The sequence below is a fragment of the Camellia sinensis genome, chromosome 10 (genome assembly GCF_055761805.1).
Source record: "Camellia sinensis isolate YWXY chromosome 10, ASM5576180v1, whole genome shotgun sequence".
Classification (NCBI taxonomy): domain Eukaryota; kingdom Viridiplantae; phylum Streptophyta; class Magnoliopsida; order Ericales; family Theaceae; genus Camellia; species Camellia sinensis.
The window spans coordinates 76963913-77036001 of NC_138970.1; the positions used below are offsets into that span (position 1 = coordinate 76963913).

Sequence of the window (72089 nt, forward strand, 5' to 3'; positions counted from 1 at the left end):
TAGTTAACATTGTGCACTTTATACATTAGTTAACATTTCTCTTGCAATTGTCAGTTTATGCCATGAAACCTTTTAATTATCAGTAATATAATACAACGTCAAAATTTTTATTTAGAATTATTAATTTATAATTCAGATTTTTTTATACACGACACCTCACACAATACAATTGCAATCGCTACTACACAGTCATCTTTTGGATAAAAATCTGGTTCAATAAGTTGGATATATGTTTAATTATAGAAACCCCTTATAAGGTGTATACCTTATTATACACTTAATTACGTATTTTTGTAATACATATTACGAATTTTGTGATAAATAATATACTTTTTAAGAAAATTTACCTATAAATCCCATTTTGAAAAATGATAATTCATTTAGTTCCAAAGATTTTCTTATAGACCAATTAATCCCATTGATTTTAGAAAGTAGATTTTTAAAAATTAGATTTACGGTTATACCCTTATTCTTATTATATTTCTTTCTCTTTTCTCCTTTTGTGCTAAAAAAGTAATGTAAACAATCTATGATAATCAAATTTGAGATGAATTTTTATATGAGAATCTTTTTTATTTGGAAAATATTTGAAAGGAGTACAAAAATGACTTGAAATATGAGATTTCTCAAACATTCCAAAAGAATGTGGAATTCTTCAAACATATCAAAATGAGCATAAAAATCTCTTAGTAAATTTTAGGCAAATGTATAATTTCAAACCTTAACACTCCGACATAACACTCCAATGTAATACTTAAAAAAATTATACTTTTTCCAAATATAACACTCCAATATACATAACACTCTAAAAAAACTCTTAGTATAACACTCCAATGTAACCAAAAAACAAAAAAAAAAACTCATTGGTGTATTTTTTTCTAAATGTAACATTCCAATATAACACTCCAAAAAAAGGATATGGAATTTTTCAAACCATTCCAAAATGATGTGAAATTCTTCAAACCACTCTAAAAAGAATACAAAAATTCCTTAGTAAGTTTTGAGCAAATGATAATTTAAAATTATGAGTGTTGCATTTGGAAAAATTACATTAAGGAATTTTTTAATATTTTGTGTGTTAAATTGGAGTGTCACGTTTGAGATTACATTGATTGAAGTGTTATGTTCGGAAAAAGTATACTAAAGATTTTTTTTTGTATGTTACGTTGGAGTATTACGTTTAGAAAAAGTACACTAATGAGTTTTTTTGAAGTGTTACGTTATTACGTTTGGAAAAAGTGCACTAATGAGTTTTTTAATGTGCTACGGTGTCACATTTTTTATCGTAATGTGAGATTTGTTCAAGGAGGGAAAATCCAAATCCTCTATAGTACATATTGCCCAAATGTGTAATTTTACATTTAGAGAATCCACTTTTATTCTTAAAAAATTAAATTCAAACATGTAAGTGACTATCTCTTTGTGTAATTTTCACTTTAATGGGACCTTTAGGTTCATAAGAAAAAATTGAGGATTAAACAGTTCATGAGATCATATTTTGAAATTTATTAGTGTTTCACCCTATTTTTTTTTATAGAATTATGACAACTTATAATTAAAAAAAAATTACAAAAATGATTTATTTAATTATACAGCTACCAAATTAATTACAAAATGAAACAATGAAAGATATTTGGGTGGTTTATCATAAATGTGTTTTGTGACTTTTGCCAGATTGTAGCCTACTACTTCCAAATTTACACTGTTCAACTATGAGAATAAATAGTGTTTTTTTTCCCCTTCAAATGTGAGACAGGTTTTCTTCGACTGATAAAAAAATCAAGAACTAAAACATCATAAGTATCATGCATAAATTTTCAAACAAAAATCAAGAACTAACCGTTATAATTATCCTGCATAAATTTTGATATATTTGGAAAATATTTTGCACACAGCATGACCTGCTAGAACATACACAAGTTAACTTACCCCCGCCTCCATATAAAACACTAGTATTATTTATTGAACAATGCTATATACATTACTTGGTATACCAATTAGTGTATTAACGGAGAGGTTTTGAATTTTTATAATGAGTGGGGTCATAATTTGAAAAGGACAATACTATTAATACGCTAATTAATATACTAATTAGTATGTAGTACCACCATTATTTATTCTCCTAATTGTTGATTACTAGGCATTGACTAAGAATTAAATAATATTTAAAAAATCAAAATTTTAAGGAAAATTTGGTGAAAAATTCAACCTATAAAGTGTTTTGAGGGAAGTCCACAGTTTGATCTTTGTTGTTGGGTGTGGTTGTGTCCAGTCTCCAATCGAATTGGATGGTTGGGTGTCTGCATGTTTTCCTTTTCCAAGGTTTACTTGGTTTGGAGGGTTCTCTCTCCAATCAGATAAGTTTTAAAATGAGTTAGTGATTGCTTTCTAAAATAAAATAAAATAAATGAGTTAGTGATTAATAATTTAATTTAATTTAATGCAATATATTTTGTATTTAAAATTCATCATTATATTTATTCAATAATTAAAAATAGTTGCACGTGTTTGATCTGTTTATAAAAAATAGTATGTCTTACCCTTGAAAAGACGTATTGAGAATATAATATAAATAATAAAATTATTCATCTCCAATAATTTAAATTTTTAAATAAATTAGTAATCAATAATTCAATTAACAATGAGTCTTCGGAAACAAAACACACTTTATTTTAACAATTTATATTTGTCTATTCTCTTTTGAACTTTTGGCTTTTGTTGTTAATTTAGTTTGTCTTATTAGTTGACCCAAACACTTAATCTAAATTTCTAACACGGTATATGAAGTTTTAAATGGTCTCTAGGTCAAGTCCTCGTTTACTCATATTTTTCCATTTCTTATCACTTTACACAAATGGACTACACATGTATTTACATTGTCTTTTGAACTCTTTCTCAAACTTTACCAATCATTATTATGTAATTGGTTTTACATTTATAAAGACTGAAACATTGTTTTTTTTCTTTGATGAATTGATTATATTTTGTCTGATGTGAATTCTATATATTGTTCCAAAAATGAATTATTGGGGTTTGTTGTGCTGTGATGCAGGCTAGGGTTTATAGTGGATTTTCTATCACATGCAACGATAGTACGGCAGGAGCAGCAACAGTGGTGTGCCTGCAACGGCTGAGAGCAAAAGAAATTCAAATACATGAATGCGATGTCATAATGGGCTTTAAGCTGTCTCATGTTTATGAATACGATCAAGTTTAAATATCAAAATTTTTCATTTTTTTCAAAATACATGCCATGTTTCTTCAAAAGTTCATTTTCTCCGTAAGATTCAAATAATGACAAAAGGATGGTAAATATGACTCAGATAATCTCTAGGCTGGTGTTTGCAAGTAAGCATAACAAGACTATCAAATTTCCATTTTATCGGCTCTTAACTGGAAGGCATGTGGTACCTCTTCCGCATGTGTTTTTTATTTTTTTACCGTGGACACTCAGGCCAACTTAAATAATACCAATTATATACTCTATTTGGACTTACCAAACATTTCAATAACAACAGTTATTTCCTCAAAATAATAAATTTATTTCCAAGGTATAGCCACAGTTGAACAATATTCAAAAAAATGCCAATGCATAAAATGAGAAGTGATTACATATACTTATCCCCTTTGTACAATATCTCCATAAATCTCAACATTTATTCAAAGTAAACTTCAATTGTTTAATGATTCTCAAAACTCGTAACAAAATATAGTCCATGTGACATTTATACATTTTTATGTTCACAATCACTATTCCATTCAAATTCCAACGTACACCATTTCAAGACCAATAACATTTTCTAACAACAATTAGTCATCCTATGGATATTCCAATTACACAATCAATAAAAGGAAATTTATATAAATTTCTTGAGAAATTTAACACTAATTTCATAGATATTTTATACAATCCACTTTTTCCCAAATTTCTTCAAAACTAGGATTTGACCCAAAAAGGTTTTTCTTTCATTCCTTCATAGATTTTTCTCACATGTTTTCAAGGGTTTCCTAAGTTCATAAAACATTTCTAATTTGAACATTCTCATAAGAAAAGTCATTTTCATCAACATTTACAAACCCATACTACAAAAATTTACACCACTATCAAAATCAAAAAAAGGATTAGGCATGCTAAAATCATATATATAACTCAAAGAACTTCCTTCCTCAAGATTTTGAGAGGAAAAGATGGAATGCTATAAAATCAACGGCATCAAAATCCGATCCATACACACCGTAACCCTTGATGAGCTCTCCAAAATTAAAGAAGGCACTATGGTTGAAATCTCAATGGATAATGAGAAATCAAGGAAGTAAAATGAAATGGGTAGAGAGTTTCTAGAGAGAGATAAGAGAAAAGAGGGAAGTTAATGTAGAGAGAGAGAGAGAGAGAGAGAGAGAGAGAAAGAGTGAAGTGAAAAGTGAAAGAAAAAAAAAAGTGCATATATAAGGGCTCAACTTTTGAGTAATTGGTCACATTTTTTGGAGCAGACTGCGGACAAACTGCTCGAGCGACAAAACCTGAGCTCGAGTGAAGAATACCAACTCCCAGAATCTCTATACCCCCATGCAAATGATCGTTCAAGCGAAGAACACCTACTCCTAGAACTTTAGACTGCAAAATGAGATATTGAAAGGTCAATGTCACCGCTCGAGCAGTCTCGACTTGAAAGTGAGACAGAACAACCTCAAAACATTCTCACCTTCTCGATTTCACTCCAACTCCTAAAAGTACAAGATGACATCTCAGAACACACGAAAATATACATTCAAGAATAATCACAAGGAAAAATAGATAACAACACAAGACTCAAAAGGAGATCGAAATTACAGACTAATATACTCAATTTGCTTTAAAAGGACTCGGGGCACCATAGTCTACATCAATTATTCAAATTATTCAATGTATAAAACTCATCGAGTTAATTACTGCAAAAAATTACGCTGATCGGATATTAATAGCCACTTGATCAGATTACATTTGTGTCAACAGTAAATATGATTTTAAAAACAAATTGTTAACACAAATGTGATATAATCAAGTTCTTATTAATATATAGTCAACTCGATTTTTTGCAAGAATGAAAAACTTGACGAATCTTACACATTGAATGGTTTAAATCAAACCAGGGCATTTGGCTTGGTGGTTGTGTAACACCCTTTGTAATGTGAGGTCTTGGGTTCAACTCCTATGGATAGGAGTTTGATACCCTTTGTGGTGGTGGTTTATTTCTTCCCTATTATGGGGTTGTGGTGATGGTTTATCTGCTTGTGCTTGTGCTTGGGCTTGGGCTTGGGCTTAGTGGACTTGTTATATTAGTTATGTTACGTATTGTTGACTTTCTAGTTGTTGTAAGTTAGTAGTCAATTTGATGATATAAATATTCCTCATACTCGTAATTACTCTTCTATCGATTGATAAAAAATAAAAAATAAAAAGAACAGTTCAAATCATTAATGTAGATTCCAACACCCTTAAGTAGAAAAAAACTAACTTCAGAGGAGTCTCTCCTTAGTATATACTCCTAGGGGAATTTACAAACCCACATCCATTAAAATTTTTAAAAATGTTATACAGAGGTAAAAGTAGTTTATGAAATTTATATATTTATTTTGATAGAATTATTTAAAATTAAAACGTTATATTAACTTTCTAACAAATATCCAAAAAAAATATAAAGATGTAAAAATATAAGTGCATGCATGAGATGGTTTCTCCTTGAATGCAAGGGAAGACAGGATAATATATACATATATATATATATATATATATATATAACTTTATTTATGCTTTTACATGTGAGAGTTGAAGTCATTGAAAACTTCTTATCAGATATCCATATTTCCTGTCCTATTGGTCTTAGGACTCCTTTGGTATATATTTCCCCTGTTATATATATAAATTTAGTATATTTTATATATTTTTATAACAAATGTTATATAATCTTTTGATAGAGTTACGATCATTTATAATTTAAAAGTAAATTTATCTATTTTTGTGATAATATTAATCAATAAATTATTTTTAAATTACAAATTATCATAATTCTATTGAAAAATTATGCCATATTTTCTTTTAAAAAAAAAGTAAAATGTACTTAAAAAAATACGTAACTAAGTGAACATGTATAAACTCTAAATTTCTGCTGATCTTTGGTGTTGATTGTATGAATGGCATATGATTAGTTTAGGGGAAATTTTTTTTAAAATATTAGAGATTTCAAATTTTCTATTAAGAATTTTATTAAATATGTCGCATGAGCATGTGGAATCCATACTGATGTGAAACATTTACTAAAATTTTTAATAGAAAATAACTATATGGTGCGAAATTGAGAAATTTCTCAGTTTCATATAGCTACAAAATTTAAAAATTTATATTGTTTGATAGATCTCGTTTTGTAAATTCCACAAATTTAAATTTTATTTAAAATGAACATGTAGAATAAAAATTACGAAATTTTAAAATGTTGAAACAACAAAAATAAAAATAAATGCCACATCACCATTTTGGAGTGCGTCCACTTTAGTTAGGAGAAATTGTTTAGTACTCCTAAGGCATGGTCATGTGGTGCTAACATGAAAGTTGTGATTGGTGAAAGAGTGTGACCCACGATTTTGTGTTAAGGCATAGAAGCATGGTATTTGGTAATTAGTAGATGACATTGTCACATGATGCATTTGGAGCATGTTATAATTTTTTTTCCAGGTAGGGTGCTAACAAGAGAGTTACAAGAGAGTTGTGATTGGTGGAAGGGTGTTTGGTAAACCCACATTCATATATGCATGGATATTTCTGGAAAAAAATAAAAATAATAAAATAAAAAATAATTGGCATTAAATATTTTGAGCATGATCTAACCTCCAACAATTTTATAGAATATGACTTCTCACTAAATGGTCATTTACTTTTTAAGTATATAGAGATTAGGTGCCTTTATAAAATAAAATAAAAATTAACTAAAATATTTTTAAAAATTCTCTAAAAATAAAAATTACAGATTAAAAATCTAAAAAACTTTTTTAAAACTCAAAAAAAAAATTCAAAAAGAAAAAAATAGTCAAATCATTCTAATGGAGGCAAAGCAAAGCATGGCAAGCTGAGTTATGTTTGGGTCCGGACGGATGGGCCTGTTTGGTGCACCAACCATCATTTGGTTGGCCCAAGCTGTGGCCCGAGGTTTGACTTTAGCGGAACTACACTTGCAAGCTCAAGCTTATTAAAGTCACAAGCCCAAAAAAACTTTAAATATTTAAAACCTTCTGAAAGTAATTGTAAAAAAGAGAAAGAAATTAAAGGGTCATGATTCACCTTAAGTTCAATATCTTCTGATTTTTTTTTTTCATTTTTCTCTTTTCTTTTTCCATATACAAGATGTAATTAGTTAAAGCTTCAATGGGGGTTGGGGGTTAATTTTAAAAAGCAAAGCCCACCTAATAATTGATCAGAGAATCATTAAGAGACACTAATTTCTCATTCGGAACTCATATTGGTACTGTACGTATTTTATCCTGATTAGGATTGTGTAAAATATCGCTCAACCCACTAAAATCGCACTGATTCGCATTAATTCATACAGCTCTAACCGCTAATCGTGATTTAAATTTTAAAATTTATAATTCGTCAACCGAACCGCTCCACTCCGCTATAGTTAATACATATATATTTTTTAACTTCCAATGAAATATCAATGTAAAAATGAATATGAGAGAGATTTAAGATATGAAATTTATTATAAATTAGTAGTTATATATATGAAACATATTATGTAAAATTACTTTGTGTTATATATTTAAAAAATATTATACAAATTAGTGTTATATATTATGTAAATATATGATAATTAGTTAGAATATTCTTCAATTCGTCAATCCGCCAAAAACCGCCCAAACCGCAATTTGTCAATTTGTTAATCCACTAACCCGCTATTTGATTTGTAATTTTAGTCTCAAACCGTCCGAACCGCACCGCGTACATTCCTAACTTGATATTCTCAACCTCCGTTTGGGAGGGGTTGACTTTTTGACCTTTTTAATTATTTTAACTTGGACTTAAAAAATTTGATTTGAGAATGAATTTTTGATTTTTTTAATTTTTTTTTTATAAAAAAAGTATAATAATTATAAATTAAATATGATATTTTATTTGTTAGATTAAAATAACAATGTTTTGTGACTATTTTAGCCGCAAACATCTTGCCAAACAACACCATTCATATTGGTCCTCTACAGTGAAGGTCTCTCCCTCAGCGCGAAATCGATCTTTTCCTTCAGCGTCGTCTGCAACTCCCTCCATCTGACCTCTTCCTCAAGGTATGGATCCTTCTATCTCTCTGTCTTCCCCTTCTATGCAACTCATAAACCCTCTCTCTCTCTCTCTCTCTCTCTTCAACTCTTCCCCTACCATATCTGAGAAGCCCAGAATTGAAACCCCTATCTGTGAATCCTTTTTTCCCTTTTGATTTTTAGTTCCCATTCTATGAACCCCATTTTTACCCATCTCTGCGAAAGCCCCTTCCCAAACCCATCTTCGAACCCCCATCCATTCTTGTTCATCTATTATCTGCATGTTATTTTCTTTGTTTTTCACATGTATGTATCTGAGATTGGTAGTCTTGTATGCTGCTGCTACAGTTGTTTAGATTCACGTATGTGAAAACATTGCTGATTTTAATTGGTTCAAATCTTATTTTTTTTCTACATTCAATTATCTTAAGACGCCAATTTGATGGATTTTGGGAAAAATCAAATTGGGTTTGTTTTCCTTTTATCTAGTTCTTTGATTTGCAGGTTATGCTTATGTGTTTTAACTGGGTTTTGAGTAAAATTTCTGTGAAATTTTGAGGTGGTGTCACCCTATTTCCTTCAATATGGATGATGTTTAGTTTGGTGGGGAGTGTGTAATAGATAGTTAGACAATTGTTATCTCTAGTTGAAGCGGCTGTCCTAATTGGTGAATTTTACTTTCAATGATCAATGTTAGTTTTTGATGTGTCCTTGATAACCATGGAGAATATAGCCAGTCCTATGCAAATCTCAGCATAGTTTTTTGGCCTCCAAATCAGAGAGAGCAATGCCCTAGTAGGCTAGTAGGGAAGGTTGGGCGACACATTGAACTGTTGGAGAATAAGGGCTCAGTGAGCACACGAATGTGCAACCCCAATATAGTTTAAGCATTGACCTGTTCTTGATATTCTTGATAATCACTTCAGCATCCGACTCAATAATTGCTTGTCAAAAATTCCATTCGAGGACAGAATGGAAACTGCAATCCTTGAGCTTAAGGATAGCAAATATGGAGATCATTAAAACGCAGGGAAACAATATGGACAATGCTTCAGAGTCAAATCAGATTCCAAGCATATCTTGGAAGCAGCCTAGAGGGAGAGGGAGAGAGCGAGAGAGCGAGGGAGCGAGAGAGAGAGAGAGATGAAAAGGGTACCAGCAATTCCAGCTGCATCAGTGAAAGCTGAGTAAGTGGAGAGCAACACAGTTGGAGTCATTGATCTCTATCTGTTCAAACTTTATTCATCACCCAAACAAATCTCTCTTCTCTGCTCTCTCTCTCTCAACTTTGAATATGCAACATTGCTGTTAGACTTTGAGATATATATATATATATATATAATTCATTATAATAGGATGGAACAAATTAATGGTGTAAAGCCAAAAGATAATAATTAATGGTATAGATTTCTTTTCAGACAATGTGAGGCCCAACTTGCACATATCTTCTTTGTTGTATAATTGTATTATATATGATTTTAATGTTTTAAAACACATGTCGCTTTTCTTTCTAGAAACCTTTGAGGTTGAGGTTCAACCAATAGTTACTTTCTCAGAGACTGTGGATTTAGGCCCCATCATGGCAAAAAATTATTAATTGGTCAAGGGTGTCATATGATTATATTTCTCATCAATTATAATTTATCTTGTTCTCTTATATTTTTTAATTATTTAGCAAAAATTCCTGAATTTTATATTCTTCACCAATTACAACACCGTTGGGACATTACATAACTCTAAGACTAACCAATAACTTCATGGCAGTGTCTGTTTTATGCCTTTCACATTTTCATTTTATTTTAGCTTAGCTAGTCCATTGGAGTTTTTCATGGAGCTGTTGCATGGCCAACATTTTAACAAGAGTCCCATTTTTATTTTTGTGTATACTTTAACATATTTATTTTTTTAACTTAGTACATAGATGGTCTTATGAAGTTTGAGGCCTCAGTTTTTAATGTACAAGCTTGATATTTATTCCAGGCTTTTCTTCCACAGAGGTTGTGGAAGCAAAGGCTGGAAAGGGTTCAGCAACACTCTCAATGGTTTAAGTTTGGGTTGATACTCACTTGTTTGTTTTATGGGTTCTTAGATACAATGGAATCTGTATGGTTGGTGTTATGACTTCAAGTTGATATTTTGATGAATGGACTTGACGGTGTGATGGGATTTTTATGGCCTTTGCCCAATTTTTAAATATTTTGATTAGAGCTTTTGAATAATCTAAAGTGGATGATTGGAAGGTTAAAGACTAGTTTTGTGCTCCTGAATACATTTTCATTTTACTTGCTTATGTTTGAGATTTTAAGAGACATTGAATTAGTAGTCATTCATCATGAATTTTGGTGAATTGTGGCTAGCTTTGAGGTATATGGTCAACTAAATTGTGTCATGGGATACTACTTGCAGACTAGTTTGAATAGCTGAGAAACATGCTTCGTTTTTCTGAATTGTCATAAATTGCTGAAATTTTTCATGGAAGCTCACTCTGGTTTAATTTTTAATTTTTATCTCTTGAATTTTCTGCACTTCCTGTGTTGATGTTTGGTTGCTGCATTTATGAAGGGACGCTAATCCATGAAGTATGTTTATTCATTTAGTTCTATTGTTTTTCCCCTTGTGAATTGGTACTGCACTTGTTAAATATCATTAGAGAGTTGGTTGCAACTGTCATTGAACCCTTTTTCATTGAATTTACATGATCTCCATTTATTTATCTAAAACTATCATTGTATCATTTTCAACAAAACAACTAGTGTTTTAATTTATTAGTTAATTTGTGTTTTTTCGGTTCTTAATTTGATAAATTATGATTATTTTTTTTTAAATTCTTTATTGTTTTCCTTTATTTTCCCCCTCACTTTCCCTTCTAGATGGTTCCACAAAATTTATATGTTGGTATATATTTACATACCATACATTTTATAAAAAAAAATTAAATATTAGTTAAAAATTATTTTTTATAGTATTTTTAAAACTAATATTAAAAAATATTATTGCAAATGTCACATTGGCAACCATATTAGCATTTGGTGCGTATGTGGCATTCTATGAAAAATACAGTAATATATATAGCATTTTTTATTTTGAAAATTGGTTAAGTTAGTTTGAATGACTAGTTAAAATAAAGAGTATGGTTGGAATACAATAACTAAACTAATTAGGTAAAATAAAGAGTGTACTTTTTTTATACTTTAGCTAGTGAAAAATAAAGAGTGTGGTTGGAGTTGCTCAGGTCGGAGAATTGAAGAGAGAGGTCTAAGATGGACAGAGAGTGGGGTTCGAAGCCTGGTAGCGGTGGCGCCGCCTCTGCCCAAAATGAAGCCATAGACCGGCGTGAGCGGCTGAGAAGACTCGCCCTCGAAACCATTGATATTGCTAAAGATCCCTATTTTATGCGCAACCATCTCGGAAGGTTTCACTCTCTGTTTCTTTGTTTATCTCTCTCTCGCTCTCTCTATACATAATATATCTATGTATTTTTGGGTTTTGCTTTGATTAATTGTTTTGTTGTTGTGATTGTGATTTAGCTATGAGTGCAAACTTTGCTTGACATTGCACAACAACGAGGGGAATTACTTGGCGCATACACAAGGGAAGCGACACCAGACCAATTTGGCCAAGAGAGCTGCTCGCGAGGCCAAGGAGGCCCCTGCTCTCCCTCAGCCTCACAAGCGCAAGGTTACCCTCAAAAAGTCAGGTAAACCCCCTCTTTCTCTTCCATTCCAATTTTAATTACCCTAATTTCAACAAAATACATTAAACCCACAACTTACATTTGACTTCCCTTAATATTTTAATTTCACTAATGATGTAGCTCAATGTAGACCGTTCACTTTAAATCAAGATGATATTTTTTTACCAAAATGGCATTGCCAAGTCATTCTCGTGATACTTTTTGTATGTATGAATTTGATCATTTTCCTTTCAATTTACATAACACAGTAGCCCATTTTCATCGGTAATTGCCATTGGTTAGTCATATAAATAGAAAAATGATGTTGCCATATCTTTTACCTTATTTATCCTTGTCTCTACACACCATCTGCATTAGATCTCGTCAAATATAGTGTAATTATGCCAAACTTGTTGGGCTCAATGTATTTTTATCAAACCCCATGGCAGGTCAGCGTAACTTGCCTTTTTCTTTTAATGTACACCTTGTTCAATAGGTGTGTGATTTGTGGTGTGATGAACTTGTATTGTTAAAATGGTGCTGGTGCTATTGTTCATTTGTTGACAAGAGTAAAGGCATTTATTTGCATTGAAGGTTGATGCTGTAATGTTTGTTCTTTGAGTGTTAGTTCTGTCACTGATGTGATGAGCTCACAAAAACAATTTTTAACTTTTCAAAATTCTGATTTTTGCCTTATTGGACCTAATTGTTGTGTTTATATTCATGAGCAAGAATTATAAAAATGGGTTGGCTGAATATTTAGTGTTATGTCAGAATTTATCCCAATAATGGCACTACTCAGTTTTTAGGTTTGCAATATGTGAGTCCTCATGAATATATTTTGTTGGCACACTTGCAGTTAAAATTGGTAGGCCTGGTTATCGTGTGACAAAACAGTTTGATCCAGAGACAAAACAGAGGTCTCTTCTCTTCCAGGTGAGGATTTTTTGTTCGTACTTATATGGCATAGTAATTACCAGTAGTAGACTTGAGCAGTACATATATGATGAAGTACAAGCTCACATTATCTTATATAACTGTCTAAATAAAAGGTCTGGGTTTTCAAAAGGTTAAACATTTTGTCCACAAACTGATAGATGGGATTTGTGTTGGAAATGAGATAAGGAAAAAAAAGTAAACACACAAAACCTTTAAACAAAGGTAAAAACATTTACGTTGATTTTGTTAAGAAAATTTCATTCTTTACATGAGGTTGTAGATATGTCATTGTGAAATTTGATTTATGGATATCCCTAGAATTGAGAAATGGGGTATACTTTTTTTCCTTCATTTTTTGGTGATTTTGGTATCTGGTGCAGATTGAATATCCTGAGATTGAAGATAATACAAAGCCAAGGCACCGATTTATGTCGTCCTTTGAACAAGTACACTTACTATTTATTAAAGTTTTATCACTATAAACTTCCATACAAAAGGAGAATTTCAGTTTGTTTCACAACTTAACTCTTTCAAGATTACTGCAATCCTAATATTTCATTTTACGTTTCATGTGCAGAGGGTCCAATCCTTTGACAAAAGATACCAATATCTTCTGTTTGCAGCTGAACCATATGAGATCATTTCTTTCAAGGTTGATCCCTCATTCAATTACAAAAATGCTAAACATTTGATTATTATTATAGTTTTTTATTTTATATATAAAGTTAGTATTGGGTAATCAATGGATTGTGGTTGTGTGGTTATTTTAGGTTCCTAGCACGGAGATTGACAAATCCACTCCAAAGTTCTTCTCGCATTGGGATCCCGACTCAAAAATGTTCACGGTTAGTTTGTATACTCATTTATGCTCTCTCTCTCTCAATTTTGATGGTAATTTGGATCTCATACCACTACAAGAAATAACAGTTTTGCCGACCAAAATATTAGTCGCCAAAGGTCGCATTTTTAGTTGCTGATACCATTTAGCGACTAAATTTTTTTGTCGCCAAGTTAGTCGCCTAAACCCTGTCGATCATTGTTTTAGCGACTAAACATGTGTTTGGTTGCTGAAAGTAAAACATTTGGCTACTATTTTTTTTAGTCGACAATGTTACCTTTTGGCGACTAAGAAAGTAGTCGCCGAAAAGGTAATTCTTAGCTACTAAATTTTAGTTGGTCGGCAAAATTAAATGTTTGGCTACTAAATTATTGGTCGCCAAATGTCAACGTTTGGCTACTAAAGGTGGGTTAGTCGGCAAAAGTGATATTTTTGGCGACCAAAATATTAGTCGCTGAAAGTTATAACAAAACTAATTTGAACTATTTAGAGACTAAAATTTTAGCCGCCAATTGAATACATACCAACCGTATTTAGTCGCCAATTGAACTATTTGCCGACCATGGAATTTAGTCGCCAAAGGATGCCAAGTTTTATTCATTTTGCTACTACATTATTAGTGGCCAAAACATTTGAAAATAGTTTTTGGCTACCAAAATAGTTAGTAGCCAAATACTATATTACAGATAATTTTTTTTTTTTTTTTTTAATTTCTGAACCACCTGTATCCATTATTAGTACAACCTATACAATGTATAAACAATAAAATCTATCAATACTAAATATATATTATCAACCATTCGACAACGTGCACGCAAAAAATTCCATTCGACATCCAATTCCATTCTATTCCATTCGACATATGTAATACAAATTCCATATGACCCAAGTATATTCCAACCTCAATAATTTAAAAATATACATAATAGAGGCAATCTGTACCACACCAAAAAAACTAATATGTTCCGCCCCAAAAACTAATTTATACCACGTCCAATGCTAATTTCTACCATGCCATATTTGAGATATTTACCACGCAAAGCAATTATTACTGAGCGAACCACTATATATACGGATAGAGGTATAAAAACAATGCCCTTCCGTACGTGTCAAAAAAAGTCATATCCACATTTGTACGTCCAAAACTATCTGCAAACAAAAAAGATTAATCATTAGTATTGATTGCATATTGGGTTGCTAAAAAAAAAAATTCATCATTACTATTGTACATGCATATAGGGCTGCAACATGAGACAATCTAGTAAGGTTAACAATATTATTGTCAAAGAATAATATTATAACAACATAGGAATGTTAATTTTAAAAAAATGACCCTAATGATTAAATAAAGAATTATCAGGACAAATGTTAATGTTAAGAAGGAACCAGGAAAGTGTATAGTATATTGATTAAGATATTTCCTTCATTTTTTTTTTTTTGAAAGGGAAATGATATCAACCACACTGCTAAAATATTATGAATCAAGAATATCAACCACACTCTACTATAAAACTAATACAAACTCTACTATAAAACTAATAAGCAATTCATCATCTCTTTTTCCTCTACAGTACAGTCTTGTTTGGATGGGGTTATTTAGTGAGAAATAATAAGAAATGAAGAGAAATAAAACTTGTTCTCATGTTTGATTTGAAGAATAGGTGAGATATTTCATTTATAAAAAAAAATGATGAAATTTGATGACAAATAAACTACTTGATGTATTCGTATATATACATCCACATAGCATAAAAAAATAGATTGAATAACAGTGTTAAGTAAGACAGCCCAAATTTTTTTGATCATCAAGACAGCCCAAATTGATTCAAGCCATGGTGAAACTTGGCATGTTAGATCTCCTACAAATGACCCGCATAATGCAGTCCTAGTCCTCCATTTGTCTTCCACACATACATAGAAATAGACCTACGAAAGATCTTGACAATACTAAATAGGAGAGGTTATATCCTGAATGATCATAATCAGACAGTTATTAAGTAAATGTGTGAGCAAAAAATGTTAGTTACCCCTTAGTCACTTTTGTGTTGGCAATTTCACTCTAAGATTGGGTATGTTATAATTGTTTTTTAGGCTTATTTGAGTCTTGAGCATGCTTTGTAGTGAAGCATTATCAAAACAACTTCACATGAAAGCCTTGATCATACAAACATACTCATCTTCTGTAAAAAGGCAAAACACATGCATTGCAGTATCATCGTTTACAGAGTTCTTATCTTTATTATTAAGAAGGGTTCAGTTTATTTTATTTTCTTGAACATAGTTAGCTCAAGTTTTCTCTTTCAATCAGTTATCCCTGAAATAAAATAGGATTTATGGTTAAGAAACTTAAATTAAACCTTAGGTCCTTTAAGTGTGTACTCTTGAAGAAATGAAGACCATTTACCATGCCTTTTATTCAAGTTACGCTGTGAATGTAAATATTTGTAAGGCCCCCATAGACCCCCAAGAGTTGTTACCGTCTGTCCCTACATGTCACATTTGGCACCGGGAAGCTTCCCGTTACGTAAAAACAGTGGTTCAGGGGCTGTTTCACATTTTTGCCCCCCAAACGCCATTTTTTGACTACATTTATGATATTATCAACTCCATCTCCCAACCTAGGTGTCCTATTTACGTACCGTCTCTCCCTACATGTCACATTTGGCACCGGGAAGCTTCCCGTTACGTAGAAACAGTGGTTCGGGGGCTGCTTTGCATTTTCGCCCCCCGAACGCCTTTTTTCGACTAATTTTATGGCATTATCAACTCTAACTCTCAACGTAGGTGTCCTATTTACGTACCGTCTGGTCCTACATGTCACATTTGGCACCAGGAAGCTTCCCGTTACGTAAAAACAGTGATTCGGAGGCTGTTTTGCATTTTCGCCCCTCAAACGCCTTTTCGACTACTTTTATGGCATTATCAATTCTAACTCCCAACGTAGGTGTTCTATTTACGTACCGTCTGTCCCTACATGTCACATTTGGCACCGGGAAGCTTCCCATTACGTAAAAACAATGGTTTGGGGGCTGCTTTGCATTTTCGCCCCCTGAACGCCTTTTTTCGATTAATTTTATGGCATTATCAACTCTAACTCCCAACGTAGGTGTCCTATTTACGTACCGTCTGTCCCTACATGTCACATTTGGCACTGGGAAGCTTCCCGTTGCGTAAAAATAGTGATTCGGGGTCTGTTTTGCATTCTCGCCCCTCAAATGCCTTTTTTCGACTACTTTTATGGCATTACCAACTCTAACTCCGAACGTAGGTGTCCTATTTACGTACCGTCTATCCCTACATGTCACATTTGGCACCGGAAAGCTTCCCGTTACGTAAAAACAGTGGTTCGGGGGCTGTTTCACATTTTCGCCCCCCAAACGCCTTTTTTCGACTACATTTATGACATTATCAACTCCATCTCCCAACCTACGTGTCGTAATTACGTACCGTCTGTCCCTACATGTCACATTTGGCACCGGGAAGCTTCTCGTTACGTAAAAACAGTGGTTCGGGGGCTGTTTCACATTTTCGCCCTCCGAACGCCTTTTTTCGACTAATTGAAACTTCTAGCTAGTAGAGAGTTTAATGAAACTTTAAACTTGGTTAGTAGGCATTCATTTGGGTATCTTCATTTGCAGTAGTTTAGTAGCCAAATCCACCATTTAGTTCCCTAAATGGTGGATTTTGCTTGAAGTAGTGTGGAATAGCTCAATCAGGCTTTTGCGCAATAGGCACCATACAATAAGGTTCTTGATATGGTGGTTTGCTCATAGTACGAATGTAGACCACCCGGACTCCGCTCCGCGCGCGTGGGCGCGAATCGTTGTTCTTAGCTACTACAGTTCGGACTCATATCACGGTTTTGAATCTAATCTTACAAAGTGCAATGTAAGACTGATAAATCACCAAAGAGTCCAAATCCGGCAAATCATTTTGGAAAATCGATTTTAATAAAAATGCGCCAAACATGGACTGTTTTGCCAGATTTCAGAGTTGCCACCTAAATATTTTATTTTGAGAAATTTAGGAAACCCTAACTCGTGCCTAAGGCCACATGTCCGTCATCACCAAAGTTGCCTCAGCTCGGGAACTTGGGTACGAGAGCGGAAGGTCATCAAAGATCGGCCTCTACTGACATGATATGTTGTTTTTGAAAACACATGTGTTCTTATTCCGATTATTAGACTAGCTTACTACGTGATGCGCACAACATACAAGTATAGACTGGATCGCCTAAATTAGAACAAAACATCTCATGTTTGTTTTTTTCGAAAATGGTTTGAAGTTGTTACCCTCAAGTAGGCTAAGACGCGGATTTTGCCACCCTCAAGTGGGCTTAAGAAAACATGATTTTGCCACTCTCAAGTGGGCTTAAAACTCGCATTTTGATGAATTGTTCCAATTCAAGCAATGAAGCCTTCATCCACAGGCATTCATGTAGTTAATCAATTAAGCAGTTAGCCTCTTGGCAAGCATGCTATCATGGCAACACTTACACGCATGCAAGGATGCTAAAGCATAAACACTCACAGTGTACTCCGAGCCAAAACAGAAGCTAGTTAGTAATCAATGCATGATCCTAGCTATGTCAACAATGCCTAATGCAACACATGCAAAATACAACTAAGCAGGCTCGGCTATCTAGGATGGCATATGAATGCAACAATTGATAACATGCTTTGAAACACGTATTCAAGTAAGTGTATTGAAATACAATGCAGTTTGTGTGATGCGCCGAGCCCGATGCATGCAAGACAAATGAATGAATACAAACATGTTAGCATAAGGATGCTAATTGAAACATGTCCTAAAACTAACCATCGAAAACGGTTAAGTAAAAGGGAGAAAGAAATGGGGGTTGGAAGACATGCATCACACACACGCACACTTATTACAACATTTGTGCCCTCTCGACGAAGGGTCCAAATAATAAGCTAACTAGCTAATCTAAGCTAATTATTACAAAACGAAGCTAATTAACTAATGAGTCAACTAACTAGTTATTACAAACACAAATGAATAGTTAAGCGCATTAACTACTTAAGCACAGAACCAAAGTGTAAGCTAGCCAAACAAAGTAGTTAAAAGGAGCCTCGTGGCAAGAAGCGCATGCATGTTCGGTCGCCTCGTTTGGAAATCTATCGCGATGCCCCAACTTGCCTCTGTTTGCATTTGTTCTCAGAACACTGTACAAGCTTCCAAATAGCTTCTGCACCACCATGGAGACCTTCAGGGACATGGCCGACCACTTATTGGTGTTGCCAACCACTTGCCGACCACTTACTTTTGCTGCAGACCAGAAAAAGTGGTCGGCCAGCCACTTTTACTGGTCTACCGACCAGAAAATTCTACACACTTCCAGTTTGCTGCAACAGAGGACAAAAAGGGCATGGCAATGTATTTGCAAGATATGTGTGCACAATCATCCTCCCTATCATTTCATGATCTCAAGGGAGTGCGGTTCTCCACTCTCGGGCCACCAACCGAGCATCGCAATGCACGATGGCCGAGATGCCAAGATTGCACAATTCAATGTACATGAATGCACAAATAACACATAAAGCCTTAACCTCTATCATGCACGATTAAGAGGGTCGGCGACCGAGAAATGAGGCACGTTTCATCACTTCAAGTATGAAACGTCCCTCGTTTCTCGTGTTTGGACTAACACTTATCCAAACACAATGCAATGCATGCACATGGAAATACAATGCAATACAACATAAGCATGGCAAGTATAATGTAAACAACATGAGCATGCAACCACATAATACAATGTAACAAGCATGCAACAACATAATGTAATGCAACAAGCATACAACATGCTATTCTACCAATGCTAGGATGGCATGCACAAAATTCCAAACACAATGCAAGGCATGCACACACTATGCAATGCATGCACATGCAAACAACATGGAATGTAACAACATGCGAACAACATGCAAATAAACATGTGCAATGGACTTAAACCGAATATGGACACACCTCAATCATGCCCAAAACAGTGGCAAAAATGCATCAAAACTAAAGCACAAAAGGGGCAAGAACACATACTCATGTGAGGGCCCATCAACTAAGCATAACAACACCACTCTCAAACATGATCAAAGAGTGACAAACATGGAAGTGTGACAACACTAAATGCACTGAAATCATGTATGAAACGATGCCAAACCACTCAAACAACACAAATATGGCATGCAAGAGCCTTTAAACATGGAAGCTAGTGAATGGGAGTAGACAAGAGGCATGCAATGCATGGCACAAATGGATGAACCAGCCGCAAACAGAGCTTAATTAGGTCAAAACAAAGACCAAAACATGCTAAGAGGGGAGCTCAGAGGTCTAGGCATGCATGCATACAAGCTAGGCCACAAACAAGACAACAATGGCATGACCCTTAGAGGCACTCAAAGGGTGAAAGAAATGGGAACATGGTAATGCTATATGCTCTGAAATAACATGTAAAATGATGCCAAATCATGCACATGTTACAAATGAAGCATGCTAGGAGACTCAGAGCTTGAAACTAGCATAGGCATTTGCACTATAGCTATGCAATACATGAAGCATATGGCCAATGCAACCCAAAACAATCCTAGAGCATGTCAAAATGATTGTAAAACATGCATGGAGCAAAGCCAAAACAAGCTAGCATGAAGGGCCAAAACAAGCAGCATGCAAGACCAACAAGGAGGGTTACACGACACCTACCAAAACCAAGCATGAGATGACTCCACCAACAAAAATCAGAGTTTATGGCATGGCAAAATAACACCAAAAATGGGCTAAGACCAAGTCAACACATGCAAGAATAACAAACTCACTCATTAGGCATGCAAGGCTAGGAAAGAGGACTTACACTACAGTGTAAGAAGCAAATGAGGGATGCTCTAACCAACCAAAAATAGAGTTGTATCATGGTAAAACAACACTCAAAACACATTGAAATGGTGGCCCAAAAGCCTAGGCATGATGGCATACACAATGCCTCATATTTAAGGCATAAAACATGAACCCTCCAATGCATTGAAAGAGTGAAAGATGTGAGTGTATGGCCACATTACACGTACTGAAATCACATATCAAATGATGTCAAATCATACAAATAGCCCAAGTAATGCATACTAGTGGACTCAAAACTCAAGACTAGTGAGCTAGAAAGCACTATGGTTATACAAAGCAAGGTATGCATGACCAAAACAACATAAATCAAGACCTAGACCATGGCAAAACATGGACAAAAGTTTCTTGGAGTTGAGCCAAACATGCTAGAATGATGGTCCAAAAGCATGATGCATATTAGGCTAGCATGCAAGATTACACTACAAGTGTATAAAGCATGCAAATGGTGACTCTACCAAGCCAAAACAGAGGTATGCCATACTGAAATAATGCCAAAAGTAGGCTGAGAACAAGCCAACACAAGCTTAACAAACATGCTCAAGCATGAGGCCAATAGGGCAAGCACACAAAATACAAGGAGAGGGGATGATCCCCTCCTATTTGGGATCTCAAAACTACCTTTTCACCACTGAAATTCCTCTGAGTTTCAGTGGTGAGAAGGCCAAAAGGAGGTGGTCCCAATAGCTTAAAAGTATAGCACAAAACCAAGGCCAAACAAGGCACAAGAGGGGGTAAACCCCCCCCCCCCCCCCCCCCCCCAACACCAAGAAGGCCTTAAACAAACATTTCAAGCATGAAAAATCAGAACTTTTTACAATTAAAAGTTAGGCCTAAATCAGCATGCAAATAGGGCCAAAAGCTTAAACAAAAACCAAGGTTTAAGGGGTTAGAAGCTTGCCCTTGTAGAACCACTTCAAAGTTGCAACTCCAGCAACCTTTCTGAGCTCAAACCAATCCAAAATAACCAAAACCAGCTTCTAAGTGCCTCAGCAACAAAAGGGTGGTGTTTCACTATGTGTTTGTGTGCAAAAGTAAGAAGAAAAGGGATTTTTAAGCACAAAACAAGAGGGAAGCAACAAATATTGAGATAGGTGTGTATCTATAGCTCAATGCCAAAATTCTGAACCTGGAGAAGAGGGAGGAGACTCCCTTATATAGAAAAAAAAACAAGCAACAAGCTTGTTGAGGAAGCTAAGAGCTCCAAGCCATCCCTCCATACGTATGGAGGATGGTTTCTGTGCTCACCAGCTGTCACAGCTGGCAAGAAAAGATCTTCAGAAAGGTGCAGGAAAGCTGCCGACCACTTAGCTACTTACACTGGTCGGCCGACCAGTGAAAGTGGTCTCCCAGAAAGAGAAGTGGTCGGCCAGGGGGAGTGGTGGTCTGCACAAGGAAAGCAAGGTGGTGGCATGGTGGCCTACCACTTTTGGTGGTCCACAGGCCACCAAGACCAGTTGGCCGACTCGAAAACTGGCTGGCGGAGAAGAAAAGTGGTTTTCAGGGAGAGAAACTGGTCTCCAACCCTTATTTCACCCTCCAAGCAAGGAAAATAAGGTTTTGTGCCAAAAACAAACCAAAAAGGATGAAAGACGAAAGTCCGCGGGACAAGGCGCGCAGTTGAAAGCCTCGAAAACTAGTCTACGGGCACCAAAAGTGGTCTACGAGACCTCTGTGTCCCTCTAGACCAAGGCAACAAGGCATGGTTCGAAAACCGGGCTAAGAGGAGAACGTTAAGCGGTCCCGAGACAAGGCGCGCGGCCGAAGGCTCCGAAAACCGGAAACTAGTCTCCAAGAGGGAAAAGTGGTCTATAGACCTCTCCCTCCCTCTAGGGAAGGGAAAACAAGGTTTGGTTCAAAACCAAACCAAAAGGGAAGCATGACAAGGCGCTCAGCCGAAGGCTTCGGAAACCAGAAACTAGCCTATCAGAGGGAAAAGTGGTCTACGACCACAAAAAGTGATCTACGGACCTCTCTCTCCCTCCAGGCAAGGGAAAACAAGGCATGGTCTACAAACCAAGCCAAAACACAAAGAGTTCAGAGGCCCGGAAGCAAGACACTCAGCCAAAAACTCCGGAAATTCGAAATGAGCACAAACATGCACAATCACCGAGCGCTCAATCGATGACGTTTGAGTCTTAAGGTCGGTCAAAAATGGGATGTTTACAATGAACTCTATATTATGAACTACACTTGAGATGGCAGCAAATTATTAGGATCTTGTTAGGTATCACATACTTAAACTCATTTTGCACCTTCTTCATAACTTTGTCATTGGCCCCTACTCCCCTAACTTGATTTAATGGAAAAAGCCGGCCTAGATCTGGGTTTAACTTACTTCAAGTCCTTGATATTTTGGTGAAGCAAAAATTCCGCCATGTGGACCATGCCGTGGCATATTAGGAGTAAAACATGCGTTCAATCATCTTGTACAATCAATTGGGGAAAGGGAGGGACATTGTAAGAGTCATGTTGGAATTTTGACCAAGGAAAACCAAGAGGTCATTCATAGGCACAAATTTTAGAATGTTGAAGTTGGCTTGTTATTCATATGAACAAACTTCAATAGGTAGTAACTTCATAATTGTACAAGTATGCTATTGAGTTTGTTGCTCACTTCTCAAAGACAGTTGTGGGCTGCCCTGTTATCAAGCATGGTATGCACAAGCTGTTACCTTCATGTCCAAGAACATAAAATGCCTGGAGGAAGTTATGCTTTTAGCTATATCTTTCTTCTTATGTTCAGTTTTCTTTTTCAAACTAGTAAGCATGTTGAAAGATAGACAACATGTGGGTGTGTGAAGGAAAAAAATATGGATGCATTATCTAAATAAGGACTTTGTGTTTATGGTAGTAGATTTATGGAGTGTGGTCACTTAGGATACTAGTGTTACTTAAGAAATCAGAGATGAACAAGGGATTCACTCCGTCCTAGTTTATTTGCACAAAGGATGGCTTTCATTAGTGTTTTAAAAGGTGCGTTGGGCACTTGATTCGCCTCGGACAGCTTGAGGTGAGGCGCTGTAGAAAAGGCGCATTTGAGGTACTTGAGGTGTGCGTGCCTTAGGCTTAGGCGTGAGGTGCGCACCTTATGCACTTCATATAAATTTTTGCTCTAGCATCATTCTTTGTGTGTGTAGCCACAGGGAATCACAACTCCTATAATACAAAATCCAAACACATGCTTTGAACCCCAATTTTCATATCGAAAAAATCCCTAGGTATTGAGTAAAAATCCCTAGCTTATCTTCATTTGCAGTAGTGTATTGTCTTGATTAATTTAGATGAGATGCCAAGATATGTATACAGTACCAAAATATTATTTCATTGACTTGGCTAATAGGCATTCATTTGAAGAAATGAAGACCATTTGGCATCGAGAAGCTTCCCGTTACATCAAAACAGTGGTTCGGAGACTGTTTTGCATTTTCGTCCCCCGAATGACTTTTTTCGACTAATTTTATGATATTTTCAACTCTAACTCCCACCTTACGTGTCCTATTTACGTACCGTCTGTCCCTACAAGTTACATTTGGCACCAGGAAGCTTTCTGTTACGTCAAAACAGAGGTTTGGGGACTGTTTTGCATTTTCACCCTCCGAACGCCTTTTTTCGACTAATGTTATGACATTTTCGACTCTAACTCCCAACCTACATGTCCTATTTACATACCGTCTGTCCCTACAAGACACATTTGGCACCGGGAAGCTTCTCGTTACATCAAAACAATGGTTCAGGAGCTGTTTTCCTGAACGCCTTTTTTCGACGAAGTTTATGACTTTTTCAACTCTTACAGCGAACATATTTAAACAAAGTAGGTGTAACATTAATGAAACTGTTCTTACCAAAAAGCAAACATCAGATGAGCAGCTTAGATCCGCAAGAGTTGTGTCAATTTGGCGACTACGTTATTAAGATGCTTGACCCTTCTATTTGTCTCCTCCCTTGCTTTTTGTCCCTCCTCCCGCTCTTTCAACATCTCATTGTAATACCTCTCGCACTCCTCTCGCTCTTTCATTAACCCGTCATGATCTTTTTGTCGCTCCTCACGAAGTGCCTCCATCTCAGCTCTCATTGCCTCCATGTCATTATCACGTGCTCATGATGCAGCTATGGTAGAGGGTTTTGGGCCGATCCCAAATCCAAGCAAGTACCTTTTCTTCTCTCCAAGCACTTGCCTTGAAAGCTCCTCCTGTGTCAATGGCGTCCTCGACTCGATGGCAGCCGCTTGTACATTGACCATCTCTTGCTGTCTATGTTACACGGACTCGTTCATTTTTGGTAGGTACCCATGTCGACACAACACGGGTACGGGATACGGCGAAATAAAGACGGATACAGCTAATTGTTGTTCTATAATATTTTTGTTACAAAATTTCTTTTTTGTTCTTGGTTTGAACAGGAAGAGGGTAAGATGAGAAGAAACAAACCAAGGAAGTACAGAATTTCACAACTTGATTTGAATGGAAAGGAAAGGAAACCTGAAATGTTGAAGCAAAGTTCAACAAGACGAAGTCGAAGTGCGATCAAGTTCGAAGTGCGAAGACGATCTCGTCTTCCTTACATGTACTTGTGTCGATCTCTTGTTCTTCTCTGTCCAGTTGCGATCTCGATCTCTTGTTCTTCTCTCTCCAGTTGCGATCTTGATCTCGTGTTCTTCTCTCTCTCGATCTCTCCTGTTCTTTCGTCTCTCGATCTCTTCCTCTCTCTCCCTCTCCCTCTCTCTCTCTCTCTCTCGGTTTGTCTTCTCTCCCATACTGTTCTCAATCTTTCTCTCGATCTACTCCCGATTCATATCTCTGTCTATCTATTCGTATACCTATCTATTATTATAATAACTATAATAATATATAATAATAATAATAATAGTTAATAACTATAATAATAACTATTATTATATATTATATAATAATTATTATATAACATATAATATATTTATAAGATAATATATACTTATATATATTAATAAAAAATAAATACATGCATGTATGTAAAATAAAATAAAAAAAATTAATTAAAACACATTGTTTAAAAAATATAATAAACAAATTAAATAATTAATGTATATTAAAATAAAAATATTTATAAAATATATATATATATAATATAACTCATCTTCATAGATTTTTATTTGTTATTTATATAATATAACTAATCGTCATACAATAAATATATTTTTTTAAAAAAACTATTTAACATATCCCTGTACCCGTATCCAAATTTGGATACATATCTACGTATCTTTAATTTTTAATTTTGAAGTGTCCGACTCCTAGATACGCACCCGCACCCGATACCCGTATCCGAGTCCGTGTAACATAGCTTGCTGTCATTGCAAATAAATAAGACAAAAAAATCTAAATAACATATATATTATTAGGTACCAAGTAAAGTAATATTGAATACAATTATTTCATTGTTACATACTTACAGCTCACTGCATTTCAGATGGATCCAGTCATTCGTTTTCTTGGAAGTGGGGCTGTCTTTATAGAACTTAGGAAAATCCAACTCTCCATTTTTTGCTACCCGTTAACACATATCAAGTTAAATCACCAACAAAAAGAGAAACTTAACCCTGAAAAGTATTCATGGTTTTTGGTTACTGAAATATGGGGGACCTTATGCAATTGGAATAAGTCCACACAAGTATTTGGAGGGGGAAAAAAATTAAATGAATCTAGAAATTGATCTTGAAAATGTGGTACCAAAAGTTCTTAAATAGTTAAACTAGTACTGCCATGTTCTTCAGTATTACTGTCATGTTCTTGGTTATGGAGTATGGACCCATATGTGTGTTGTATGTATATTATTTTCCATTGAACATTTTCGTTATTTAGGGTCGATTAGCACAACAGCGGGAGAGATTGATGCAGATGTGGCCCATAGGATTAAGACAGGATGGTGTAAATGGAGAAGTGCGTCTGGGGTATTGTGCGATAAACGAATACCCACTAGACTAAAAGGTAAGTTTTATAGAACGGCTATTAGACCAGCTTTGTTGTATGGGACAGAGTGTTGGGCAATCAAGAAACAACATGTAGATAAGATGAGTGTGGCTGAGATAAGGATGATAAGGTGGATGTGTGGTAAGACTAGACATGACAGGATTAGGAATAAGTGTATTCGGGAATGGGTAGGAGTAGCACCGATAGAAGATAAGTTGAGAGAGAATCGTTTGAGATGGTTTGGTATTCAACGGAGACCAACAGCGGCAGTAGTGAAGAGATGCGATGCTGTAACGGTAAATGGAAGTGTTAGGGAACGGGATAGGCTTAGATTAACGTTGACTAGCGTTATAAATAGAGATATGAAGCTACTTAATTTGACTAATGAAATGGTCTTTGATAGGGCCGCGTGGAGAAGAAGGATTCATGTAGCCGACCTCATTTGATGGGACTTAAGACTTAGTTTGGTTTGGTTTCAAGTGGTCATAGCATTGAAATTTTTCGGCTACTGAATATGCAGACACCACCACAATGGTAGATGAGACAATTTTACATATCTATCATATAATTATACTCATCAACCTCACCAAAACACCCCTAGCTATCATTTAATTATCTTTTAAACCCATCAAAAAAAGAGAGTCTACCTTCTACAGGTGGTTACTGTCAATCACGAATCAATACTCAACTTGTATATATGTCTATATAATAAATAATAGGAAATAATCTAGTTGAGTTATTTAATTGCACCATCATTTCCACCATTTATGCATTAGTTTCAGAGCTGTCAACTTTTTTCCAATGCATATGCACTATTTCAGTTTAATTTACAAATCTGAAACAGATGTTTTAGTTCAATTGAACAGTCTGATCTGGTGAATGCAAATAACTTAAGAAATGTAAAATTAAATTATTCAAAGTATTATAGATATATTAACATTACAAGAAGAGAAAGCTAGTTTCTGGGTACTTGATCCCCTAGGCATCAGCCTTGATTTGATCTAGAACAAATAGATAAGCAGTAGTAAAGGAACTAAAGTCTACAATAGAGTTATGCCTGTGCATATTTTGATGAGTACAAAACATAACATTAAGATCAGGAATATATATACATACATACATACATAAAAATTAATGTTTACAACTTTACGCAAATTATAAAGACCAAGTTTCCTAAAACATATATCAAAGAGTATGGATTACTGCAGTAGAATGTAAAGATAGGTAGGCAAGTAAGGGAAAATTATCAATAAAATGGAAACTCTACAAACTAATTTCAACTTGATGGAAACAAAATAATAACATCAATAGAGATGGATTTGGCAAAATAATATAAAAAAACATTGTGCCTTAATGGCAACACATGAATCAGTCACATACACAGCTACAAAATGAGTGAAATTAATTGAGTTTGACGAGTGTTTTACTCCTAAAAAATGTGTAAAATCAACTCATTATCATGATTTTTTTAAAAAAAATGTATTAGATATTGATATTATAACACACACTTTCAAACACTTATAATTTCAAACACATACTTTCAAACACATTAATTAACAAATACTTTTTTTTGTGTTTTTCGTGACAGAGATCTCAATCTCAAAATACATACACAGATAATCTCAATTGTTAAAATCCACCTACTCTCCACCTACTTCACCCACTTAAACCTACTCCACTAAACCTAACCCACTACACCACTACCACCTCACCTACTCCACTAAACCTAACCCACTACACCACTACCACCTCCACTTCACCTACTCCTTACCTACTACACACTCACCCTCTTCTATATATAGGAATCATGAATCATTGTAATAAATATCAACATATCAATCAATAATACATAAATTCTTACATGGTATCAGAGCAGGTTTAGAACCTAATATTTTCGCTTCCCCGGCGGGCGGCAACCTCACCTTAGCCGCCCGCCGGACCTCAATCTATTCCGCTTATTTTCTACACATACCTTCCCATCATTATCCAAATCTTCTCTCTCTCTACAGCTGGGAAAAGTGCCAAAGCTTCTTCATCGTCATCTTCATGTCCATGTCTAGAGTAATCATCGGATTTGCACCTCTTTGATGATGCACATTTTTTGTCTTCTTGCAAGGTTACCTTAAGGAAATCGGATTCTTGCACTACATCTGCATCTGTGGCTGTGGGTATTGGAGGTGCTGCTGCTGCTTCGTGGGTCTGCCATCTGGAAAGGACTGCTGCTGTACATGAAGTGAGAATCTGATTCTTCATTTTCAATGGGCTTTGAAGATGGATGGTCACTCTTCATGCCAAAGCTTCTTCTCATCTCACTGAACCTGAAAATTCACCGGAGATCGCCTCAAGTTTCAGAGCTGTTGAGTATTTTCCGGCGAAATTTGCCGGCGACATGTGCAAATTCGGATCACTCGTCTTCCTCTTACTTCTTTGCTCTGCAGCTCTAGCTTCTGCTCAGGGATCTAAGAACAGAACCACCATGAGTGGTGTCACTTGTTGCCTTCGGTTTCATGGTCAGCTCAACTCTGATCTCCGACAACTTGCAGTCAACCTCATCCCATTCCCAAGGCTCCACTTCTTCATGGTTGGCTTTGCACCCACTTTCATCACTTTCCCCTTGTTCCCCCTGTTCTGGATCTGGATCTGGCCAGATCAAACTCAAGGAGGGCAATCTCTCTCTCTCTCTCTCCATGGACCCAACATCATCATCATGCACCCACTCAATCTCCCTCTCTCTGGGTCTCGGTTGGAGGAGGAAAACATGGGGGACACCGATTGGTGCTCTTGATACACACTTGTTCCCCACTTTCTTTATTTTTTATATATATATATATATATCTCTTTTTATTATATTATATTATATTTAAAAAAAAAAAAAAATCAACTCTCCTCCGTTTGATTTCAAACTCCATTATTTTTATTTATTTTCTTCAAACCACTTTCCTTATTTCCCCCATCTTTCATTTTTTGATTTCAAATATATTTTTATTATTTCTTTCTTTATTTTTCTTTCACATTATTTTTAATCTTTTTTCCAATTCCATTCATACCATATAGCTTTGCACACCAAACCATATTTTATTCATCTCAGGGATCAACCCCGATCACAATTTTACACAAAAAAAAAAAAAAAAAACAACAACAACAACAACAAACAAACACCCAAAGATTTGTTTTCTTTTCTGCAGGCGGCCACCCACCGACCTCACTTCTTCGCCTATTCCGCGGGTCTCTTCTTTTTGCCTCCGTCCTGGGCGGTCCTTGACGGTGTTGCCTCCGTGTTTCCCACTCCATTGGGCACGATCACTACTCCCTGCTCCTCCACTGCAGCATATGGAGGCCCTCCAAATCGGAACATCACGGTGGCCTTCCGCTTCAGCTCCTTATTTTCTGCTTTCAGCACACTTATCTCTGCTCGCGCATCCTTATACATGCGTTGGAGCAGAGCCAGCTGGGAGTTTAACTGCTGCACCTCATTTGCCCTACTCTGCAGCCGGTTCGACAAGTTTGTAACCGCAGTCATGGTTTCCACACATGACTTTAATGTATACTGATTGGCTTCCACATCCGACTGCACTGCCATTCTTTGCTCCACAGACCGCATCGGAAAGTTCAGAGGAGTGAACTCCGGGGCACTCGGTTGAGGTTCCAGTGCCACCGCTCCAGTTCTCTCTCTTGTTGACTCGTTGAGGTCGGGAAAGAGGGTGAGCAGACTCCGGGAAGACGAGGCCATTTTCTGGGCAACAGAGTGTTACAGAATATCTCTCGTTACAGAATATTACAGACTATCTCTCTCAGCACAAGGAACTCTCTTTCTCAGCAACACGAAGGATTTTTCAGAGGTTTCTCTCAGTTTTTCTCTGCCTCAGCCTCTGCCTTCGTCTTGGTTATATAGCCAAGGCAGCCACGCGTATCGCGCGCCACTTGCCACCAGCCGACAAACGGGCACGCAAGCCAAGGCGCCCACGTGCCTCGCCATCATGTCCGGCACACCTTTTGATGACTTGGGCACGCCTTTTGATGGCACGCCTTTTGAAAAATTGGGCGCACCTTTTGAGGATGCGATTTTTTATGGGTCCGACAAGACTCTGTAAACTGTCCCGACATTGATTCCGGTTAGCTCCTTTAAGGGTCCGACAAGACTCTGTAAACTGTCCCGACATTGATTCCGGTTAGCTCCTTTATGGGTCCGACAAGACTCTGTAAACTGTCCCGACATTGATTCCGGTTAGCTCCTTTACGGGTCCGACAAGACTCTGTAAACTGTCCCGACATTGATTCCGGTTAGCTCCTTTACGGGTCCGACAAGACTCTGTAAACTGTCCCGACATAGATTCCGGTTAGTTTCTACAAGGGTCCGACAAGACTCTGTAAACTGTCCCGACATTGATTCCGGTTAGTTTCTACAAGGGTCCAGCAAGACTCCGTAAACTGTCACAACATTGTCTTCTACAAACGGTCCGACATGACCCCATAAACTGTCTTCTACAACGGTCCGACATGACCCCATAAACTGTCTTCTACAACGGTCCGACATGACCCCATAAACTGTCTTCTACATCGGTCTGACACCACCATACAGTGTCCTCTACACCGTTATGACACCCCATACAGTGTCTTCACCAACGGTCTGACACGACCATACAGTGTCTCCTATCCTCTTTTCTTTTATGTATTCGTCTATTTTCTTGTTTTGTTACTCTCTCCAAACTCAAGTTGGTTAGTTCCTATCCCCCTTGAGTTTGCGGGGGGCTGTTAAAATCCACCTACTCTCCACCTACTTCACCCACTTAAACCTACTCCACTAAACCTAACCCACTACACCACTACCACCTCACCTACTCCACTAAACCTAACCCACTACACCACTACCACCTCCACTTCACCTACTCCTTACCTACTACACACTCACCCTCTTCTATATATAGGAATCATGAATCATTGTAATAAATATCAACATATCAATCAATAATACATAAATTCTTACATCAATCTCAATCTCAATCTCAATCTCAATCTCAGAATGCATACACAGATAATCTGTGTATGTAAATTTCATACACAGATTTACATAAACAGATTTAGAAAATAATGACGAGTAGAATACAAGACAGAAAATTTTAATGAAAATAATCAGAATACATGAGATTAGATAGACAATCAATGAGTACCCATACATGCAAATAAATAGACAATCAATGGATTAGGGCTTCGAAAATAATGAGAGAGAAAAGAAAAGAGGGGGAAATGCATCAAACCCATTTACAACATGAAACCCATAAAACTCTAGTAATGAAACCACTTCAAACAAACCCATTGTAGACATGAACAAAATATTAAACTGAATGGGTAGAATAAACAACCCTAGAGCAAAACCAGATGGGAAAATGGAAGAAGGGTAGTGAGAGAGAGAGAGCGAGATAGAGAGAGTGCGACCGAGACAGAGACCGACAGAGTAAGAGACCGAAAGGGAGTGAGAAAGAGACCGAACCTGTTAACTGCGGTGGCGGTGCTGATTTGAGGTGTACGGGGAACACAGTGCTGAGGATGCGCGGTGGTGAGGTTTGATGGTTATTGATCTGTGTGAGAGAGAGGATCTGTGTGAGAGAGCGGCGGTGGCGGTACAAAGAGGCAAAATGTGAGTCAAAATGTGTGGCGCGAATATAAAATAATTCCCTCTAAAAAAATTCGATCTTTAGCGACTAAATGTTGTATTTGTCGAGAAATGTTAATATATAATAATATAAGGAGTTGAAAAACATATACAGCGACTGAATTTTTGCTAGTCGCTAAAAAGTTTTCAATATCATATTACGACATTTGGCGACTAAATATTATGTTGTCGGCAAAAGGTATAATACGCCGACCAAAAATAATTTGGTAGCCTAAAATATATACTATCGCCGACTAAAATATCTTTTAGTAGCCAATGATGGAATATTTAGCGACAAAAATATTTTTTGGTCGCCAATAAACTATATTTCTCGATTAAAAAAATTTAGCAGCTACATCATTTGGCGACTAAATAATTTTAGTAGCCAAAAGTCACTGTACAACGACTAAAATTTAATTTTGTCGCCAATTATTCAATTTTTAGCGACTAAATAATATTGTAGTCGCCAATTGATTGATAATTAGCGACTAAATTTTTTTTAGTCGCCAATAAGCAATTTACACAGACTAAAAAGCTTTAGTAGCTAATTCTTTTACTTTTGCCGACTAATAAAATATTTGGTCGCTAATTCAATAGCGTTTGGCGACCAAATTTTTTTTAGTCGCTAAATTTGGTCGCCAAAAGTGTTATTTCTTGTAGTGACCAGTTGATAAGGTTTAGTTGTGAGCCAGGTTTTTTGTTGTGTGGATTCTACCTGTCCTGGGTTGTTCACTGATTTCATAGACCAGAGAACTTAGTGCAACCTTGAAGGTTGACGGACTGCCGAGTTTGTATGGTAATAACATTCTTATAGAACGTGACAAACCCAATTCAGCTATGCAAGTGGCCCTGACTCCTTCAGGACCAGTAGAAGTTAATTAAGCATCGACCTAGACCCACATAGGGCTGCAACTCAGGCAAGTTCAGTTGGGCTAGGGGTGTAACCAAGGCCTGCCCAAGAACTATCAGTATCTGCCCTGGCCCAATTTTGCCGGATCTCCAGCCCAAGAAGCCCAGCCCAACAAATGAGCTTGTGTTCACATTGCCAAATTTAAAATTTCACACAATAGGTCATCAGGATACGTTTGTAATTTTTTATTTATTTATTTTTATTTCTTATGATGTTTAGAATTGTGTTAAACATAAGCTCAATGAATTGCTTTTTGCTTTTTATTAGGTCCTATAAAAATTTAACTGAAATATCAATTTTAATTTGTCTACATTGCCCCCTATGCTTTTTCCGTTCACATTTTGAGTGTTATATACAAAAATGTTGCAAGTAATTTTACTTGTTTGTTTAATTGTTGAAATATGGATTAAGGACACAGATATATATATTATAACTTAAATATCCTTACTATCTATAAAATATGGATACAGATATGGGACACAGGACACATTAAGGATACATCACTTCAATAAATTCTGAAGTGGGATACTACTTTAGTCTCACTATTTCTTATTCTTAAAGAAGCGAAGTATTAAAAAATTATTATTATATTTATCGTAAAAATTATACTTTAATATTTTGCAAGAATTATTACAATTTTAATTTTTTTAATAGTTATCTAGAATATCTGAAAAGTACCCAATACTTCTCAAAACTTAATAAAATTATGGATACATGTAGAAATTATTGGATATGTATTCATGAGTATCCGAGGAGTATCGGTATCTAATTTGGTTATGATACGGATACGAGGCTCTTCTACAAGTATTAGTGTTTCATAGATTTGGCTGAAAAATTTCAGGCTAAGCTTGAGACCAAAAGCCTAAAAGGGTTGCCCAGGCCTAAAACCCAAGTTGTTGCTCTAGAACCACACTGCCTACACAGCTGTTTGGCCGCTGTTCTAAGTAATGATCTTTTGTTTGTGAATCTTGTCTGACTTGGTTCTGGGTTTATTTGTTGTTCTTGTTTTGATAAGCAGTGGTCTCTTGTTTTCATATCTTATCTGACTTGACTCTCTGGCATGAATCAATGTACAGTTGCAGTTATATTTCAAACCCAAGCCACCAGAGGCAAACAAAGGCCAACCAACCCCTGCAGCTAATGGCACAACCGCTCCTGGTGTTCCACCAAGGCCTTTGCCACCACCATCCCAAGCTCCACCTCCACCACCGCCTCCACCGCAAGGGCCTCCAGCAGGACCACCAATGGGGAATCCTCCTAGAGGCCCACCACCAGGATCTGTGCTGCCACCACCTCCTCCAATGGGAAATGGACCTAGGCCTATGCCACCAGGTGGAAATCTACCCGCTCCACCACCGCCACCAGTTGGCGGTGGTGCCATGGCAAACTTCACTCCTGGCACTCAGATGGGAAGGCCTCCAATGCCGCCACCTCCACAAGGTTTTCCAGGACAACAAATGATGGGGCAGCAGGGAATTCATCCGCCTCCACCACCTCATAATATGGGATAAGTGGTCCCACATATATTGTCTTGGCACATCGGTAGGTATGCAAGAGTTGTGTTTGTATGCATTTAAAAACTTAATTTCAAGTTTTGGGAGGTTGGATTGTTGTGATTGGATATGTTGATGAATTGGGAAAAGAGATATGAGAGCTTGAACTGTAGTTGCTCATACCGATGTGCATGTTTCAGTTTTGGCAAAACCTGTATTAAATGTTTTACTTTTTGGTTCATGAACCTTCTTTCTTTGACGGTTGACTAGTTGATGAAATGACAAATTAACGGAAGGCGGTTATAGGTTTTGTTTGGATTATGTTGTGTTTTCATGCAGTTTTTCTCTTTGTATGATGAATGGTAAGTAGTCTACATTCCATGTGGCACTTGAGCAAAATTCTCCAAATAAAAGTAGTTGGTTTACTATGCTTATTGGAAAATTGTTGTATAGTTTTGGAGTATTATGTGGCATTGTTTACGAGGTTTTATTAGCAAATGTGAAACTACAAAATACACTCAGTTCATTCCTTATTTTCAAACTAAAGAAATGGCTATTTTAGTTAATTATTTATCAAAGAAATGGCTATTTTAGTTAATTTTTTTATCTAGAAAATGTGTAAAAAAATTGAGAGTGATGTCGCCGGATGTTTTGACTTTTTGATTATTTTAGTTAAAAAGTCAACACTTCAAACAAAGATCTAAATTAGGTTAACATTATTCCACCTATGAAGTTTTGCACGATGTTATTAGTTGGGAGCACAATATAATGTTACATGATACTTGGGGTTATAGAATAGTTACTTATATTTATGGTGGTGAGCATGATTTGAATTGGTTTCATTTTAGAGTAAATCAAGAATAAAATTATTTATAGTTTCATAAAATTCTCTATTTGCTTGGGTGGAAAATATTTTATAAAATATATGTATATATATATATATATATATTTTATATTTTTTGGTATTTGATACAATGAAAAACAAGTCAATGGCAAATATTTTTAATGGTCAACCGAAAACAAGTTTATATGGATAAAAAATATTTATTTTTAATAGTCAACAAAAAATAAGTCTTTATGGGCAAAAAAATGTTTACTTTCAAAAGGCAAAACGTTTTTTGAATTAAAGTCTTACTAATGTTATCACACTACCACTATTATCTCCGTTTTGCAGCTAATACTACCACCAAACATAGAAATATTTTTCACCCGAATAAACGAAGCGCAAATCAAATAATAAAAAATTTGAAACCAAACTAGAAAATGTGGTTCGATTTGGTTTGGAAATACTATTTTTAAAAATAGGATAAATTACACTTACACTCCCTGAGATTTGAGTTTAATGCATATTATCCCCTGGCGTTTGAAAAATTATACTTACCCCCTTGTTATTGTGATTATTTAGATGGAATGAAAATATTAAACTCGTAGGCTCTCTTTTCTTATTTTGCTTTACTTCTTCTGTTTTTTTTTTTTTTTTTTCTTCCTTTCCTTTTATTTTTTTTTCAATATAATTTCTTATATTTTTCCACTAAGAGTTGTTGCTTTTTATATAAGCAAGAGGTTCGTGAAATAAAACTATTAACCACAGGGGTAGAAATGTAATTTTCAAAACATCAAGGGATGAAATGTAATTAGATCAAATCTCAGGAGGTGTCAGTGTAATTTACCCTTAAAAATATTATTATCATTCACAATATAATCACAAAAAATTATTCAAAACTTAAAAATTAGTTTGATGATTGTTTATAACTAGTTTTACTATTATACAAAAACACGCTTGTAATTCCTCAACAAAAAAATAAAATAAAAAATGCTTGTAATGGATTGCTATAATAAAATAGTTGTATAAAGTGGAAAATGTTATATCTAGTTTTGGTTATTTTAATGAATTTTGTACATAATGTGAAGTGCGAAGTGCCTCTTATTCACAAGTGAAACAACTCAAAAGTTACATACACAAATAAGTGTACATAAAAATTAATATGATCTAAATTCATTTCGAGTGTGGTTCCCATCACATTCAAAATGAATCTGAACCACATAATTTAAGTTACATATTGATTTGAGTACAAGAGGAGAAATTAGCCGATGCCAGTGTTGTGTTTCTCAAGAGGCACTGTGCATCAAGTATACACCTGGTACCCAGCTTCCCGCAAACAATGGAAGAACTGTAGACAGTTTTATGTTATTGGATTACATGGCAAAATATCAACTATTCTCCAGACGAGGGATCAACCATGAGTATCTACATAGGTGGTGATACAAAACGATGAACAAAGAACAAACTCTACTCATGGTTTGACACAAGGGAACATGAATAAAACTGCATACTACATGGAACCAAGTCACAACAAAACTGGACAATAACAGGAAAGAAACTCTGAGACATGTTTAACGGGTTCAGAGTAGCTTTTACACATGTAACACATACATCAACAGAGATCTTCCATCCACTTTTAACTTGTGTAAAAGAATTCCAAATTATGGTTTTTGAGATGTCGGAACCATCTTGTTAAAGCGGGAAGGGAAAGGGCAGTCTTAGCAAAACGGGTCTTTCTAACTCGCTGCAACATTTGGCGGGAATACCTGCTGAATAAATTCTAGGAAGCGCTTGGAGTAGAATATAGGGTCCACTGCAGATATTGACATTGAGTCGAATTGAATAGATTTGTATGCATGCTCGATCTTCTTACTTATGTTGTAGTCCTGTAAAATGTCGATGATACCCAGGTACAATACAACATCATATACCTTGTCAAACATCTGTGTTTCCTCTGTCCCTGGAATATGCTCTGCTCTTGCTGGCATGTTCACTCCAAGCTGGATCTGGAGTCTGCTTAACCAGATTAAAAAGAAAAAAAAATCAAAATCAATGTAACTTTAAATGATAATGAAAAATGGTGAGCCAAAACCATCTTTTCTACCTGTGTACATATGAAGCACTGACACGGATTCGTGACACGACATGCATGACTAGTAAATTTTAAAAAAAATGTAGGACACAACATAAGGGAAACACGTGCACAATATATCATTTTATATATTTATTAAAATTCATATTTAAGGATAAATAATTATTAAATGTTATATATATGAATATTTAAATCAAAGATAATAAATTTTAAGTCGAGAATTGGTATAGATTTACACTACTTTTATTGTCATTGGATTCCAAGCTATTTTATTCAAATTTGCAATGTTTTTTATGTGTGTCTAAGTGTGAAGAAGTGTCCGACAAGTGTCATGTTATGTTGGTGTCAAACACAGCACGTAACTTTCTTGGAAGTGTCAATGCTTCTTAGTTCTTAACCAATATGCCAAACTTAATTGCAGATATTAAGATGGTTTTCTTTCAATGAAATGTTCCTTAGTTTGGTATATAGTGTTTGTTGATGATAATGGTGGAGTTGGTTCTACGGGTTTTGATGCTCTGTCATGCGGTCAATGGATACTTGTGGTAATAATCTCAAAGGGATGGTGATCGTGATTTTTGGTTGACGACAGGGGGCTTGTGTCGTGCAGAGGATGGTGAAACAATTTACGTTATGGTGGATGGTGGTTGTGATGATCTCAAAGGTGATGGTGACCATAGTATTCTGTTGACGAAGAGATTGTGGTTGGCTGGTGGAAGGTGACACAATAGAATGTGGAAGACGAAATGTAGATGGAATTTTTATTTTTTTTATTCTGGAAAATCTATGGGGGCAAAATTGTAAAACTGCATGTTCCTTGAATCAACGTCAGTTGACAACTTTGATAGGGATGTTACTATCAGTATTATTTCAGAAACCATGGGTAATATGTGCAACTGTCAGAAACATCAAGGTGTGTAAGTGTACTTTCCCCTTTATAATTATTTCCGTCTTCCATTTGAATTCACCTACACACTAAATCTAAACAGGATTTGGCATTCAAGAATCAATCATGCATGCTTTCTTCTGATGCTTTTGCACAAGTTAAAAAGAATTCTGGATTAATGATCATACCTTGCTGTACCAGGAAGAAGGAGATCCACATCCACTTCCTCATCACCAGTAGCAGATGCAGCCCTCAATCGGCTACCTCTGATATGAGGGCCCACAACACTACTATTATCGCCACCTCCACGGGGGACCAGAACAAGGCCTTGTGGGTAATTGGAGATTTCATCCTCCATAGATTCTGATTGGATCATATCAACAAAATTTAGTTAAGAGTTTCATGTGCCAATAGATGATGCAGTTATATTTGTATAAAGAGGGGAATGGTGATTTCAGATTGGATGAAAGAATCCAATTATTATGGCTTTGGGTATCCAAAGAAGAAAAAAATATTTGCGTTCAACATTTATGCATAAATCAAACCTAGCATATTGTATGAAAGATCCAAATCCTTTAAGAACCAGCTATCAAGATCAGGAATCGTGTTTGAATCTTGGATTTGTGAAGGGAAATGAAAAGAGAGATGTGAAAAAAAAAAAAAATTAAATACATAAATAGCTTCTACTTCATTCACTTTTCCCTTCTCGTTTCTTTTTTCCTACACAAATTGCTCCACAAATCCAAGATCCAAAAACAGACTAAAGAAAAAGTCAAGGAAAGGCTTCAGTCTTTTGAAATACTAATAACAAGCAGTCAAATGTTGGCCCAGTGTCATCTAGAGGCTTTTTGTGACCTATACATGATCACAAAAAACAAACAAATAATAAATGGAAAAACAAAAAAAAAACAAAAACAAAAAAAGGAGGAAAACTCCCAAAACTTGAATAATTGCATTTCCACTACAAGCTATAAGCCTATAAAAAATTTGAGCGATAGAAATTTGCAGCTATTTCCCTCATAGATTAGCAGCATACCATTGATCGTCCTCAGTTTTTGTTTACTTCACGGCACAATAACACAGTGGATAACATATTAATCAAGTTTTGTAAGTGTTAATTTCCTTGAGGTTTCCACACCTATCTTTTTTCTTTTTACACCTTGTGACAAGCAACAATATAAAGGCAACTTCCGTACAAATTATACAAGCTTATTGGAATACCACATTCACAATTTTATTTATCTATTTTTGTGTCTTTGATGCTTATTACAGTTTCACATTCAGGAAGGTATTTTGTTATTTGACCAACAATCAGGAAGTTCAAACAGCGTCATATTGGAGTACTGAAGAAAATCAGTTGCTGGATATGAATGAAGTTCACCTTCTTCTGCAACAATTCCCAATCCATCTGCTCTTAAACTTCGATTGTAAGACATAAGAGATCGCAGGTGTTGAGGGGCTCGATAATGAACACCCAACAGAAGGCTGTAATCCATAATGTGCTGTGTTTCCAGAAATTTACTGTCAATTTCAATCTGCCTACATAAGCATAGTTAAATGAGAATTAGAAGATACAAACAACAGCATATGCATGAAAAGAAAACCAAAGCACGTGAAATATGCATTGCATTTTAAATATGCTCAAAATCATAGTTGAAATATAAGTTTAAAATATGCATGCTAATAACACCTTGGAGGTTTAAGGAAACAACATTGGAAAATAATAATTCCATTTTGTTTTGACAACCAAATGCATTTCTTTTATTCTTTTCATGGCGTTAACCTGTATATATCTTATGTCAACCTAAGTAATATCATTAAGGATTTCAATATACAGGTTCATTCTTTTACCATTTTTTGGGACATTGGTACCAAGATTTCATGTAGAGTTTAACATCCTCTGGAAAACATTATTTTTGTAAGTTTCCTATATTCCAAGTATACAACCACATTGAAACTTAAAACATCTCAGTAGCGGGGCTCAGGATTTGAGACATAAAAATGCTCATGAACTGTTGGCAGCTCAGGTAATTTCATGACAACATGCATGGTTGAAAATTTCCATAATTTAATTGTTCAATTGATAGAAGAGTAATATGTGAAAGACCCATGTGATTTACCAAAATGGTAATGCAAACATAAATAACTGCACGGTGATAAACTACAGCAAAATGAAACAGTTTTGCTGATTGTTAATTTATTTTGATTGCCCCCTTCAAAGAAAAATAGAAAGAAAGTCGTGCTCTGCATTGGAAGGTCATTCAGCTCCTTCCATCCAAATAACATCACTTCTGATACATGGGAGAAATCATATCTAATTCTAGATTGCTTTCCTCATAATATTTAGCCATAAACATCATTTGGTAAGAATTAAGAACTGTCTGCATATTGCACTGCTCCTGATTAATTGAACACAACTGAAGAGAAAACGGAGTAATGATTATCATTCCTCATCCACACTTAAAACTAGCACCAATTAGCAAACGTGATTGAGGAAATTCTTGGCAGGTTTTATGATTAGTTGAAAAACAAACACTCTGGCAGACTCTATGACTATGAGATTAATTTAACCTTTAAGCTAGCACCAGTTAGCAAACATGATCGAACTAGTTCTAATTAGATAGTAATAGGCTTAAAAGAGGTCCACCACGTTTTCATTCGAGGGGAGCCATGTTGGTATCCCATCCCTCATTCCTTCCACTCCACCCCCCATCAAATACAACCTCAATTTCAGCAAAGTTACCACCCAATTTTTATTTTTATTTTTATTTATTATCAATTTTAGCAGATTATCAACAATTACAGATCAATTTCAACCAATAATATATAATTACATAGACAAAATGGTAAAAATATATTAAAAAAATAAAAAAATTGTCAACTCAATTTCAACAAATACTTTTAAATTTGAAAAAAAGAAAAAGAAAAAGTGCATAGTCAATAAAATGGTCAACAATGTGGCGGTTGGCAAGGAAAATAGTGTAATATTTGACCAATAGCCTAACACATATTCAGTTGGTGATCAAGTGTTAGACAACAGGCTTTTACACAATGAAAATTCACATGTGACCACAAAATAATCAACAAAGTGGCCCTATAGGATTGCACCCAACATTAGAAAAGAACCAACGTCAAACCCAGTATATATTCTACTTCATCTCCTTATCAGTCACTCAATGAAATTGAATAACTGAAGAAACTTTCTCATCTCAAGAAATTCGAATAACCATTTTTTTGTTTTTTGAATGGGTCTCTTTTTCTTCTTTAACCACCATGGTCAACCATGCTTAATCATAACCACCTGACATTGGAGGGCGCTAGTACAAAGACCTCCGTGTTACTTTAACACCTTTAATATCTAACAAGAAAATGAGAAATTTTAAGCAATACTTACTTTAGTAGAGACTCTCGCCATGAAGGTTCCAAATAAAAGCAATAGTTCAGATCCAGATCTTTGAGTGTTGTATTCTCATCAATTTCAACCTTGTCAGCTGAACGCCCTAGGGAGGAACCCTTCAAATCAAATCTTCGGTGGATCCTTAATTCTGTGCAGAACATATTTCCCATTACCACAAAGCGAAACTGCAGCACAATAATCAATTTACAAGAATTAACATCTTGTGTACAGAAAGCATTTCATTTTCTTGAAAGTCCGTTTCCTAAATATAATATACTGTTAGAAAATAAAAATAAAATAAAATTATGTGCCTAAAATAAGTTTGAAAGAAGAGAAGAGCTTTCATTTTACAGGATGTCAGCCATAATACACTCAACTCTTTCACAAGGAATCACTGAAGTTAATATTAATGAAGATAAAATACACCTATGGTTCCTAAAGTATATTGCGTCACATTGTTTCTCCAACTTTCACTTTTGTCAATTTTGTCTCTAAAGTTTTCAATTTGAGATAAATTGGTCTAATTGCAAATGGGTTGTTTGAATCATTAAGCCTGTGTTTGGTTGGGGGATTTGGAAATGAAAAGAGAAACAGTGCGTGAAACTAAGTGAAATGCAAGTATATTTTATTCACATTTCACCAACATTTTCCCTTTCCTTTTCCAAATCCCTTCCCAAATCCCCCAACCAAATACAACGTAATGGAATTATAATAAAATACACTTGTACCTAAAGTACATGTTTTGTGTCAATTTGGTCTCCAAAGTTTTCGAATTGGTCAATTTCATCCCTAAACGTGACACTGTTTTGCATAGTGACCTTTCTTCTTGCACATGTACATCTATCAGACTTTTTTTCCCCACTATACTTCTTTTTCTTGAAGTAATGCCATTTCCAATTTGGATGCTTTCGACAAAAGAGCGGAAGAATGCTTCTTTTTGGACTTCCATTTCTGAAATTGTTTAGACTTCTTTGAGGACTTACAACAACACTTTTGATCTTTGCATTTAATCAATAAAACTGAGCGGTCACAGGAAATTTCCCTTGTTCTTCAAGGCGTTGGATGAACTTTTGATGAATGCAAAGATATGAATTAAGCATGGTGGACCTCCAAAACTCTCTATAAACATCTTATTCATGATGATGAATTTCTACCTCAAAACATATTGTAGAATATGAATTCAAATACACCCTTAATGGATTCAAATTGGCCAATCAATACTCAGCAATATGGATCCAATCTAATGTGAAAAAGTTACTTATTTATGAATAGTGGAAAAGTTACTTAGGCCTCGTTTGGCAACAGGCCGGTTTAGCCAAAAAGCCAAAAAGTTACTAAACAAGCCAAAAAACCAAGAACCCATACTAAAAAGTCAAATATTCTTTTTTCTCTCTACTTTTTGTACATCTTTTCGTAAAAAGCCAAAAAATCATTCAAAACATACTAGTTTTTTTAGCTAATATTTTAGCTAAATAGCCAAAAAGTTACTAAATTAGCCTGTTCCCAAACGAGGCCTTAATATAAATAATGAACAGGTATACATGCTTTACGAACCACGGGTGATTTTTATTACTATTCTATTAATGATTTAAACAACCATCTAAAATTGCACCAATTAAGCTCATATTGAAAAATTTATGGATGAAATTCAGAAAATTGAAACTTGGATGGCCAAATGGAATGCATATATGCATGCTTTAGGAACCACAGATGAATTTTATTATTATTCTATTAATGATTTAGACGACCATCTAAAATTGCACCAATTTGAGTCATATTGAAAAATTTACGGATTGAATTGAGAAAATTGAAACTTGGAAGACCAAATGGTATGCATACTTTAAGTACCACACGTGTATTTTAACCTATTAATGAAATTTATACATCTAAAACCACTTGCATTTCTTGAGACAGTATTAAGATTTTTATTTTTTTTATTTTTGATAAGGAGAGAGTATTAACTTATCACCAGTTACGTCATAATTGTGCACAAGTTCTTTGGCAATAAGCTAAAAAGTTACCACTTTCATTACCTTTTGGCCACTGGACGGCTTGATCATGTGGAGACCAAAGAACTTAGTAATGAGTGTGTTCTCATATGTTCGCACATGATGGTGATAGTCTGGAAGCATCTCTAGAAGAACCTATGCAAGAGAAAACAAACCAAAAAAAAAAAAAAAATTCAATAAATGAAGAATGGTAATGTTGCAACCTGACATTATTCAACTGAGAAGTATGGTGGATAGCCATAAGACTACAATGCATGCTGAGCATAATATAAGTCACAGGATTGACATGAACAACGTAATGTAGAAGAGCAGAAAGTTAATTTTTTAAAAACTCTCATAGTCCAAGTTAGCCCTCTTGCATATTTGCGTTCTTTGTAGTAGTTAGTGATTAATGTGGTTATGGACATTCAGTTCTCCAACATCAACAACTATGTCATCTTCACATCAGCATCTCCTAGTGATATGGCACCATGTGTCATCTATGTGAGGTGACACATGGGTCAATAACTGTTAATGTACACCTAAACCTACTCCACTAAACCTAACCCACTACACCACTCCACCTCCACTTCACCTACTCCACTACACACTCCACTTCACCTACTCCACCACTCCACCTCCACTTCACATCTCCATCTCCTATATAATGTACATACAATACATCAGAAAAAATATCAATCAATAATACAATTCTCTATTTCTCTTTATACATTAAATTTCTACATGGTATCAGAGCAAGGTTAAGAAGCTAGTAATTCTGCTTCACCGGCGGGCGGCAGCCTCGCCTTGGCCGCCCGCCGGACCTCTACACATGCCTTCACTCCCTGGTATGTGCATTTGATGCGTCTCCTGGTACTCAAGTTTGTCTTGAGCATGTCTGCCACTAAAGACGTTCTTGCCCTTGCCTCCCTTGAGGTAGACCTTTCTAACATCGAACCTGGGACGACTGTTACAGTCAAGTGGCGTGGTAAGCCTGTTTTCATCAGGCGTCGAACTGAGGATGACATCAAGTTGGCTAACAGTGTTGATCTTGCCTCCCTTCGAGATCCTCAAGAGGATTCTGTCAGAGTTAAGGACCCAGAATGGCTTATTGTTGTTGGGGTCTGTACCCACCTGGGATGCATCCCCTTGCCAAACGCTGGTGACTTTGGTGGTTGGTTTTGCCCTTGCCATGGCTCACACTATGACATTTCTGGTAGGATCCGCAAGGGACCAGCACCCTACAATCTGGAGGTACCTACTTACAGCTTCTTGGAGGAGAACAAGCTGATGATTAAGACAAGGATCCACATGGGATTTTCTAAACAGTTCCCAAATATCCTGAAACAGATCCAGAAACACCTGACACGACATTATTCAGCCAGGACGTGCTGCGAGTTCGCCAACCAGTCGGTGTCTGCTCTTTCACTTCAAGCATGCTCTTCCGCTCTTCCTCCACCAATATGTCGAGCCATCTCTTAGCCATGAAAACCTTTAACAGCCCCTAGATTGACAACCTCCTTCGGTGGAATTACAAGAGGGTTTGATTCCAAGTTGAGCTTGGTCAGATTGTCAAGCCGGCCAAATGTATCGGGAAGGGCCCGGATCTGGTTATTGCTGAGGTCGAGTTCTTTCCAATTGGTCAAATCACCGATTGTTTCGGGAAGTTCTGTTAGGTCAGTGAAATTACTGCTCAGATTGAGGATCTCTAGCTTTGTCAACCTCCCAATTGCAAGTGGCCATCACTGGTTAAGTTCCCAGGCGCATGATCGGCACTGATGCTTTTCAACCTTTTTCTTTTATTTTGTCCTCCACTTTACACCTCACATGCCTTCTCTCTGTCTAAACAATAATTTTCCACCACCCAACTTTCTTTTTATTTTATTTTCTTTTTCTTTTATTTTATCACCCACTCACTTCTTATGATGAAAAGACAATGGACCCAACTTCATGCCAGCCACATGGGCCTGTCCTTCCGCCAATGCTCTCATCCTTTTCCTTTTTTCATATATATATTTATTTCGCCAACCAATACCACTTTTTTAATTCCTTAATTTATTTTAATAACATGAGTGGCCTCCCTTTTCCACCATCTCCCTCTTTTTCTACACAATATTTTTGTACCACCGCCCACTCCATGATACCCATATTAATATTATTCTTATTATTATTATTATTATTATTATTATTATTATTATCACAAAAATAAAATAAAATAAAATAAAAATAAAAATAAAATAAAAAAATAAAAATTCATTCCAGTTGATTTTTCTGCATTACCACACCTACCATTCGAGTTTGCCAAACACACTTATTTTATTCATGTCAGGATCAACCCCGATCACAATTTTACACCAAAAAAAAAAAAAAAAAAAAAAAACCACTGCACCGTGTTTCCTGGACGGCCCTTGCCGGTGTTGCCTCCGTGTTTCCCACGCCACCGAGCACATTCACTCCCCCCTGCTCCTCCACTGCAGCATATGGCGGACCTCCAAATCGGAACATAACGGTGGCCTTCCGCTTCAGCTCCTTATTTTCCGCCTTTAGCACACTTATCTCTGCTCGCGCATCCTTATACATGCGTTGGAGCAGAGCCAGTTGGGCGTTTAACTGCTGCACCTCATTTGTCCTACTCTGAAGCCGGTGCGACAAGTTTGTGACCGCAGTCATGGTTTCAACACATGACTTCAAAGTATACTGATTGGCCTCAATATCAGTTTGCACCGCCATTTTTTGCTCCACCGACCGCATCGGAAAGTTCAACGGAGCAAAACCAGAGGCGCTTGGTTGAGGTTCACTGGCCACCGCACCAGTTATCTCTCTTGTTGACTCGTTGAGGTCGGGAAAGAGAGTGAGCAGACCACGGGACGACGAGGCCATATTCTGGATAGCTGAACGGGAAAACGAGGCCATGTTATGGATTGCTGAGTGTTTCAGAGAACGGTTGGTTACAGAATGGCAACAGAGTGTTCCAGAATCTCTTTCTCAGAAACGGAAGAGTTTTTTCAAAGGATTTTCGGCGGTTTCAGACTGGTTTGCACAGCCTCCGCCTCAACCTTGGTTAAATAGCCGAGGCAGACACGCGCATCATGCGCCTCTCGGCGCTCGCCGACAACATGGGCGCTCCTTTTGATAGGCACGCCTTTTGATGGCACGCCTTTTTATAGATTGGGCACGCCTTTTAATGGCACGCCTTTTGACAGATTGGGCACACCTTTTGAGGGTGCGACTTTTTAAGGGTCCGACAAGACTCTGTAAACTGTCCCGACATTGATTCCGGTTAGCTCCTTCAGGGGTCCGACAAGACTCTGTAAACTGTCCCGACATTGATTCCGGTTAGCTCCTTCAGGGGTCCGACAAGACTCTGTAAACTGTCCCGACATTGATTTCGGTTAGCTTCTACAAGGGTCCAGCAAGACTCCGTAAACTGTCACAACAACTGTCACAACATTGTCTGCTACAACGGTCCGACATGACCCCATAAACTGTCTTCTACATCGGTCCGACACGAGCCAGTGTCTTCTACATCGGTCTGTCATAACCATACAGTCTTCTACAACGGTCTGACACGACCATACAGTGTCTCCTATCCATTTTTTTATTTTTCAGATTATTTTCTTGTTTTGTTACTCTCTCCAAACTCAAGTTGGTTTGTGTCTAACCTCCTTGAGTTTGAGGGGGGCTGTTAATGTACACCTAAACCTACTCCACTAAACCTAACCCACTACACCACTCCACCTCCACTTCACCTACTCCACTACACACTCCACTTCACCTACTCCACCACTCCACCTCCACTTCACATCTCCATCTCCTATATAATGTACATACAATACATCAGAAAAAATATCAATCAATAATACAATTCTCTATTTCTCTTTATACATTAAATTTCTACAATAACATATTTCCATATATACCCACATCGACTAATGTCCAAAACGCTCCATGTTGGATAAGCCTAAATCACCTCAGCTGCCCTGGCCAAGATCTCCCCAAGCAAGAGACAACCACAAGCTGATCTCTAGTTGTGATCCCCATGACCTCTCCAAGATGCATAACATTTAGTCTAATACCAAGTTACTTAGGCTAGGAGCAGGGCCTAGGATCTCCACACGAGATCGTTGGAGGATTGTAGCTAAGGGGCTAGAGTTGATGGAGTCTCAAGGGTGCTTGATCCCCCTTGAGGGGAGAGAGAATTGTTGACCGCCCAAGACAAATGATACTCTGAGAAACTTCAGAATTCTGAAATAAATCAATGGAAAAACTGGTTAAGAGGTCATACTCCGAAGATTCCATGACAAGTTAAGGGTAAGAAACCGCTATGCGTTGTCAGCTAAAGAAGTTGACGTAACAAAATATTATGGAATTTCAAGGGAGTCGAGAACTATTACTCATCCCGGAATTTAAGGTTCTGACTTCTGTCATGATACCCTCAAATCACAAATAAAGATTATTTATCAGTCCCCTGGGCTCAGTAACAACCAGTGATAAAATTCCTTCATTTTCTGAAAATCTCTCAATTCTAGTTTTTTCATCAATTCTATGAATTAAAAATCTGTCCTGCATATTTGAAAAGAATTTAAACTTTTTCCAATTATATTGTATATTAAAAATACATTTCTAAGTAAATCTGGACAGTTATTAATGGGGATTAATGTTTATTAGTTTTTTTTATATATTTATTTCTTTTCCTAATCAAACAGTTATCTGAAGTTTTCCAAACTATTAGAATTATTTTTTTAAATAACTCCCAAATTACAAATTTTGTAAATTTCCAATTACTCCAAAACCTCACATTTGTCACTATGCACAACTGATAAATTCCTATTATTGCAAAAAAAAAAAAAATTTGGACAATTAAAATGGGTGTATCCAGTTATTGAAAAGAAAATACGGCTAGCTCACATCAAATGTTGGACATACTTCATGTAGTCCTAATGCAATAGGAATTTATTTCTATTGAATACTACCTACAGTTATTTGAAATTTTGAAAATCTTTTGGATTTAGAAAATTTGGGTTCAGGTATTTTTGTGGTGCAAGTACACCTAATTCAAATTTTATTCCTTTTAACTTTGCAGGGAAAATGTATATAAATTACCACAATAGTTGGCATTACAGTTTTAAATATCAGCTGTTACGTATCGGAATTTTGGACTTCTGATACCATTATTCATCGATTTATCAATTGATATTGTCCGATATTGGCCAATATATGACCATATAGCCGATACCGATATATATCCCAATATTGTTATTTAAAATCATAGTTGGCGCCCAATTTTGGAAGGTAATACGGGTGATTTGTTGTGAGTTTGATCCTCTATATATCCCTATTACGTAGATTGCAGGTCTCTTTTGAGAGATTTTGAGTTTAAGCTCAATAAGCTTACTATTACGTCGATTGTAGGTCTCTCTCTCTGTCTCTCTCTCTCTCTCTCAATTTATCTAGCATTCATCTTTTTGTGCTCTCCCTCAACCTCTTCTCTCAATTCCTTTTCCTTTCTCCATCATTTCTCCTATTGAAGAAGAACCATTTTCAACTCCTTAAGGGTCAAGAACGAGTATTTTATTACACTAGCATGAAATTTAAAGAAGGATCTGTCAATGATGCACAAGAGTTTCAGCAACATCCTCTAGGTTTTATACTATAATCATCATAAATGGGAAAAAAAACAGATAAAAGAAAAGAAAATACAAATCCAAGACCTGTAAATACAGAAGGTGAAAATTGAGTTAGCAGACCTTCACTTCAGATTTTCTGAGCGTCTTAATCATGAAACGATCATCCTGCGACAGGAAAAAAACACTACCACTTTTCCCTGGAGAGGAAAGTTCCCGTAAAGCATCATTGCCACAAATGGACATCATGTAGTCAGCAGTATCGATCTTAAACAACTCCCTCAAATTCCTAAAAATAAGAGCAAATTGAGCCTTCTGAGCTATGAGATAAAAGTAACTCAAAACAAATTAAAAGAAATAAATATCAAATTTTGGAAACTTCTATTATGCTAACAATTACAAGGATAATGACAACTAAATGTATCTTAAGGGTTTGTTTGGGAAGTCACTTTCCTAGTGAGCTTTTGGCTAAAATATGACAAAAAAATTAAAGTGTTTGGGAATGACTTTTTGGATTTTTACAGAAAAACATGCAAAAAGTAGAGAGAATGGAAATGGATCTTACTTTTTTGTATGATTTTTTGGCCTTTTGACTTTTTTTTTTGTAGCTTTTTGACTTTTTGGCTATATTAGCCTCTTCCCAAACACCCTCCAAATCATACAAACACAGCACAAACTACAAGTAACTGCAGACATTTGTACTTACAGTGAGGTATGCCAAGAGCATCCGGTGATATAGGGCTATATAGAAAATTGGAATCAAGTAACAACAGGGAAAGGCCCAAGGCGTAATATCTACAGGGAAACCAGAACTACTAAGCCATCATATTGAATAGTTTTAGCAATAATGCTTTTAGGCGTAATAAGGAGGCAAGCCAAGCCTCAAGTCTCAATTTTGATGTAACTATGATGTGGTTCTGTATTTCTTGATTAAGGCATAATAGTTCTAATTTAGTATTTCATAATTCCCAGACATACAAAATGGTTATGGATTGCACCCTTGTTGAATACTCACCAGGGGGAATTCTTATACAACTTGTCCCTAACCATGATGAGATCGACTCCTGAAACCTAGGCCTCCAATGATTTAAACCCTAGGTGACATGGAGCTCTCAGCTCAAATCTATATTTTCTACAGCAAATACCTTCTCCCCAGACCAAGAAGCCAAAACTTATGCATAAACCCCACAAAATGACTAAAACTCCAAAACCCCCGAGAATTTTAACTTTAATACAAAATAACTGCAAAAACCCTAATATACCCAACTTAGACATGGGCTGAACCAAACTAGGACTAAGTGAACATAAAAAAAAATTATCCCTAGCCTTACTAACAACAAAACATCCCAAAAGACTAACTTGTTATTACTGTATCACAATGGCTTAATGAGCATCATAATTATGTCAACAACTAGTAGATTTATGTAGGTAAGAAGTAAACTTTCATAGGCATGCTGCATGCATACTGCATAGTAGGAACAATTATTGCTCTCTAGTGTAAACATGTCAGATACATGTCCAACATTTACTTCACTCATTTAAAAGATATCATGCAACACAAGCATTTGTGGAAACAGATATAGAACCTGTAGAAATTTAATGTATAAAGAGAAATGATTGTATTATTGATTGTTGTTTGTAATTGTTGAATTATTGAATGCTACAATGATTCCTATATATAGAAGAGTAGGTGGTAGTAGGTGGTAGGTGGAGTAGGTGAAGTGGAGGTGGTAGTGGTGTAGTGGGTTTAGTGGAGTAGGTGAGGTGGTAGTGGTGTAGTGGGTTAGGTTTAGTGGAGTAGGTGAGGTGGTAGTGGTGTAGTGGGTTAGGTTTAGTGGGTGAAGTAGGTGATAGGTGGTAGTAGGTGGTAGGTGGAGTAGGTGAAGTGGAGGTGGTAGTGGTGTAGTGGGTTTAGTGGAGTAGGTGAGGTGGTAGTGGTGTAGTGGGTTAGGTTTAGTGGGTGAAGTAGGTGATAGGTTTTAACAGCCCCCCGCAAACTCAAGGGGGATAGGAACTAACCAACTTGAGTTTGGAGAGAGTAACAAAACAAGAAAATACATAAAAAATAAAAGAGGATAGGAGACACTGTATGGTCGTGTCAGACCGTTGTAGAAGACCGATGTAGAAGACACTGGCTCGTGTCGGACCGATGTAGAAGACAGTTTATGGGGTCATGTCGGACCGTTGTAGAAGACAGTTTACGGAGTCTTGCTGGACCCTTGTAGAAACTAACCGGAATTCGGGACAGTTTACAGAGTCTTGTCGGACCCATAAAGGAGCTAACTAGAATCAATGTAGGGACAGTTTACAGAGTCTTGTCGGACCCATGAAGGAGCTAACCGGAATCAATGTCGGGACAGTTTACAGAGTCTTGTCGGACCCATGAAGGAGCTAACCGGAATCAATGTCGGGACAGTTTACAGAGTCTTGTCGGACCCTTAAAAAGTCGCACCCTCAAAAGGTGTGCCTAATTTTTCAAAAAGGCGTGCCATCAAAAGGTGTGCCCAATCCATAAAAAGGCGTGCCATCAAAAGTTGCGCCCTCAAAAGGCGCGCCCACTTCATCAAAAGTCGTGCCCGACAGAAAGCGTCGAGCCATCAAAAGGTGAGCCGGAGACGCGGCGAGGCACGTGAGCGACAGAGCGGCGTGTCGGCCGCGTCGTCAGTGTCAATATAAACCAATGCGGAGGCGGAGGAAACCAAACCAGACTGAAACCTCTGAACTTGTCATTCTGAAACAATCTGTAAATACTCTGTATCCAATCCTTCTCGGAAACACTCAGCAACCCAAAAAACATGGCCTCTTCTTCCCGTTCAGCTACCCAGAACATGGCCTCATCTTCCCGTGGTCTGCTCACTCTCTTTCCTGACCTCAACGAGTCAACAGGAGAGATAACAGGTGCGGTGGCCCGTGAACCTCAACCAAACACCTCTGGTTTTGCTCCGTTGAACTTTCCGATGCGGTCGGTGGAGCAAAAAATGGCGGTGCAAACTGATATTGAGGCCAATCAGTATACTCTGAAGTCATGTGTGGAAACCATGACTGCGGTCACAAACCTGTCGCACCGGCTGCAGAGCAGGACAAATGAGGTGCAACAGTTAAACTCCCAGCTGGCTCTGCTCCAACGCATGTATAAGGATGCGCGAGCAGAGATAAGTGTGCTAAAGACAGAAAACAAGGAGCTGAAGCGGAAGTCCACCGTGATGTTCCGATTTGGAGGTCCACCATATGCTGTAGTGGAGGAGCAGGGAGGAGGCAACTTGCATGGTGGTCTAGGAAGCACGGAGGCAACACCGGCAAGGACCACCCAGGACGGAGGCAAGAAGAAAAGACCGGCGGCTGAGTAGAGAAGAAAAATCCCACTGTGGCTGTGGTAGTTTTGTTTTTGTTTTTGTTTGTGTGGGTTTTTTTTTTTTTTTTTTTTTTTTTTTTGATGTAAAAGTGTGATCGGGGTTGATCCCCTGATATGAATAAAATGACAAGGTTGTGGAATGTTGTTGGTGTTATTTTGTGGTGTTGTTTTGTTTAATAAGAAAAATAAAATAAAAGAAAATAATGGATAAAGGAAATAGAGAAAAATATTTGTGGATGGGTGATAAGAAAAAACAGCAGTGTGATTTTTTTTGTTTTTTTTTTGGTGGAATATAAAATAAATAATAATAAGAGAATGGAAAACGGGTGAAAGAACGTGGATGAAATAAATTAAGAGAAAGGAGAGATATGATTAAAGTGGGTTTGAAAGTGGGAAAAGATGAGAGAGAGGGAGATAGAGTGGGTGCATGATGATGATGTTGGGTCCATGGAGAGAGAGAGAGAGAGGGATGTCCAAGAAGCTTGTGCTTTTGACAGTTACACATTACCCAAGCTGTATGTGCTGCAGGCTTGGTATTCTTTGTGGGGCACTTGCAACACGTGACATTGAAAATTGTATTCGAAAATGATGACATCTCCAACATGAAACGTCTTGGAAGCAGCCCAGGCCTTGTAATCAATATTCCCAATGATGGTTCAACCAGCGGAGTCCCCAACCTTGTACACTGCTGCCATTGAAACCTTCAAGCCAGCAAACATGGCTACCAACAACAGAGCCACAGCTCTACACCCCACACCCAAATCCATGGCTAAGAGAGAGAGAGCAAATCGGGAAAAAAACAGCAGTGACGAGCAGAAAAGCAGCGCCAGAAACGCCAACGACGATGACGAGTAAGAGTACAACCACGGATATGTGAGAGGCGAGGTGAACGGCGATAGAGGCTAGATGATGATGCGGGTGCCGCCGCCGACATAGCGGAGGAGGGGTGTAAGAAAATGTTGAAGAAGTCAAGGTATGTGTAGAAAATAAGCGGAATAGGTTGAGGTCCGGCGGGCGGCCAAGGCGAGGTTGCCGCCCGCCGGTGAAGCGAGAAATACTAAGGTCTTAACCTTGCTCTGATACCATGTAGAAATTTAATGTATAAAGAGAAATGATTGTATTATTGATTGTTGTTTGTAATTGTTGAATTATTGAATGCTACAATGATTCCTATATATAGAAGAGTAGGTGGTAGTAGGTGGTAGGTGGAGTAGGTGAAGTGGAGGTGGTAGTGGTGTAGTGGGTTTAGTGGAGTAGGTGAGGTGGTAGTGGTGTAGTGGGTTAGGTTTAGTGGAGTAGGTGAGGTGGTAGTGGTGTAGTGGGTTAGGTTTAGTGGGTGAAGTAGGTGATAGGTGGTAGGTGGAGTAGGTGAAGTGGAGGTGGTAGTGGTGTAGTGGGTTTAGTGGAGTAGGTGAGGTGGTAGTGGTGTAGTGGGTTAGGTTTAGTGGGTGAAGTAGGTGATAGGTTTTAACAGAACCCTCCTAAGCAGCCAACAAGAAAGTGCAAATATACAAAGCAAGCAATTTAATCAAACAATACAATGCTCACAAAGTCATAAAAAAAAATATAAAATAATGGCACTCAGCCACCTACCTGAAAACCATAGGACAATAATCTCTCCACTTAAAATCCTCCGATTGATGAGGCAGCGTATATCGGGACCCTTCTTTAGGAAAATTCATCCAAAAGCTTGCTTGTGGACCAAAATCTGAAGTCCGTACTTCTCGCATTTGAATAGGTGTAATTTTCCCCACAGTATATCTGATCATAATCTAGTGCATGTTTAGTATCTTGTCTATTCAGCAGAATATGAGATTAAAATCCCAAAATGTTTAGATTTCTGCTGCAACATGATACTTTCAAGCAACCTTCACAGAAAAGGTTAAAAGAAAACCATGACATCCAAATTATAAATAGCTATAAATAAATAATAAAAATCTGCAAAATTCTTTACACACTGTATAAGTTAAATGTTTGTGATGGGACAACGGGATGAATTACAATGACTTCCAGCAAAAAAAAAAAAAAAAAAAAGGAGCTCACAGCATAGACGGATGAATTATATATGAAGAGGATATTCAAAAAGATGTCCAGGTTGAAGCATATATATCAAATAATTACCCAGAGAACAAACAGATTTGATTGCACTCAACAATTCAGTGGTGATGCCAACAGGATGGTGAAGCTGCTAATATCAAAATACTACTACACAACACTTGCATAAGATAAAAAGATTGCCACAGAGAGAGAGAGAGAGGTTGAATGAAAATAAAGTTTTGGCTGAGGAACAGAACGATAGTCAAGGAAGCAGGTATACCTGATTCCAAGCTGCAAACTGAGCATTAAATCATAACTCCTGTGACCTTTAATAATTGCTTCACCTGGCCTCTTTACCTCCTTTGCAAGCTTCTTATGCCGCCTTTTTTCTCTTTTGGATGATGGTGAAAAACTACTATTTAAAACAAGCTCACTAATTAAAACACCTTGCATGTATTCCCGCTCAAGGATTGGAGCATTTTCCCTGTCATCATCATTTTCTCTGTCAGACAAACCCATTGATAAATCACGTCCAATAACTTTTTCAATAGATACCTCCAGACTCCAGCGTCTTTCTAAGGAAACATTGTTGGTGCGAGACTGCTCATGGTTTCCACCAACCTTTACGTTTCGAATATCAGCTGAAGCATGGTGAATGTGTGAAACTTGATTCTGCTTTCTTAAATCTGGCAGCAGTCCTCGTTTCCTCAGAGCATTAAGGTACACTTCTTGTACAGATGGAAGCTTGCAGCCTTTCGGATAAAATGTTCCTTTTCCATCTTTTAAACCCCGTGTCCAAATTCCCACATAGCATCCGCCATCACTCCATGTATAGACTCCAAACCCATGCATCATGCCATTTAACCAGCTTCCTTCATATGAGTCCCCATTTGTCCAAGTAAGAGTTCCTTTCCTCGACATTTTCCCTCCTCTCATATCACCCAAATAAACATTTCCATTAGCCCAGGTATACTTACCGGGCCCTTCTGGGGTTCCCTGAATCCAAGATCCTTCAAAGACATCTCCATTAGGATAAACTTGATACCCCAACCCATGTTTAAGATTCAACCTCCACCGTCCCTTATATCTCAAATTATCAGGCCCAACATAAGTCCCTGTCCCATGCATATAACCGCCTGAAAATTCACCCTCATAAACTGCTCCAGAAGGCCATTGAAGTTTGCCAAATCCATGTCTCATCCCCCGTTTCCATTCACCCTCATATTTGCAATGATCTGACCAAACATACTTCCCTGAACCCTCAGGTACGTTGCCAAGAAGGGGCCCAGAATAAGATTCCCCATTGGACAGTACGAGTTCTCCAACTCTAAAGGCCATAGTTTCAGGAAAAGTAACATCACCATTTGTCAACACGGTTGGGTGGTCTTTGTTATTGAAGGAAATGGCATCAAGAGATTTTGTCCTGTCTGACAAAGAAAGTGCTCCCACACCATCAACAATAACCACAGGGTCAGACATGCATATTGCTCAAAAGGTCTCAGTTCCTTAAAAGTTAGCAACTCTCCCAACCGCTCTCATGACGTATGAGACAGAGCATTCCACATAAATATTTAAAATGAAACACTTATAAAACACCCAAAGCTCCTTGTTCCTTGACCTATCAGGGAGAGAAAGAGAGAGAATAAAACCCTCCTAGTAGCCCAGAAACTCCTGAGTTCTTTAACCTATCAATGAGAGAGATGAATTATTAGATTATAATATTTGAAAATTGCTCCTCTCATACGATGACTGAAATTATAAATTGAAAATAGTTATAGGGTAAACAGTGAACATCAGTGAAAGGTGAAAAATAGTCTAGACAACAAAGCATGTCAAACTCCAAGTTTCACTCCCCTTGCATTCCAAATATTCTATATAACTAAATGCTAGGATGTGAATAGAAATTCTTCTAAAAAAAATTCAACCAACATAACTGACACATACTATAGAAATGGAAGGACAGTGAGGAACAACTAAAATTTAGGGAGAGACAAGTGTGGTGCAAGAGACATACCCCGCGTTACTTTTAACATCTGCAACTATCATAAGTAAAGGTGTCATTTAATAAATAAATAAAACAAATGAAATTTTAACAAATTTAGTTGTTTGTCACAGAATTTAGGAGTTGGTGTATTGCCAATTTTTGTAGACAAAACATGTGCTGTAGGTCTGAATGTCTGATGGAGATTGAAGATGTTCAGAGACAATGCAAGTGTGCTCCGATCTGATCTCAAGTATAATTGCATGAGCACACTGCATCAGTCAAGGACACTAAGTGTTTTTATGTCACAAAATTACAAAGAATGACCTGGGATTGGCAAACAATAGGCTTCACCTTACAACTAATCCATGCTTCTAATGAAAAGCCCTCTGTGGGTCCTATAGTTATGGATCCTGTGAAACTTACAATATGCATGCAGACTGTTTATGCCCTATTTTCTCAAGGCATGTAGACTTTGCAAGATACATTTGCACACTTTGCCTAATTTATATGTTTTCAACTACGATTTTTGATGTGAAAGTTCTAATTTTATACACAAATGACTGATGTCCAGCAAGATGTGCCATGAAGGAACTAAATAAAAATTCAAGAGTAGAATTATTTTATAGTACACAACAGTGATTGCAATAAACAGGAACTAAAAAAGTGATTTTTATCCTGAACTCTATAACAGCCTATCTCACAAACAGCCATGCAACACACACACACAATCTGACAAACATCAAGTCATTGAAATAATATTGCCATAAAAAACCAGTATTTATTACCATTTGGTCCATTTTCATTAAACCAACATAATTTCTGAATTCGTAACTCCAAACTTCTATTCCAATATACATTTCTCATATTTCAATTTCATTTATTTTTCAATTTGGAACACTAGCAATATAATTTCTCTTTTTATTTTTCTTCCTTTTTGGGGAAGATGGAAGGGTGAACAAATCTGCCCATGGATTGTGATCAAATTGTAATCCCGAATTTCAACAAGTTCTCTTCATTTCAATCCTTTTTAGTTAACACAAAAGTAACTAATATTTTCAAATAAAAAGTTTTAATGAAATTTTGGCTTTGTTTTATTTAATGGAAAATGACCACCTATTAGTTATTAGTTTCTATGAATGTGTATAAAGTGTATGTATTAGAAATTTGTAGACATGTTTGGAAATATATGAAAGTGAATTAGGATTATAATTATTTTGGCATTATCTCCACATTAATGACAAATCCATAGGACTGTCGTTAGCATGACACTTATTCCATTTATGACGCACATCAAATTTGATGCCGAGTTCAAACCATAAACCTCAAAAAGAATTTGAAATCTCATAAAAATGGTTGTGGCCCAAAATGCCTGGATCCAACAATGTGAACCACTTATAAGTTATAGCCCATCCTCACAATCCATTACAATTTTTAAATCAACTTAATTATTAATTAGTTTCCTACTGTGCCTTGTAGTGTAACTATATAAGTGGTATCCAAAGCTCCACCCCAACTCCCACCTTCCACTCTTCCATAACAAATAATAAAAAAAAGAAGAAAAATGAAATTTTGAACATGTATTTATATACCTTGGTCCCTTCATGACCACTGCCTTGAAGTTAGGTAAATCAACACAATCTGGAGATGATGTGATACCGAGATAGGCCTTGGAATAAAATTTGAAAGGGGAGCTGCCGAAGCACAATGACGAAAAGAAGCAACAACAAAAGAAGAAGAAGCAAAGAAGAGTAGAGAAGCAAAAAGCAGGCAGTTGAAAAATCCATAATCAATTCAATTACTTCAAATCTAACAAAATTCATTACATTAAGCCTTATATTTTGCTACAAATTAAAAATAAATAAGTTATACACAACATATTGCCCTAAAATTTAAACTCCCAAAAACTCTCAGTTGTTGCATTCTTCACAATCTCCATTTAATGAAACTTGTCGTAAATAATCCAAGTGACAATGGAGTCTGGACGATTCTTCCAATGCACAAGATACCTCCAAAAGCCATCATATGAAGATGTTCCATTTTGAGTCGCAAGAAAGTTCTTAATAAGATCCTCATGATGCAGTGAAAGAAGTCGAGGGAGAAGTGGAAAAAGAAAGGGAGGGTGAGAGAGTCTAGCTAAGAGAAACGTGTAGGAAAAATTGAAAATCATTTAATCAATTCAATTATGCCCAAGCTTGATAAAATTCATTAGACCAAGCCCGATATTGATAAATAATTATACTCAAATTGAAGTCCTAAAAAAATTTAAACTCCTAAATAGCTCAAATTCTCAATTATTGCCTCCACGATCTCAATTTAATCGACAACTTAAGGTAGAGGTATCCACAGAAAGGATGTATATTTGGTAGACCAAATTTTTATGCCACATATTAGACCTAGAAATTTTATTACAAAACAAACTAGATCCAATATATACAAACCTTGTACCTTTTTATAAAAAGCTGTTATAACAGTGTTCACATTGAGAAAAAAATTAGGAAAAAAACAAGTTGACGAAAACTTATTGGTAATTAGGATCTCAATTTCAGCACCAAGAGGAAATTAACCTTCATTTACCAACCAAGAAAAGCGAGAATGTGAGATTGCGATTCTAGTAAGTGTCCCATACTTCATTTTCTTCTGTTCAGTTCCTAAGAAAACAAACAAAAGCACTCAAGACATATAATATAAGATTTCACAGTTCATTCTCTTTTCTTTACCAATGAATTGTCAAAAACCAAGCCATATTCAAATTGACTGACTTCAATAACAACTTACCAAGCTAACTCCACATGTTTCAATCTGCTAACAAATTTATTTCCAAACACAAATTTAACACAACCATGTAATTGTGAAAAACATAAGATGAAGTTCTAAATTGTCTTCTTTTTTATTTTTTTTATCCACTCATGAATTGCACCAATCAAACAATTGATTGACCGCGTCAAATAACATACTCAGTTTACTTCGCAACTTCAATCTGCCACAAGTACATGCCCAAAAAACATATTAGGACTCAGCACAGAGCCGTGATAATCATTTATGTCATAAAATGAGCTTTTAGTTGAGCTTCTCTCTCTCTCTCACACACACTTTCGCAACTATTCTACCTCCGCTGAATCTGATCATAAAACCGGACACAACTTTCTACGTGCGATCCACGCTGGGTCCACTTAGAAATTTTCTTAGTTTAGAATCCCTTTTTTTCCTCATCAATTGACTTTGAAAAGGAATTCGTGTTCATAAGTAGAGAAAAGAAAGAAAATAAATACATAAAAAATCCATCAAAGTGAACGCAATGACACAACAGAATCATCGGGAAAAAAAATCAACAATTGAACACAATGAAGATTAAGAAAACAAATGTGAAGAAAATACGCTTCTCTCTTCAAAGATCAATCAACAACACACACACACACACACATATATACATAAATGTGAAGAAAGTACCTCAAATGAAGAGAAAAAGCAGAGAAAGCGAGTTCAGAGCTCCAATATTTGGACTTTTTCGAAGCTTCGATTGCCTTTTCGATCGAATTCCAAGCATTCACAACGCGCTTAACTAAGAAATAACGAGAAGAAAAAGATCTGAAAATCAAATACATGAGGTAGGTGGAGATGAATGCCTTTACATGACAAATATATAGTAGAATTATATGAAAAGACGTATATACCCATGAACCATCAGTGTAATGAACCTCGAAAATTGTGATAGGTAAGGGTAAATGTAGGACTCAGAAATTAGATTGTGGTGTCAAAGGAGCCAAACCTAGCAGTTGAATTTGGGGCTGACCTTATACGCTAATTTAATAATCGCTTCATTTAATTAGAAGATGATAAAATGTCGCTTTGGGATCGTCTGTGTCTCGCCTAAGAACACCCTTGGTACATCCGGAAGAGTTTACTTTCTTTTTTTTCTTTTTCTTTTTAAAGATTTGGGGAGAGTTTACTTATTATGGTTGTTATATCATCTTCCTCACTTATTAAATAATCAGTTTTTTTTTTTATAAATTTATTGAAGTTATTATTATTTATCACCAAATAATTTAGTACAAATTTTTAAATTAAAATAAATTAAGAGTGATCATGGATCCGTCAGATTCGACCAAATCAACCCAACTTGATTAATTTTGAACGGATGCGTGTCTTTCGGTAGACGGATGGGGATGAAATATTTCATACTCTGTAGATACAGTTTGAATGGCGGATCAATCGTCTCGCATCTGCATGATTCCAATCCTCCAGTAGATGAAGTTAAAAAAAAAAAAAAATGCTAACAACATAAAATAAAAATAATAAAATATATATTTTTGTAAAAATAAAAAATAATATTTTAAAAATATACATGTATGGTGCCATGGTCTATTATAGTTAAATAATATATATATTTTTTTAAATTACTAGTTATTAGAGATTATAAAAGTTAGGAATTATAATTTAAAAAAATATCCAAAATTTATAAAGTCCAAATCACTAAACTAATCGCATTCATTTGTCAACTTGTATGGCTCACTCAATTCATATTTGTCAAATCGATGCGAATTGATTTTTTTTCTAATCAATTTAATTTTGAATGAATAATAGATAAGATATCATCCAACCCAATCCAATTTGCAATCACCGCTAAAATAAAATATAATCAACTTGTAAAAGCTACAACAAATTGAGGAAACCCCATCATTCAATGGAATCGTTAAAATTGTTTGAGCAATTAAATGCAAAAAAAAAAAAAAAATTATAATAAAAAGGCATGTAGTCCGCTACTCTCCTCTTTTCTTTATTTTATTTTATTTTTTATTTTTACGTCAACATCATCTCTACTGTTTGTTATATGACATTTGTTTCAATTAACAAACAAATTTTTCTTTAAAGGCAGCATGTTAGTTATTGTAATTAATTTTCTTACTTTACTCTCTTTAATATTATAGTAAAGTCTCATTTGTCAATTATATATTTTAGTTAAAAAATTAAAAAATTATTATAAATTGTTACATTATTTTTTTATTTTTCTACATATATTTTCATAAAAAATTAAAAAATTACTAAAATAACTTATTTCCAAACGAGACTTAACTATTACAATAGTTAATTTAATATTACTCCTCCAAACTAGTTACATTCGAAGAGTTTTAAAAAGTTATTTAATTAGTTTATTTGGATGAATATATAAAATGAAGAGTATCATTAGAATATATAGATGAAAAAGTGGCTATGTAAACTAAAGAGAGTAAAATTTTTAATAATTTATATAGGAAAAATTGAAGAGTAATGTTAAAGTTTGCCTTAACTAGATAACAAAACAAAACAATTGATAGTCCCTTTGAAGAAAGTGGGACTTGAGATGAATCATCAAGTTCTTACTTTAATGGAAATAACTAATGATGAAGAGTAAGGATCCTCTAGAGTGATTTTTTTCTAAAGTTTTCTAGAGTGCTACATAGTGTGGTTGAGATTTACTGGCAAGTCACATCAATTTTTCTGATGTGACTTACCAGTAAATCTCAACCACACAATATAACACTCTAGAAAACTTTAGAAAAATTTCACTCTAGAGGATCCTTGGTGAATGATGAAATAGTAGGATCTTATGTGCCACACGTTGTTTTAAGTGGCCAACTCAATGCGAGATGTGTTTTCATTAGACTTTCTGTTTCAGTGCAGTTGTTCGTCACTCAGTTATTGACGCATGTAATTTGATACGCGTAATTTGCTAATTTGATGATTGTTTTTTATTGAGTTTTTTTCAAGTTAGTTATCTTAATTTGAGAGTGTGTTTGAGTTTGGTAAACTTATATTGAGACCGATTTCGATGATTCGAACCGTTCACATTTTAAGACTCGTTGAGTTGAACATTCAGTCAAAAAATTAAGATGATCGGATATCGATGGTTACATGTTTGAATCAAATTTGTATTACAAAAAATAATTGTTATTCTTAAAATTAAATTTGACATTCATTTTTTTAAAACAAATATAATTTAAACATATAGTTACTGATATCTAATCATCTTTGATTTTTTGCACAAATATTTTTCTTAACGAGTCTTAAAAAGTGAACGATTTAGATTGGTGAAATTGATTCCAAAATAAATTTACTAAAACTCGAATATTCTCTGAAATTAAGATAATAACTTGCGAGAAACCAAATCCGTGTTAAATGAACTATTAAATTCATGAACCCTTCTTTTCACTTTTTTGATAAGATGGATTTGGAAAAAGTGAAATATCATGTTAATTTTATGGAAAATGTTAGAGATCCTAAATTTTCTACTAAATAAATGACCAAATGTTTCACATGGGTGTGGGGCCCACAAAATTGCGGACTCCACACCCATGTGAGACATTTGGTCATTTGTTTGGTAGAAAATTTGTTGTCCCTAGCATTACTCTAATTTTATTCCAAGGGTCCTTTTTGGAAAGATCATTTGGACTAAAAATAGTCATATAAAATAAAATTTTCTATTTTAATTAAATAAGACAAAATGTCACATTCAATTTATAATCATTTTATTTTTTCCTTTACAAAAGTCAAAAAGGCTAAAAAATCTATCTCAAACAAGACTTTTTAATCTCAGATTAAATAGTCAAAAAATCAATCCACATCTCAAACGAAGACTAAGTAACCAACTATAAGTAATTATAATAAAAATAATTTAATAATCTTATACCATTAAATAATTTTCCCAACATAATGGTTTTTTGGATTCGAACCTAACCAAGCACTAATTGTGCAAGTTCATGTTCACTTATCTTGTGTTTTAATTTTAAATTTATAAATAAATAAAAAATTGAGAAGTGGAAAAAAAAATGAGGGAAAAAGAAATGAAGAAAAGTAATTTAATATGTATATATATATTCAAGATCTAGATAAAATATTAAGTAAACCCATAAGCTTGAAAACACCACTTTTTAATACACAAAGGCACAGATCTTGTTAGTTGATATATGATTAGGTGTATCCACCTAATGTACTAAATTATTTCTATGTTTTAAAAATTAGTGGGTCCCACATTAAATATAGTTATAAAAGTTCATTGTGGAAACCTAATCTGAAAAAAATAACTTCGTAAAATATATGACTTGTGGGCTTTCCGGAATAGGCATTTGTTTAGTAGTAAGAAAAAGATGGGTAAACTAAAATAATGACTACTTGTACTAGTTGGTTACAACTTAATTATTCTTTTAAGAATGGTTTCTATTGTATGATTAACAATGTCATTTTCTTGAAGTTATTGTTAATTTGTCCAATGGTTTAGTTCTCATGCCACTGACCATAGAAATGTTTAATTTGTACAATAGTGGACTAATATGCCAATGGGTACAAAGCATGTGGTGGTTTTTTTTAGGAGCATGATAGAAAATATTAAGTAAATGGATTAAGCATATTTCTAACCCTTTACTAATTTTTTAATTTAATTTGATTTTAAATTTGAATAAAAAAATTGATTTGATGTAAATTATTTCAATCTTTTTATCAAATTTTCATCAAAATCTTTTTAAAATTCTCCACTTATCCCAAAATTTTCTTTTCATCAAATTTGATAAAAATAAAAATAATAATATATATATATAAAAAAAAAGCATCTCCAATGTTTCATCTTTTTAAATTTTCATAAAATTCAAATTTGATAAGTTCTTAATTTGATTAAAAAAAAAAATCTCTTATTTGATTTTGTGGGAAAAGTATTTTAAGAATGATGCCACGTGGCCAAGGTGCCTTCAAAATGTCGGTCGAAGTGCCATATGGGTGAGTCATGTTTGCCGAGGTGATTGCGACGTTGCCAAGGTTCGGTGCGGTAATGCCAAAATCCAAGATATTCGGATAGAGGACAAGAATCTTAGATGACATCAAGCTACCTATTTAGATAGAGATGAGACTCTTGAGGAAGTTCATCTTAATTTGAATTGTGTGAGTTGTGATAGATGTTATCATTGTAAATGATAGAGTCCCATGAAATAAGACTTCTAGGGAAAGTTGGACACTAATCATTATAAAAGTGAGGCATCCCCGTGGGTCTAAGATATGTTTTTATTTGTGATGCTTTTGATTGTGAATTGTGTACTTGTTTGATATCTTTGAGAGATAAGTTGATTGACTTGATTGTCGGAGTGCCCCCGAGTGGACAAACCACTGCGGTATTCTCATCTTCTTATTGGCAGGTGGTTGGCTTAATCTATTTTGCCACGTGCTCTCCAGCTAAGTTCTCTATTTGGTTGTATGATTGAAAATCAACACCCACAATTTGGTGCTATTTGTGGGAACTTAGTAAGGATAGATGGCCAACAACGGACATGAGGTAAAATTGGGGACGACATCCACAGTAAGGAGTAGGAACACATGGATTCTAATACTGAAGGAGGGGACAATAACAAAGAAGTACAAGAGGTCGACCTCGAGGCGAACAATGTTGCCAGGGATCAAAATGCGAACAAGAAAGGTAACCGAGATGAGTACTACCATAAATGCAATCTTCAGGTATGGAAGGATAGATGCTTGAGAAAGGATGAAGACATGGTGAACAAGTTGACAGACTTGTAGACGGTAGTCAACTTTATGATGCAGAATAATGTGATGCAACCAGCGTTTCCCTTGCAAGATACATCGGCACCAGCAGCCAAGGTGGGTGCCCAAAAAGGAGGGCAGATGTAACAACCCTCGTCATTGTTTACCGATTAACCACTGATTACTGCTAAACTGAGACTGATTATGATTGGTAACTGAATTGATTGAGTATATCTGTTTAATTGTATGTCTATCTGTTGACTGTTTGATTATCTGTTCATGCCTTTGTGTTTAAATTGCGAATTGAAGGCCTTATCGGCAGCCGAATCTGAAATTGATTGATGATTTGTGATCCTTAGAATTAATGTGATTTTATGGCATATTCAATTAAAATGTGTTTTGGTGTGATTAAATTAGGTTAAGTTAAGCCAAATTGCATGAGTTGACTTAATTACCATTTTGCCACCATTGAGTGGGCCACTTAGCCAACATACTTGAGCCTTGTTATACATGTAATCAAAACATTTCATCAGTCATTTCCCTTGTTATTGACGACCAAGAGGGAGAGAGGGAGAGAAGTGAGTGTTCTTGAGAGTTGGCTTAGAGAACTTGAAGAATTGAAGGATAATTGTCTAATTAAGCTTCTAGTCTTGTGATTGAAGACTTAGGTAAGGAAATTCAACCTCTCATTGTTGTGTTTAAGTTGATTCTTGCATGGTTCATGTCTAATTGAGGAGCCAAGTCATGTCTTAGTCTAATAATGTTGAATTGGAGCTCATTCCATGCATGCATGTTTGAATTGTTGAGTTGTGAGTTGATTTCATGGTAAAATGTTATATGCATGTTCATATTGTGTTTAAGTCCATGATTTCATCTTGTCCTTGGAAGAATTGGCTCACTAGAGCATGAAATTGAAGCTTCGAAATGGTTTAAATTCATGCATGTTATGTTTGATTTATGTTCATGAAAATTGGTTTCAAATTGAGTCGAATTGATCTTCCTTTGGGGCTTTGATTTTACAATTGAGCTTTGAATCATGTTAAACTATGAGTTTTGATGTGTTTTCCAGCAAACTAGCCCAAGAGGATCAAAATTTATGTTTTAAAACTTGGTTTTGAGCTTGAGGTTCAAATCTGGAATTTCCAGAATTTGGACTCATGCTCGAGCGCCACGCTCGAGCGGGGTGACTGGCGCTCGAGCGTGAAATTCGTGCTCCCAATACTTTGCACTGTTTTGATGTCCGCTCAAGCGGAATAATTGACGCTCGAGGAGGACATTGTGTCTCATGCTCGAGCGGGTGTTGAGTGCCCAATCGAGCGTGATTTTCACCTATCCAGCACTTTTGACTGTTTTGCTGAACGCTCGAGCGGGTAATTCTACGCTCGAGCAGAAACCTTTGTCTGCATGTCCGCTCGAGCAGAATAACCTACGCTCGAGGGTGACCCCTATTTCTGAAAATTCTGAAAATGCTTTTAAAGTGTATCTTTGCATTCTCATCTCATCCTAGGCATTATTAGGCCTAGTTTAAGACATCTTAATGAGGATATAGATGTAGAACACACCGAGGCAAATTAGGGATTAAGTTATTATCTTTCCCAACTGTGTAGCTTAGTGTGTGTTCAATCTGTAATTGTGTAGGGTTGGCGACTGGGGACGCGCTCTAGCTTTACTGTAGCCCAGAACTCTGTGAGTAACAACTGTGTAAAGATATGTTCAAAATGATTATCTTCTGAACAATTGAACTGTACTGCTTTCCAAACTGATACTGTTAATTGAATGAATGCATGTCCTATATTCTGAACTGTATTGTGGCATCCTTAGCAACTACTGTTTACCGTTATTGTTACAGAGATCTCTGTCGATTCCCTTGTTGGAACCACTACTGTTTACTGATTGATGACCATCATTTATTGTTCGGTCTTTTAAGACCTACTGTTTATTGTACTGTTATGCTAATGGATGTATCACATATGACTGAATGACTGATATACTGAATTAACAAACTGTTTTCATTACTGTAAGGACATTCATTTTTAACCCCTTTACGCATTACGTTATTCACTGGGCTTTAGCTCACTGCTTATATATATATATGTAGGTGTACAGGCACCAGACCGTGGCTAGAAGCGTCGGGGTTAAGCTCCAGTTTTGTCAAGCCAACCGATGTGCCTCACTGTGAGGTTCCAAGCCCATCAAGTTATGGCTTAAGGGTGTTTTAAATTTCCCCGTCTGTCTCTGTATCTGTGTGTATAACTACTGTTACTGGACTGTTTAATAGGGATTAGGTCCCTGAACTGAAGGATTGTATATATGTACATACTGTTCTGTACTGTTCATGTATATGTGTATGAATAGTTTTTTTGGCATACAGACTGTCACAGCTCATTGGACATTGTTTATTTACTGTTTTGGCTTCCGCCATGTCCCTGTACTCTGTTTTACTGTATTACTGTTAAGCAAGCCTTCGGTAACCTTGAATTTTTGGCCGGTTACGGTGCTAAACCCATAGGGGCGAGTTTGGGTCGTGACAACAGAAGGCAGTACCAACTGTTTCACAGCATGCTAAGGGACAGGGAAATTCACATCAGCAATCGCGAGATGCCGAGCAGACAGAGTCAGTGCGAGAAGAGTCCTAAAGGACACTACAAACCAAGGACACCTACGTCAGGGGATCTTGGCAGATCCTAGAGTAGGGCCTTTATTTTGATGATGTAGTAGACGTGGAGAAGTTCAAGAGAACACACCCTAACACAGGAAGCAGCATGCCGAAAAGACTGAAGTCAAAAAATAGTCGATCTCCCGGACCAACGAATGAGGACCTAAGAAATTACCTCTAAAGGAAGAGACATGATGCCGAGATCACATCCAACACCTAGCTGAAGACATCATTCTTGGTGGAGTTTGATGCATTCGAAACACTGAAAAGGTTTAGCATGTCGAGCTTTCAAATCTATGATGGTAAGTCAGACCTAGACTTTCAAGTTGGATTATACTTAAATTTAATGGCTTTGTAGAGTGGGAATAGGCAGCTATTGTGCAGGGTGTTCCCATCGTTATTTGGGGAAATAACATCAGATTGGTTCCACAAATTGCCGAAAGGATGCATGAAGAGTTAAGAAAGCCTGGCTGGGATATTTGTGGCCAGGTTTGTTACAAATAGATTGTAGCCACTGAGGGTAGACTCCCTACTAGCGTTAATGATTAGTGATGGTGAAGGTCTTAGGGCCTACGCCAAGAGGTACTATGAGGTTTACAACCGGATTCCGGCTTGTAACCAAGAACTCACAGTCGTATCTTTTAAGAAAGGCTTGGATGATGGGCAATCACTTGCAAAGACTCTCTCGAAAATGTTAATCATGTTGTTTAATTTTGATGATGTCTAAAATATTAATTGAAAATTTGTAAATAATATACATATTTTATATTATTTGACACAAAATATTATCTATTTAAAATATATATTGTATGATACATTTGTTAAAAATTATTTTTAAAAAAAATATTTTTGAAAACTTTACTATTCATTTTTTGAATAATTAGGCTGATTACAATTCATCTTTTGACAAATTTGATATTGTTGGTTGTATTATTTTGACAAATTTGGTATTAATGGGTTGTCTTCTTTTGACAAAATTGATATGGAGTGGAAGGTTATATTTAATTTAAAACCTCTACAACATATACAGAAAAATAGTATATATGATCAGATCTATTATAAATATTACTTAAAGGGATTTTACTATATATGCAAATATTTAATTAGCATATTATATAGAATGTATATAATATAAATATAGTACATCATGTAAGCAATTAAATTTTTTTCACTACATTGATTATATCATATTATAATAAAACAAGAAGGAAAAGATGGACTTATATATTATAATAAAACAAGATGAAGCAAATCATTTGCTTGTTTGAAAGTTGTGAACTTTGTATTAAATTGACCACAAAAATGATGGCTCCATGTTTGAAAAAACAAAAAAGGAAAAGAAAAAATTAGTTTTACTTTTATCTTTTTAATTATTAATATTTGCTAACTATTTAAAATCAAGGAGCGTGCTTATGTAAGTCATAGCGTCAGCAGCGTGCTTATGTAAGCCATAACATCAGCAGCGTGCTTATGTAAGCCATGACGTCAGCAAGGAGTGTCCAACGGATATATTTTTGTGTATAAATAGAAGTGTTGTGTGTGGAGAAAAATCAAGAACTGGAAGAGAAAATTTTCTTTAAGCTTCAAAATTCTGAGTATATTGTATTCTGCTCTTTCACTTTCAGATCTAAGTCTAGCATTTGTTCTTACACTTTCATATCTACTCTTTATGAGAGAATTATTGTAAAAGAGTGTTTAAGTACCACTTATTCTTATTTCTCATTTTTGTGAGAGATTTTGTAAGGGTAAGACATTTATTATTGTGTGAGGCTCAATAGATAAGAGTAAGTCATGTGCCAAATCCACAAGCTTGGTGGTGTATTTATTCAATTGATAGTAAAGAAATTCTCAAAGAGGTTTCTTGGGGAGTGGACGTAGGCCTGGCCTGCCGAACCACTATAAATCTCAGTGTTTGATTTTCTCTCCCTATCTCTCTTACTTTTGATAATTATTATTCTGTTTTTTTATTAAAATTCTGAATATTGTGTTAATTTTAATATCGTGAAATTTTTAATAACCTAATTCACCCCCCCTCTTGGGTTGCCTACTTGGGATAACAGAAGAATATGTAAAAACTAATGGTGTGGATTGAAAAATACGCCAGGATTGAGAAAGTCTTAAGGTGATGTTCCAGTAGTGAATAAGGCAATTAACTTAGACTTGTCGTGATGATAGAGTTGAACTAAGTACAAGGCGATGTTTCAATGTGAAACAAGGCAAAACTAGCCAATTTGGTTGGTTTATGCGAAAAGCTGAGGTAGAAAGTACTCTCGGTACATTGAGGTCAAGCCTCAAGTGTTTAGTTTGGGCGAACCGAACGCGATGATGTCGGTCATGGACGTCTAAGTTAGACTTAAGCAAGAACTAGGCAATGCATCCCTAATGTGAACATAAGTGATACTTAGGTTTACATTAGGGGACAGGAAACATGAATAAGTATAACACTTATAAAAAAAAATTAGGAAAGGTTTACAAGTTGAAGTTATCCGAGATGACTGATAGAGATACTATCCGAGATATGTTAGCTGAGATGGCTGATCACTAAGCTAAATCCAAGATGATCAGTTCCAAATAATTTACTAGTGCTATACCCAAGGTATTTTGATCCGAGTTAAGCAACCAGGTTGTTAGACTTCGAAGGATAAGAAAAAGTCTAAGTATAGAAACATACAAGATAGAGAAGATAGCAAAGCATACACAAAAGCAGTTATGAAAGGCAAACATCCAACACTTAGAAGAAAGAGAAGAAAAGAGCATGGCCTAGGTGGAACAGATCCCAGATGGAAGAGCATGGCCTAGGTGAAGCAGATCCAAGATGGAAAAGCATGGCCTAGGTGGAGCAGATCCCAGATGGAAGAGCATGGCCTAGGTGAAGCAGATCTAAGATGGAAGAGCTCAGCCTAATTGAGCAGATCCTAGATCCCAGAAGATAAGATCTTAGCCTAGATGACTAGGTCCGAGAAGACAAGAGCGCAGCCTAAATGAGCAAATCCCAAATCCCAAATCCCAAAAGACAAGATCTCGGCCTAGATAAGTAGGTTCGAGAATATGAGAGCTCAACTTAAGTGTACAGATTCAAGAGGAAAAGGCCTCAGCCTAGGTTGGCAGATCCAATATGAAAGAAGTTCGACCTAGGTGAACAATTTTGAAAAGATCAAAACTTACATGAGGCAAACAAAATTGAGAGACAAAGCTTACCCGAGATTAGAAGATCTTGACGGTGAGGGATTGCCGAGGCCTTGGAATGTGGCTTAATGAAATTTGGAGCTCGACTCTAATGAAGTCAATAACCTTAGCCAAAGTTAAGAATAAATCGAAGGGAATGACTATTGAAATGAAATCGAAGGAACGACCTCTGAGCCAGTTATCTTAGGCTTGTCAAAAAGGTAGAGCTGAAACTAAGGGATGTTCCAACGAGGAACTGTGCATTTAACTTAGGCTTGTAGGGAAGGCAGAGCTGAACTAAGTTAAAGTGATGTTTCAATGAGAAACAAGACGAAGCCGGCCATGATCTGGCTAATTTGTACGAAAAGTCGAGGTAGGTTCTCGGTGCACTAAGGTTAAGCCTTAAGTGTTTTGTTTAGACGAGCTAAACACGATGACTTTGGTCATGTATGTCTAAGTCAGACTTAAACAAGATTCAGATGTTGTATTTCTAATGTGAACCTAAGTTGTATTTACATTTACATTAGGGGGCAAAGAGCAAAGATAGTTAATGAAGACTGAGTCAGTGATTTGAAAGTGATACTTGGTGAAATTTTCAAAAACGTTTGGTGAGATGAAGGTATCTGAGATAACACTTATATCCGAGATGACATGATCTGAAATGATGGTTTTATCCGAGATGTTGAACTGCTCCTTATCTTAATCTCGGACAGTGTAATGCCCCAAAATAATTACAATAAATCATCCACAATATTAATAAATAACGACAATGTATATGTGTAATTCTTCCATTAATTCCAATCACTTGTCCAAAAGAGTAACATATGCAGATATACATTCACAAGCTTAACCCGGAATCTATAGCAAATGTCACTTAATAGAGAAATGGGTTGAAAAGTAAACAAATAAGATAGCGCCCTAATGTCTATAATTTTCAAAGACA

The 72089-nt window shown here is 36.0% G+C and overlaps 2 protein-coding genes across 5 annotated transcripts; one reads left to right on the top strand and one right to left on the bottom strand.

The window, feature by feature from the left end:
* The first annotated feature begins 8141 nt into the window (after positions 1–8141).
* LOC114301051 (hydroxyproline-rich glycoprotein family protein) lies at positions 8142–34964 on the top strand. The gene is made up of 8 exons (XM_028245951.2): positions 8142–8313; positions 11519–11698; positions 11814–11983; positions 12819–12895; positions 13279–13344; positions 13476–13550; positions 13669–13743; positions 34227–34964. The coding sequence occupies exons 2-8, from the start codon at positions 11547–11549 to the stop codon at positions 34659–34661; spliced, it is 1050 nt and encodes a 349-aa protein (XP_028101752.1). The 5' UTR covers positions 8142–8313; positions 11519–11546; the 3' UTR covers positions 34662–34964.
* A 1842-nt stretch (positions 34965–36806) lies between these two features.
* Positions 36807–60634, bottom strand: LOC114301093 (phosphatidylinositol 4-phosphate 5-kinase 9). Of its 4 annotated transcripts, none has more exons than XM_028246003.2 (10): positions 60274–60438; positions 59391–59474; positions 55123–56527; positions 54399–54566; positions 49577–49742; positions 43875–43985; positions 41839–42026; positions 39826–39983; positions 38633–38807; positions 36807–37479 (listed from the first exon to the last, which is right to left on the bottom strand). In XM_028246003.2, the coding sequence occupies exons 3-10, from the start codon at positions 56319–56321 to the stop codon at positions 37203–37205; spliced, it is 2442 nt and encodes an 813-aa protein (XP_028101804.2). In that variant the 5' UTR covers positions 56322–56527; positions 59391–59474; positions 60274–60438; the 3' UTR covers positions 36807–37202. The 4 variants fall into 4 exon arrangements, with proteins under 4 accessions (XP_028101804.2, XP_082747807.1, XP_082747808.1 ...); XM_082891681.1 differs by having other exon boundaries at positions 58416–59474; XM_082891682.1 differs by lacking the exon at positions 59391–59474 and adding an exon at positions 58416–58517 and having other exon boundaries at positions 60274–60437.
* Between the last annotated feature and the right edge of the window lie 11455 nt (positions 60635–72089).

Coding starts and splice junctions, on each gene's coding strand:
- LOC114301093 (XM_028246002.2), bottom strand. CDS start 56,321: ATGTCTGACCCTGTGGTTATTGTTGATGGTGTGGGAGCACTTTCTTTG. Junction 49,743..54,398: donor TATTGTCCTATGGTTTTCAG/GTAGGTGGCTGA, acceptor TCTTATTTTTAG/GAATTTGAGGGAGTTGTTTA. Junction 39,984..41,838: donor TGGCGAGAGTCTCTACTAAA/GTAAGTATTGCT, acceptor ATGCTTATGTAG/GCAGATTGAAATTGACAGTA.
- LOC114301051 (XM_028245951.2), top strand. CDS start 11,547: ATGGACAGAGAGTGGGGTTCGAAGCCTGGTAGCGGTGGCGCCGCCTCT. Junction 12,896..13,278: donor AGAGGTCTCTTCTCTTCCAG/GTGAGGATTTTT, acceptor TATCTGGTGCAG/ATTGAATATCCTGAGATTGA. Junction 13,345..13,475: donor TTATGTCGTCCTTTGAACAA/GTACACTTACTA, acceptor TTTCATGTGCAG/AGGGTCCAATCCTTTGACAA.